The sequence below is a fragment of the Cupressus sempervirens genome, chromosome 3, assembly GCF_028749045.1.
Source record: "Cupressus sempervirens isolate cs-2001-9-10 chromosome 3, ASM2874904v1, whole genome shotgun sequence".
Classification (NCBI taxonomy): domain Eukaryota; kingdom Viridiplantae; phylum Streptophyta; class Pinopsida; order Cupressales; family Cupressaceae; genus Cupressus; species Cupressus sempervirens.
The window spans coordinates 878,547,022-878,619,110 of NC_143120.1; positions in this window are offsets into that span (position 1 = coordinate 878,547,022).

A 72,089-nucleotide genomic window follows, 5' to 3' on the forward strand; every position below is an offset into this window, starting at 1 on the left:
TATATTAAAAAAAAATCTAAATTTTAACCATTTTTGTCAAAAAAACCCTAGATTCAACTAAAACAAACAAAATCTTGTTAAAATCTATTAAATTTAGGTTAAAAATGAGTTGGGGGGGGGGGGGGGGGGGGGGGGGGTGTGGAAACATACCTGAAATCGATATCCGATTTGCTATCTGATATCCGATTTATTATCTGATATCCGACCTGACTGGCCCAAATTCGCGTGAAAATAAGGGCCGCGGGTCTGTGATTTTGTGTTTAATCCATGCACAGGTATCGGATATCCGATATTATATCAGATATCCGATATTATAATATATATAATATAACATATATATTACATTTTATATATTTTTATATTATATTTTATATTTATTATATTAATTTACTATATATTATAATATAAAATATTATTATTATACTATATTATTATAATTTATAATATATTATACTTTTTTATTATATATTATATTATAAGATATTACTTTTTATTATTATATTATATTATATATATATATTATATTACATTACTATATATTATAATATATGAAATATTATATTATATTATTATAATATAATACGTTATTATAATATTATTATTATAGTATAATATTATACAATTATAATATAATAATATTATTATTATTATATTATAGCATAATAATTATTATAATAATAATAATATTATATTATAGTATAATAATAATTATAATAATATTATTATATTATAGTATAATAATTATTATAATAATATTATTATTATTATAATATAATAGTATGATATATTATTTAATATTATTATTATTATTTTATATCAATAATAATAATATTAAATAATATATCATACTATTATATGATTTTAATTATTAGTCGGATATTGGATTTAAAATCGGATATCCAATATCAAATCGGATATCCGATATGATATCGGATATCTGATAAGGCTCGGCTTAACCTTTCAGGTTTGGTTCCTGGATAGGTAAAAAAAAGTCAGAGCGGATTTTGAAGCGCTTTTAGGCGTCTTCAAATTTGGCACACCATGATCCTGCACATACCCTATATATATATATATATATATATATATATATATATATATATATAACACATGCACATGTGATAAAGTGTGTGCATGTGTTATATATATATGTGTGTGTGTGTGTGTGTGTGTGTGTGTAGTAATATAGAAATATGTATATATGAATATACATATATAGGAATCTATATTTATGTGCCTATGTATATAGCATAAAAAGAAAATATAGAGGAGAGAAATCAATGCTACAAAAAACTAAAAAAACCCAAGACAAAGAAGAAGCACAAAAACAACAAGAAAACGAAAAAAAAGAAAAGAAAGAGAAAATAGAGGGAAAGAGGGAAACCCCACCAGTGGAGAGGGAGCAATCAAGTAGGATGGGGAAGGGGGGTGGGGAGAGCGAGATTACCCCTCGTGACAATGGTCTTTGTACCTTGAGGTTAGCATTGGTTGCCATGAAGGGTCGAGGATCCAACCATCATCATGACTAAGGTTGATGGGGTGGTTATTGATCTCAACAACTTCTTTAAGATTTTGTTTGAAATAGTTATTCTCATTGGCTAGGATCTTTGTGTTTTCCAAACAGATGTGATGTTTGGTAGAGAAAGAATGCTCAATGGATACTCTCCTAGACAATTTCCAAAGCTCTCAACCAAGTGAAGTCCCTCCACCATTCCCTTTGTGATCCTGAACCTTCCCCAACCCCTCTTGGATTATATGCCTCTCTCCCCTTTCTCAAAGGTATTTCATTAAAAAATTCGAAGACCTTGACCAAAAAAGGTCTGCAAGTAGCTTTCAAACCCCTATCCAAGCTTTAAAACCATGTCCCACCTTTAAAAGACTTAAGAGATGCACATTCTAATTCAAGGGTCTATAAAGTTGTTTGCTCTTGTGGGACACCTTGTATTGGCAAAATCGGTCACTCTTTCCATACTCAGATCAAATAACATATTGCAAAAATTTGACATGATAGGGTTTGCAAATCAGCCCTAGTTGAGCATTCTTTCTCTACCAAATGTTAGATCTATTTGAAAAACATGCAGATCCTAGCCAATGAGGACAACTATTTCAAACAAAAGCTTAAAGAAGCTGTTGAGATCAATAACCACCCCATCAACCTCAATCGTGATGATGGTTGGATCCTCAACCCTTTGTGGCAACCAATGTTAACCTCAAGGTATAGAGACCATCGTTACAAGGGGTAATCCGAATCTCTCCCCCCTTCCCTGTCCTGATTGGTCACTCCCTCTCCATTGGTGAGGTTTCCCTCTTTCTCTCTATTTTCTCCTTCTTTACTTTTTCATGGTTTTCTTTTTGTTTTCATGCTTCTTCTTTGTATTGGGTTTTTTAGTTTTATGTAGCATTGATTTCTCTCCTCTTTGTTTTCTTTTTATGCTATATACATAGGCACATATTTATGCATTCCTATATATGTCTATTCATATGTACATATTTGTACATTTTCTACATACATACATACATACATACATACATACATACATACATACATATATATATATATAGATATATATATATATATATATATATATATATATATATATATATATATATATATATATATATATATATATATATATATATATATATATATATATATATATATATATATATATATATATATATATATATATATATATATATATATATATATATATATATATAATACTTAGCTATATATACATACATACATATATGTTTGTGTGTAGTTTTTTGTATGTTTAGTTTGTTTTCATTTATTGTCATCTATTAATAATCATACATATATGTAGACATAACATGTAAAGTAAAATACATGCACACATATACACAAGTTATATTATATGTGCATGTGTCTTAATTTATATATTGTTCTATGTATTAATCAACACACTTTTTTATTTTATTTTATTTTGTTATTTTTATCTCTTTTTAATTTTTTGTTTTTTTTTTTTAGTGGTGGGTGTATGTTTCTACTACTCACTTACACACACTTGTTTTTTAGAGATACACACATTCTTATTCATTGTTCTTGGGCATTATATATATTAACCCTTATATATATTATTATATATTATGATAATATAACACACATGCTTCATATATGCATGTGCATAAACATATATTACTTGTTATACATTGTAGTTTTACTTGCAACATTTTTATTATACAATTGTCTGTCCATGCATATTTTTTTATGTTTTAAGGATTGGTTAGTTGTGTCATTGGATTGGTTATTTACTTTTCCTCAATTTCCTACATTTTATTGATTTATTTATTTTGTTCTCATTTTGACTTCTCATGTTCTTTCTTTCTTTTTTGTTTATGGAGTCTGCCCCTGATGTTTCCTTGTCCAACCATCTTTCTTCCTTTACTTCCAACTTTGGTTAGCATGCAATCTCTCTTCCCTTGGTCCCTATATCTTTTGGTTAGTCAACATCTACAACTCAATTTGTTTTAAATCTTTAGCTCTCTTTTCATCCTAATGATGGATCACATACTATGATTTGAAACATTGATGGTAAAAATCTCTACACAATCAAATCCAAAAACAAATAAATGTTAAGGATAGTTGTCAATTTCTCTATGCCTAAAGCTTGTTACATCTCATAGTATACAAGTGAGATCCCAAGGCTAGAGAAAGGGTCTGATTTATTATTTAAATTTAGTTTTGTTAGTCTATTTCAGTCTAGTCTTTCTTGATATCAACTCTTTGATTTATTTTCTATGCAAATTTTGAGAATACATTAATTGTCCATGATCATGGTGTCTTATTTTGAGTTATTTTGAGTATTATTCAATCTTATCTAATTTTCAAAGAATATTAAAGTAAAGATTAACTATTCCCATTATCTTTTCTCTCTAAATCTTTTCTCCATTTTTGGTGGCTGGTTATTTTGAGGCTGTATTAGCAAAGCTTGTTCAATTTAATGCAACTAGGATAAGTTTTATGTCAATTCGTTATTGCTTTTGATTCAATGAATTGATTAAATACTTCAATTGATGTGATAGGATCTCCAGGCATTAAGAAGGATTTATGTAAGAATGAGTTGTAGAGAGAATTGTTGATTATATTGATTGTAATGCAATCAATTAGCTCAATAAATTGGATAGACTCTAAATCCCAATAAATGAGGCACTAATCAACTATTTTAGTTAGCACATGAAAGCTCTTACATATATGTCAAGTAAACATCTAAAAATAAATGTCAATTTTTCTTTAAATGTATGAATAATTTCATAGCTAGTCAATACTTGTTTACATTTAATCTTTGTGTCTTAGTTAGCTACTATTGCCCATAATTATTTGTAGATCTAATAAGAATTATGACCAATCTACTGCAAGGGATGAATATTATTATAAAATGTAATCAATTGAATGAGATGTGAATGTAATATCAAGTTGTGAATCTTTTTATCCCTTAGGTGCATCCATCTTGGTTTTGCAGAGCCAAAAGAGTAGAAAATTTCTTATGTTTTGTTGAAGTTGGGTCCAGATCTAAAGAACATATAGTTTTTTATAGGAAGTAGCTAACCCTTAGGTTATTTTGATCTACATCATCTTTATATTAAGTATTTTTTCCTTAGTAGTCTAAAAACACAAACAAGATCTATGGCTAGAATTTGAAAATGCAGTGACCATTGGAATATGAACTACATGGGTTTTCCATGAAACAATAATAGATGGAGAGTAAATGATTTTTACAGGATTTTCTAAGATCACAAGAAGCTGAAAGATCATGGAATTTTTTTAGGAATATCATTGATTTAGAGTCATCAATGAAAGAGATACCATGTTCTCATATCATGATGCAGATTACATAATTTTATTTTTTCTTTTTTCTTTTCTTTTCTATTATATGATTGTTGCTCTACCAAAATTAAGAAATGATAAGAACAAACTATAAATGTAGCCTCATTTGACAATAAAAAGGTCAAAAAACTTGATGGTGAATTAGTCTAAAATTCCATTTACCCTATTTTCTTGGCATGTTTTATTTCCCATGCATAGATTAGTTCTACATTAAGAGTTGAAGGAAAATTATATGTGATCCTATGATAATTAGGTGGATACTATTCCATTTTGATATTTGTAGTAGAGGTGATTTCATTTCCTTTCCTCATGTATGATTCTACTTCATCTCTTGTTCATTTCATTTCATATCACATTAGATAGTTTCATTGGAAATTGAAGAATACATGCGTATGGATCTATTTGTAACTTGTTGAATTCTATTTCATTCAAGTTTAGTAGTCAAAACAATTCCATTTTTACTCATGTGCATCTCTTTTTCATCCCTCTTTGCATATAGAGGATTAACACCACATTTAGAATAGAAGTAAGAGTAAGGAATCTTAAGATATTCTATTACAGTCATTCCATTGGGTATGATAGGTTGTTTGAATCTATTTTGCTTGAATTGTTTGTGCCTACAAACAATTTGGTTATCATTTACTACTCTCATGTTAAGAGCTTATAAGGTTAATATTTTTGATCTCATAAAAACATATCACTACAAATAATAGGGAGTTGTAACTAGTCAATTTAGAAGGAAGTGATAGAATACATACACTAGCTCATTCATTAGTAAACATCCTTTTGTCTCTCTAAACATTAGGTATCAAAGAGTCAAGATTATAAAATATAATAGGAGAACAAATTGTTAACCAACAGACCTCTTGCTATCTTTCATTCTTAACACCACCTTTCCTTTTTTATTCTCTTTCTATACCCTAACCACACTTAGACTGTACATCCAAAGTATTGGTGTTGTTTCTTAAATTCTTTCTTTAGTTTAATAACCTTTGCATTCCTCTTTTAGGAACCTTTGAAAACTCTCATGCCAAATAGTGACCTTAGCAATTCTTCGAAAAGACCTTTTATCTTAACTAGAAAGTCCTAAACTATTTCTTCTTGTCATCAACCTTGATCTAAAAACACCAAGATAGTCAATCTTTAAATTTGCAATGTGTTGAGAGCTATTGATTTGTAATTCTAATTTGAAAACTAAAGGTTCTTTATGAATAAAAGTAATAGTTGTTCCTTAGTTGGTACAAGAAACAAAATCATTTGAATTCTTTGACAAATAAATACCTCTTACTAAAAGTTGAAATTACAAGGAGTAGTCAATGAAATATACCAAGACTAAGTCTTCATTAAACCAAACCCTCAAACTAACATAACTTTGAAAGAAAACACACAACTAAAATCAAATACACTTGCATAAAGGGAATTTTATTGATTTATTTTTTTTGAAAAAAAAATTAAAAAATTGAAATGCTTCCTGATTTTAGGCCTCAAAGTAATGTTTTAGGAATTGTCCATTGATAGGAAATGGGAAAAATTCCCCTTGTAAGGAGCTAAACCTAAAAGTATTTTCTCCCAAAATATCTGTAATTTGATAAGTTCTAATCTAAAATCAATGAAACTTAGTGTGATTTCCTAACTTTTCTTTCACATTCTCCCATATGAGAACAAGGTTGGATATTTTGAAAGATTTCATTGTGGCCCACTAGTCGAACCACCATTTGATGACAACCTGACGTTTCACCATATGCTCCAAAGTTGTTATTTTTTTCTCATCTAGTTCCAAGAGATTAATTAATATGATCTGAACCCTATCCATGTCCTCAACATAATCCTTCATAAATTTTAATACTCAAATCTTGAGATTGAGTGGGAACACTGGTTCTTGTCCACAGATGAGTAAATAGGGAGATGTCCCCAAAGCATTTTTAATCCTAACTCTATCTATCCATAATTCATACTTCATCTAAGTGTACCAATCTTTTGGATTTTCTTGTAGCAATTTCTTTATCACTCTGATCAAGTTCTTATTGGTGGACTCGGCCATACCATTCCCTTGGGGATAGTAATTGGAAGAGAACTTGATTATGACCTAATTTCCTAGTGCCCATTGAGTAAGGAAAATTGATGCAAAAGATGATCTATTTTCACATACTAGGAAGAACAACATACCAAACCTTGTGAGAATTTGTTCTTCCAAAAAAACTATAACCACTTTTGCTATATAATTTTGAAGAGTTTTATCTTTTTTCTAGCACGTGCAATAGTCTATAGTTGTGAGGATGAACATATTTTCTATAGATGATGTTGGGTTTATTGGACCAATAAATTCTAGTCTCCTCTAAGAAAAAGGGCATACCTGAAACACCGATTGTCATAGCATAGCTAGATGCCTCTCTTTATTGACACTTGTCTAACAAATATGGCAAGAACATACATGTTCAAATGTATCCTTAAAGATGGTAGGCCAAAAATAACCTGATCTCAAAATCATATTCATTATAGCTTCTTCTGATCCATGTCACATGCCATATCTATCATGGAATTATTCCAAAACTTCTTTCACTTCTTTGCATCCCAAGCATTTTCAATAAACTCCCTCAGACTTCCTTTTGTAAAGTTCTCTATCTTGTAGCATATAAGATTCACATTTCATCTTGAACCATCTTTGCTAGGAGCTACTCATCCCATCGGGGTATTAATTTTGTAAAAGATAGTAAACAATATCTTGATACCAAAAATTGGTGATTATTCATTGATTAATATCCACTTGAGACACCATGATCTTTTGTTGATTATCAGTGATGATTTTTTCATCAAATCTAATTTCATTATCATTACCAATCTCATTATCAATAATCATCTTGGTTAATCATTTTTCTCTTACCAGCTTTATTGGTTGACTCTCCAAAATAAACTCTTTCAATATAGCCATCCATTTTCCTCATCGTCTACCTAGTTTATTCTACATCAACAACATCTTAACCACAAGATTAGGCATAATTGCATATATATTGGTCCTAAGTATATAATGATAGAGTTTCTTAACTACTTTTATCAATGTGAAAGATTTTTTATCAAGATTAGAATAATTCAACTCAGTATTTATTAGTGGGAAACTCATGAACATGATCAATTTCTCATCCTTTGTCTTTCTTTTGATTAAGAATCTCAGTGCATGAATGTTTTAAAGAAAATGAATGAATTTTCAATGGTAACTCATAATTTGGACTTACAAGAACTAGGGCTGTGAAGATTACTAATTTGATGTCATCAAAAGGTTTCTTTATTTTAGGAACCCACACAGTATTTTCTCCTTTCTTAAGTAGGTCATTAAGAGGACACACTATCTCAGAAAATCCACAAATGAACTTACATACAAAATTGATTTTGCCAAAGAAAGATTTTTAGCTCTTTATGACTACGAGGATGTGACCAATTAAGAATGGCCTCTATTCTTGTAGGATCAATAGATATCCTAACTTTAGAAGTAATATGACCAAGAAGTTTTCCTTTGGTTACCCTAAATGAACACTTTTTGAGGTTCAATGATATACTACCTTTGACATCAGTTGAACACTTATTTCAAGTTTGCAATATGAGTACTCCTATCTTTTTAAAAGATAGTAAAGTCATCCATGTAGATAACTATGAGCTTGTTAATCAGCCCTTTGAATTCTTTGTCCATCACTCTTTGGAATGTGGCTCCCACATTGATCATTCCAAAAGGCATCCTTCATTATGCAAAGGTTCCCCATTTTTTTGTAAATGCAGTCTCCAACCTATCTTCTTCAACTACCATCACTTGGTTGTATCTGAAATATTCATCTATAAAGGACATCATTTTAGACTCATTCATAATTTGTACTGCTTCATCGAGCAAGGGCAATGGATAATTATCCTTCTAGAAATCCAAGTTCAAATTTTGAAAATCCACACAAAGGAAAATTTCTCCAATCTTTTTCCTTACCGGAACTAAATTAGCAACCCATGTAGAATATCAGATCAGGAAGATATTTTTAGCATCAAGTAATTTTTGTACTTCTTTCATTATCAAAGGCTTAATTATTGGATTCATTGGTTTTAATCTCTGACAAAAGCATTTGGCATCAGGTTTCAATATAATGTCATGAGTGGTGATCTTAGGATTGTAGGTCTTGAGTTCTTCATAATTCTATGCTATGACATATTTGTACTATGTAAGAAATTAAAGCATACTTTCTTGTTCTTGAGGGTTACAAGATTTTTTGATTCTCACCATCTTTGGATTGTCTTACATGCCAAGATTATATGAATCGCATTCTTCAACCTATTTTCCTTCAATATTTCTTTTACTATTCATTGATTCATCTCTATCAAAGATACATTCTAACTCTACCATCCCCTTAGGAATAGTATTGGTCTTCAAATTTATAACTTCATCTTCATCCTCTAGCTCATCTTTTTTAGGCCTATCATTGGGAGCATCATCAATATCTTGTCCCTTTAAAAGGCTATTGCACATGATAAACTCGAGAATATTATGGTCATCTTGGAAGACTTGGAAGTTCATAAAAATATCTCGAATAGATAATGAAGCAACCAATTCAACTAAAAATATCTTTAGCTTTGTCCTTTCAATAGGTTCCGACACACTTGTTGAAATGGTAAGGACATCACATACCATGTTCTTCTTCCTTGGGATGGACCTTATCTTCAAAGCCTCAAAATCTTCCAACAAGTCCCAAAATCTTTTCTGATATGTAAATAGCCTCCTATCATTGGAAGAGTGGATTGTTTACACCTGTCTAATGACTAACTAAGAGTCTCCTTCAATTACGATAGCTTTTAGATCTTTCTCCAATGCGAAGAGGAGTCCTCAAATCAAGGCTTCATACTCTACAACATTTTTAATACATCTAAATTGTAAATGATATGCTACATAAAAAAAGGTACCTTTGGGATTAATTAGCTCAATACTTGTGGTGGTTCCTAATTTGCATCCAGAGCCATCAAACCTGAGTGTCTAGATTAGTTGTTCTTTGGGCTTTCTCATCTTGTGCTTGCTTGTATGTAAATTTTCCTTCACTTGACTCTTAACAAAATATTTCTTTGGGACCCATTGCAATCTTTCACAAGGTGGACTTGGTGGGTTGCCACAATTTATCTTTGATATGGGGGTCATTTATCTCACTTGTGACTTTGAATATCCCCAATTAATTCATTGATCTTATCAATCTATGGTTTCAGATGAACAACCATTAAGGTCCAACCTTGGCCTTTTACAAAATGTCTTCTCCTCTAGACTATGATCATTCCAAGTGGAGGATTGGATAAAGCCCCACCATCTAAAGAAGGGTCATTATATGACGCATTGGAATCTTCCTTTTCTTATTCATAAATCTTAACCAATTTAGAAGTGCTTGTACAAGTTTAACTTTCCTTTTGTACCTCATTTGGTATTTGGTCATTTTTTAATTGCATTATTTGAGTGATTACCCTACCAAGTACTTCCTAACAATGTAAACATTCAAACTTTCAATGAATCACTTTGTGTAATCTATAGAATCCTGGAAGAAGAAAAATATGTGGGTTTTCTTGAACTCCTAAGAATTATACATTTGCATCCATAGTGTCTAAAATTGAGCTATGAGTTCTTCTTTTTGAGTAGGGATGATAGATTCTTTATTCAAATGGTCATGTTTCTCAGTTGCATTTATCTCAAGAGACATCACTTTGTAAGAGCCTAGCTCAGCTCTGAAAAATGCTACTTTGTTTGGTGCATTGTATTCTATGATCATTGTCTTTAGCTTTGGCTCAACATCAATCTTGATCTAATTATTCAGTCCCTTCAAAGGTAGTCATAATTGAGTAAAATTAGTTGAAAACCATCCTCTCAAGCACTTTGTCCATTCTCTACTTAGCAACAATCTATAAGTTTCAAGGATTTCTACCACATGTATGTCTATAATGTCTTGAATTTTTGGGTCTATAGTCAACTATATTATAACATCTTTCAATACCATGATAACTTTTACTTTTTTCTTGTTGAGTTCTATCACTATCTAATTTGAGGGTTGAGTGGTGAATCCCAACCTTTGAGCTACTGAAAGTGGCATGATGTAGCAACAAGTTATTGAATCTATAAGAAAATTATGAAGATTCTTTCTGAAAATTCTGAGACTAAGAAAGAAACGAGGCACTTTAACCTTGTCTTTATATATAGTAGGAATTTCCTCAAAATTATTGGCATGTTGTGATGTCATATTTTGAGGGAGTGTGTTCGTATTTGGCATTGCCTTCATATGATCAAGAGTCTTTAGCACTGCTTCCCTTTGATTAGGAAAATTTTGTAGCATATCAAAAATGGACATATTAGCCTTGTTTCTCTTTAGATCTTCTGCTAAATTGTACTTTTCAATTGCCATATAGGATTCTTTAGGATTGTAAGCATGTTCCCTTGATTTTGATTTTTTTGACTAACATAGGCTGCTCTAGTAGGTATAGATTTTTATTAGCTCTTGGATCAATAGGTGTTGGATGTAAGGTAGGAGGAACCCCATCGATCATAGGTTCCCTTTGGTTTCACAAATTGTAAATATTTCTATTGTCATTTTGACAAGATATCATCTCTTCTAATTGAGCATCTGATTCTTGACTAAATAGAAAAGTGAATTCTTCACTAGCTAGTTTCTCCATTCAAGAATTTTGTAGAGAATCATAGGATTCTAACATCATAGCATTATATTGCATAGAAGATTCACCATTATTGGCTTGTAAATTCTTTTTCATCTCTTGATTTCCATTCAAATATGAACCACCATCATTAGGTACACTTTGGTTACTATCATACTGGTTGATGTCCACAAATTGAGCATTGTTGTTATTATAAGCAAGTATGTTTCCATTATTCCAACAAGTATTGCATTGTCGATTCCGCCTTTGGAAGACACTATTACAATCTAGAGGATTGTGATTAGTCCCTATGTTCTTATTTCCTACATTTTTATTCCCATTGAAATTCATGTTGTAATTCTAACCATAGTTGTTATTGTAAGGGGCTACATTTATTCTCTAAAATTTTTTGTTCTTCCCTTGTGACAACCTTAAATGGGTTAGTCCATTAGCAATTTTAGACATGGTTTTCTTCATCTGAGAAATCTTAGATGTGATATTCTTTTTTATTTCAATGGAATTTGTTTCCTTTTGCTCAAAGAAAGTAGCTTTTGGAGGTTCATATACTTGATAGGTTATGGCTGGAATTTATACAACTGGTGGCTATTGTAGTGGGACTAGATTCATTGGAATGAATTGACTGGGCATTGATGGTGTTCTAGTAGGATATGTTGGTATCATTATGGTTTCTTGAGTTGTAATAATTAATTCTCCTCCATTATGATTGGCTTTCTTAGTAAAGTTAATTGCTTCATTGAAGACCTTTTCTAATGTGTCAATTTTTGCAACAAGGAGTCTTCATAGAAAGGTAGTTGTAAGATGGTCCATAGTGTTAAGATAAATCTGAATTACAACTTCAACTGGTATAGTATAAGATATTTCCAACTTGTGGAAAGCCATATGAAAGTGATGATTGAAACATGAAATTGTCTCTATTGGATCTCTTTTTTATTGATATAAATTGACGATGTATCACAGTCAGGTTGACAAATGTTTTGAATTGTTCAAGGAACAATTTTTTAAAGGTGGCCCAATCCTAGATACATCCTAGTGGAAAATTCACATACCTATTAAATGCAACTTCCCCCAGTGAATATGGGAATAAATAGAGGAACACATTCTCTTTTTCAACTTTCTTTTGATTTCATACTTCTTTAAAGACTTTGATATGGTCCTCAATTATTCATGTTTCTCCATAGATGAATCTTGGGCATAATTTCTCAAGATTCTTGGGAAGGTCATTTAGTACGCATTGCAAGTTAATTAGTGAATCTACGACATTTGCAAAGAAGGCTATTGATGGAGGATTTGGTGGAACAATGGGTGGAGGTTGATTTGGAGGTTGAACTAAAGATCATGAAATTTGGAATGGAAGTGGTACAATTTTGGGGAATCCTTTGTTATTGTGAGGCTTACAAAAATGACTAAGTTTTAACAACTCTAGCTCACTATTTGAAGATCTTAAAGCTGACTGAAATGAAGACGATGGATCAAGATCTTTCATCTTGCATCAATTCTATTAAAAGTGCACCTCTACAAAAGCACACTTTCTCAAAATAACACACCTTGTGCACCTTTTGACAATTTCAGATGGAAATTTTTTTCAACTTCCAAAAACTTCATAATTTTAAGACAATGAGTTATTTTACTCTTCTGAATGGTATGAGGCCCTCCTTCTAGCACCACTTTTGTTGATTTTTCATTTTGTACAATGATTAATGACAAGAATCCTTTAGAACTCCTCTCTTGAAAAGCTAATCTAGGATCAACTCTAGGGTTATTACTAATCTTGTGACCTGCTAGAATCCACTCAATTAATGATAAATGTGTATGTTCATGAGGAGTCCTTTGATGGTTCAAACCAATTTTAGATAAGATGTTTGATTTATTACTATTATGAAAAGGTAACCACAAAAGAGATATATTTTTGGTATTTTTTGTTTTATGATGAATGTAATTTATTGATGAAACAATATGAATTCATATTTTGTACAAGTGCAGGCAAATAAAATAACAAAGATAATGTAATGACAAATTTAAAGAAAATAACTTGAAAAGGAAATTCCTAACATATATAAACCATGGTAACAACATGTCTATGAGGTAAATCATCGAAAAGATTGGGTAGGAAACCAATAAAAATAGGAGAAGTGCTTCCTCAATTCCACTAATACAATCATTGATGGGAACTCAATAATAACCAAAAGATGTATCACTTCTCATCAAATTGCGAGGCCACAAAAAGTGCACTCATGAGAGACAAGAAGCTATGGAGGAATAGTAGGTGATCTTTTCTCCAACTTAGTATGTCAGTAGAAATTGTTAACATGAGACAAACACCAGAACTAGAACATTGCACATTCATAAGAAACACAATAAAACCATTGGCTCCATTATTATTCATGAACATGCATTCACAAAAATAACACACTCTGGCAAAAATAACTACACTCAAAATGAGAGAACCAATAGAATATATTGTTGCATCAAAATACTGGCTTGGAGTACAAAATATGTCCATGTATTTATAAGACAACATCTCCTCTTGTGTATTGAGAGTGGGAGCTATTAAAATGAAAAACCATTCTAAACTCTAATAAATCAAATCTAATTATATACAAACTAACTCTCTAAATAGTGCTAAGTAGGACTCCACCCTTTTTTATATCAATTATTGGTGCATGAGCATTTACATGACTTAAAGAAAAGAAAGAAGAAGCAGATAAGAAGAAGGAAGTTGCAAGAGGATTTCAGAGTCATTGGAAGCTCTAAAAATGGAAGCTCGACCTTCTCTAGGTGTTTCTAGGAGTTGAACTATTGTCAAAATGTGTTTCTAGTGCATGGAATGCTACAATTAAGAATTGCCAGTTAACTATCAACACACTATTACTTCTTCAAAAAAATTGGTGCACCTCTATAAATAGCACACATGTGCAGCTCGCATCCCTACACACCTTTCCCACCCTGATGACAAGTTCCAAAAACCCAAAATTTTCCCCCAAGTGTCAAAATTAAATTTCTATCATCTAGGTTCTCTATTTCCTTATCTCAAAGTAATGTCTAGATATTTTCTCTTGAATTTCCCAATGATCTCTGGTACTTTGGTAGCTTTTGACAAATCCAAAGCTACATATTTATCTTTAACTATTTTCAAGTAATTGTTAACCTCCATATGAGTTTTTGCAAAATCATCAAGTTTAGTGTCTAACTCCAATAATATTTCTTCAATCTTAAATGCATGCATGATATCTTCATTAGACAAAGAATCCTCAAAGGTTCTTTGGAATTGTTGGACTATTGATTGTGCTGAGTTGAACTTCTCTTTAGACTCATCTTCAAAAATTTCAAGGTAGGCACCATTGCAATACTTCTCTACTTCCAAAATCTTCTCTTAACTCTGGTCTCTCAACCTCCAAATATCCTCATGTAGTTCCTCCATGACTTTATTACTAGCAGGTATCTTCTCTATCTAATCCTCAAGCTTATCAAGTTCTTCCATTGTATACACCTCCATGAGTGTACCATAACTTTGAACTTTTATTGATGTCAAAATGTATAGGTCTTTTTCTTAGGTATGCACGTCATCCATGAACCCAAAATACTATTTCACTATAGACACCATTTTATCTATTCTTAGCTAAATGTAGTGTAAAAAGTTCAAATTGCCCTGTATTATCTATACACCCTTTTCCTAAAAATTATAATGCCATTGGTGATATACCCCAAAAAATGAATCCATATGTATCATGCCTTTCTCCTTTCTCTCTAATGTCGCAACAAGAGTGATCTTTGGATGATCCAAATCCATTGGGCCCACTATTTCATGCAAATAGCCTTGTATAAGCTCATTTTGTCTCTCTATAGCATTAGTAGTTCAAATTCATTTATGTCCATGTATGCTTAAACACCTCTTTATTCCCATGGTAATTATTATTTTTTTAGTATCTATAGTGGACCTTCCTAATAGGACCTCCTTGATTTGATAATTATGAGCATTCAAATCCTCAATGTCAACATGTGGAGGAGAGATGGCTATATGTACAAGAAAGTCCTAATCTTGGTTCTTCATAATGAAGGCCAGTGGTGGTGCATCACCCATTGGTGGCTTAGGCTTCATGATGGCTTTTAGTAGCTCATGCATTCCCTCCTCAATGCTTGCATTAAGCTACCTCTTGTGTCAATCCATGGCCTCCTGCTTCATCCAAGCAGGTGTAATGTCCATCAAAGATATATATTTAACTGAAGAGGGAGTTTTCATACAAGTCCCTTTCCCTTATTAGTCCTCTCTTGACTCTTTTCTTGTTGAGATAGATTACCAATTTGAATCCCTATTTTTACTTGGCCTAAGGTCCCAAAACCAGTATCATGAGGAGTTTGTTGAGGCTTCTCATGTATTTTCCCCTCCTCTCATACTTCATTGACTTACATTTGTTGGGGCTCTTCTTTCTCTACTACCTATTCTTTAGAGCATGTCACAAGATGAAGTGGCCTTACCAAGCTTTTGTCTAGGAACTTCAAATCCTCAGATGGTGGTGGTAGTAGGCCTAGAGGTCATTGAGGTAGAGGTGGTATTTGGTTTCATTTCTCACCTAAGGATTGACTCATAGGAGTATCCTTTATCTTCAAACCCCACCATTGTAGTGCCCACTGGCATGAAATCAAAATCTGAGAGATCAAAGTCATCTATCTCTTAACCCTCCATATATGTGATCCACTATTGTTTCTCATCCTCTGAAGTAGTAAATTGAATAGTGTAAGAAATGATAATGTTGAGCAAGGAACGAGAAACAATCCAAGTAAGTTAAGTGTGAAACAATGTTACCATAAGATAAGCAACTCCAAGAGCATACACCAAGATGGTTCAACAATGGAGACAAGGATTTATAAGGGGAAAGCAAAGAAAACCCCTTGTGAGTATTATGAATGAAGGAAAATGCCTAGAGAAGAGAGAGAGAGTGTGTTTTGGAGAAAAAGTAGCTCAATACAATAACATCAAGTGCTAAGAGTGTTGTTGTTGTTGAAGAAAGAAGGAGGAGCATCTCTTATATAGAGATGAGAGAGGAGTTGCATTTGTAACTCCTATTTCTATGAATGCCACATTCATAATAGGTGTGTGCAAAGTGTCACAATCCTCTTAAGGAGGATAAACTAAATAAAGAAATAAACAAGAATTGTCCTTACATGTGGAATAAAGGACAAAAAATGACATGTCCTCCACATGTGTACAAGTGGAAAAAATACATGTAGGGACCCTTGGAATATCCCAATTAAATATATATCCAAGGAAAGATTAACCTTTCTAACACCCCCCCTTAATCTTTACTTGGGGAGTTTACTTCAACGGGTTGTAAAACCAAATTTTTACAATGGAACTGAAATCTCTCTTTAGAAAGTGGTTTGGTTAAAATGTTAGCCACTTGATCTTCTCCTTTACAATAAAGAAGAATAATTTGATTGTCTTCAACTTGTTCTCGAATGAAGTGATGTTGAAGTGAAATATGTTTGGTGCGTGCATGATAAACTGGATTCTTTGCCAAGGCAAGAGCACTTTGATTGTCACAATGTATAGGTGTAGGTGATTGTTGAGGTAGACCCAAATCGTCAAGAAGTCTTCGAATCCACAAAGCTTCCTTAGCAGCATTGGTACAACCTTTGTATTCAGCTTCAGTTGAGCATAGGGAAATAGAGTGTTCTTTTTTGCTTTTCCAAGAAATTGGACCTGAACCAAGAAAGAAAAAATAACCACAAGTGGATTTCCCATCATTGGGATCTCCACCTAGATCGGAATCAGTATAGCCATGTAAAATAAATTCAGAGTTTGCATCATAAAATAATCCCATATTAATAGTTCCTTTAATGTACCTTACGATGCGTTTAGCAACTTTAAAATGAGTTTGTTGAGGTTTAGACATAAATTGAGAAACTAAACCAACACTATAAGCAATATCAGGTCTAGTAAGAGTTAAATAATTTAAACTTCCTACCAACTGTCTATACAAAGTTTCATGAACAAAAGGAGTATTCATATCATTCATTAATTTAGTTCCTAATTCACATGGAATTGAAACATGGTTAGATTAATTCATCTTAAATTTTTCTAAAATATCATAAGCATACTTGCTTTGAGAAACAAAGATACCTTTAGGAGTTTGAAAAATTTGCATACCTAAGAAATAATGTAAGATACCTAAATCTGTCATTTGAAATTTCTGTTTAAGTTGGAATTTGATATCAGAAATCAATGCATCTGAACTAGAAGTGAGTATTAGATCATCTACATAGACAATAACAATGATAATATCATCATTAGTATGTTTAATATACAAATTAGGATCATTTTTACTTCTAGTAAAACCTTGAGAAATAAAGAAAGAATTAATTTTAGAATACCATTCTCTAGGTGATTGTTTAAGACTATAAATAGATTTGTTCAATTTGCAAACCAGATTTTCACTGCCTTTCTGAACAAATCCAGGAGGTTGAGCCATATAGATTTCTTCATGTAAATCACCATTTAAGAAGGCACTTTTAACATCCATTTGATGAATGGGCCAATTCATTTTAGATGCTAAAGCAAGAACTAATTTGATAGTAGGCATTTTAGCAACAGGAGCAAAAGTTTCATTATAGTCTAAGCCTTCAATTTGGGAAAAACCTCTAGCAACTAGTCTAGCCTTAAATTTACTAATTTCATTATTAGTATTAAATTTTGTTTTGTATAACCATTTACATGAAACTAGATTCTTGCCAGGAGGTAATTTAACTAAGTCCCAAGTTTGATTAGCAAGTAAAGAATCATATTCTTCTTGCATGGCTTTCTGCCAATGAGGTTGAGAGTTAGCTTGATCAAAAGACTTAGGATCGTTAGAATTCATAATAGTAGTCATCAAAGCATAATTACAATAATTAATCCTTCTATGTTTAATTCCACCAGATTTAGAAATATAATCATCAGCTTCATTGATTAGGTTTTGAGCCATTTAGGTTTACGTTTAGTTGTAATGGAATTATCACTAGAGGAAGAATCATGAGTAATAAAAGTATCATTAGTATCTACTTGAGTATCATGAGATGTAGGAGGAGAAATAATCGGTGGTACTTGATTTGAAGGATTAAGAGAAAGAGTAGGGTTAAGAGAAGGAGGTTGGTCCTCCACCAGCACAATTTTAGTGCCACTAAATTCTTCATCCTGTGTAGTAGAGCAATCATGAACTCCATTTTCTGCAATACAAACATCTCTAGCAATTTGAACTTTGTTAGTAGTGGAATCATAAACACGATAACCCTTAGTGTTTTCATCATAGCCAACAAACATATAAGGAGATGACTTAGCATCTTATTTATGCCTTTTCTGTTTAGGCATATGAACATAAGCAATAGAACCAAATATCTGTAAATGATGTAAATTCGGTTTCCTACCAGACCAAGCCTCTTCTGGAGTGATAGCCTTGAGAGCTTTGGTAGGAGTCCGATTAAGAATATAAGTTGCACAAAACATGGCTTCAGCCCAAAATTTATAATGCAGATTCTTAGCATGCAACATGCTTCTAGCCATTTCAACAATGGTTTGATGCTTTCTTTTCGCCACACCATTTTGTTGTGGTGTATAAGGAATAGTAAGCTCGTGCTTAATTCCACATGATTTCAAATAAGAATGAAAAGCATTATTCACATATTCCTTCCCATTATCAGTTCTAAGAATTTTAAGTTTATACCTAGATTGCCTTTCAACATATAACTGAAATTCAATAAATATATCAAGAACTTGATCCTTGCTATGCAAAAAATAGATCCAAGTTCGTCTAGAAAAATCATCAACAAAGGTAAGTGCATACCGAGAACCTTGGATGGAGGTATTCTCCATGGGGCCCAAAAGATCACTATGGACAAGATGCAACTTATGAGTTGCTCGCCATGATTTTCCACTTGGAAAGGGCTCCCTATGCATCTTACCACTCATACAACCTGTACAGGCAATCTTGGAAGGAATAATGTGAGGCAAGCCATCAACCATATTATGCTTTTGCATGAAAGTAATATAATCGGAATTTAAATGACCAAGTCTTTCATGCCATATATTGAAATCAATAGAAGTATGTAAAGAATATCGTGAACTAGCAAATTCATGGAATTTAAACAAATTGTCATTATCCATTTTAGCATGAGCAATCACTTTGAGAGTTTGAGGATCTATGATATAACATGTATCTTTGTAGAATTCAACTTTATAGTTCTAACATAACTGTGAAACAGAAAGAAGATTAGTTTTCAAGTTAGGTACATATAAAACATCATGCAATTTACCATTAGGAATAGTAACATCACCTAGTCCTTCAACTTTACAAGTCTGATTATTAGCTAACTGAATAGGAATGTTAGCAATATCAGGTTGTAAAGAATCAAAAATTTCTTTATGAGAAGTGACATGTTGTGATGCACCACTGTCAACAATCCATTCTAAAGGTCTACAAAGATTAAAGCTACAAGTAAAAGCATGACGAGGATTAGAACTAGTCAAATTACCTTTTTTATGGTTTGAGGTTTGATGATTGTTACTATGATTCATAGGTTTTTTATCATTTTGCTTTTTAAAACAGTTATTGACAAGATGACCATCTTTGCCACAATAAGAACAATGAGGTTTGGAACTAGAATGGTTCCTTTGATTATTAGTATTACGAGTATTATTAGGATGATTGGTATTATTATTATATTTGGCATGAAATTTATTGTTGGAGTTATTTGAATTAGAATTAGATTGTTTGTAATTATTATTATTGGAACGAAAATTATTAGTTGAATTTCTAGACACAAATGCATGTTCAGTTGATTTGAGGGTACCAAACTAAATTAGCTTAGCTTCTTCCTGTCTTAATAAAGTTTGAAAAATAACATAAGTTAACTGAGAAGTTAAAGTAGGAATAGCAAGCTGTGCATGAATATTAGTTATAAACTGTTGAAACTGTCTAGGAAGACATTTTTTAAGAATAAGATGAATTAAACGAATGTCCTCTAATTGAACACCTAAAGCCATAATTTGACTTTTAAGAGAATCAAATTTTAAGAGGAATTCATCCATACTTTTAAAATCTGCATACCTAAGATCTTCGAGTTGATCTTGCAATTGTATTTTGCGGTATTCATTGCCACTGTCATACTTGGTTTTCAAGATAGACCATGCATCATGAGCTTTAGAACAGTGAGCAATTAAGACATATAAATATGGACTAATGGAAATACCAATTAACCCTAAAGCTTCTTCATTTTTAGCTTTCCAAGTATCTTTCTCGTCTTGAGTAGCCGCTGAACCGGGTTCAAGAGAAGGGTCAGTGGCTATTTCGAAGAGATGTTTAAAACAAAAAATAAATAAGATATGAGTTTTCTAAGAATGATAATTAGAATAATTAAGTTTGATTTCTGGAATTAATGTTGACATGATGAAGAAAAAAAATTGTTCTTTTTTTTTTTGAAAAAATTCCTTAATTTGAAAATTAGATTAATTAAAAAAATTGTTAAATGAGAAAAAAAAATTTAATTTTATTAATTGAAAAAAAATTTGGTGTTTTTCTTTTTTTTTTGTTTTATATAAGATTAAGAATATATTTTGTTTTTTTTGTTTGAATTAATATTTTTATTTGTTTAAAAAAAAATAAAGAAGAAAAAAAAATGTGATTAAAAAAACGTTATAAAAGTTTTGTTTTAATAAATAAAACAAGATTTTTCTTATTTTAAAAAGGTTGGGCGGAGATATGAATGAAGAGCGGAGCATTGGCGGCGACTGCCACGTGGAAAAATTGGCAAAATTGGATGGTCGGTGGAGGTCAGTGGAAAAAAAGGCGAGGTTTCAAGAATTTAAAAAACGCGAAGATAAGGATGCGGGCTCTGCCCGCGCAGGCAGTGGTTATCGCGTGGCCGGGACGCAGGCTGCGCCAAGAAGCGGTGGAAGGGGGGTTTAGGGATAAACAAACACCGACATTGAATTTGCAGGGTTTAGGCGGTGATGAGAACGAGTGGCACTGGCGGAGCAGCAGATCTCGCGGCGAAAGTAGGCGGCGACACAGTATAGAGGGCGTCGGTCGTGGTGCAGACAGGTAGCAGTGCGAGTGGCTCTGTGATGGCGAGAGGGTTTTGCGTGGTGGCGCGGCAGCTCTGCAGACTTGCGACGGTTGCACGCGGAGGCGCAGGTGGTGGCGCGCGGGTGGCGCGGCCGCCCAACAAAATTCAAGATTTTATTTTATTTTTATTTTTATAAAAAGATGCAATGATAATAGAGAAATGATAACTTCTATGTTGTATGTTAAAAATTTTCAAGAGCATACAACAAAAAACACAATATATTGGAATATTTATTTTTATTTTTAAAGAGTAAAAAAAATTTATTTTTTTTATAAATGAAGTAAGAAATAATTAGAGAGTTATATAAAACTTTACTAATGGAATACTTTTTGTTTTGGCAGCATGTCGTCCAGAACAAAAAAAATTGAAATTTACCAAGAAAACCCTTTGGCGGCAAGCCTTCCAAAGAGGGTTAGTAAAAAAATATGAAGCTTTACAAGAAAACCCTTTGGCGGCAAGCCTTCCAAAGAGGGTTAGTAAAAAATATGAAACTTTACAAGAAAACCCTTTGGCGGCAAGCCTTCCAAAGAGGGTTAGTAAAAGAAATATGAAACCTGCATACACAAGATTTGTTAAAAAGAGCTAAAATCACAACACAAACTTCTTCTCTCAATAACGTCTCCAAATAAGGTGTGCTCCAATGAATGGCAACCTTCACCACAAAACTTAAAACAAGGATTAGATAACCAAGCTCTGATACCATGTAAGAAATGATAATGTTGAGCAAGGAATGAGAAACAATCCAAGTAAGTTAAGTGTGAAACAATGTTACCATAAGATAAGCAACTCCAAGAGCATACACCAAGATGGTTCAACAATGGAGACAAGGATTTATAAGGGGAAAGCAAAGAAAACCCCTTGTGAGTATTATGAATGAAGGCAAATGCCTAGAGGAGAGAGAGAGAATGTTGGAGCAAAAGTAGCTCAATACAATAACATCAAGTGCTAAGAGTATTGTTGTTGTTGAAGAAAGAAGGAGGAGCATATCTTATATAGAGATGAGAGAGGATTTGCATTTGTAACTCCCATTTCTATGAATGCCACATTCATAATAGGTGTGTGCAAAGTGTCACAATCCTCTTAAGGAGGATAAACTAAATAAAGAAATAAACAAGAGTTGTCCTTACATGTGGAATAAAGGACAAACAATGACATGTCCTCCACATGTGTACAAGTGGACAAACTACATGTAGGGACCCTTGGAATATCCCAATTAAATATATATCCAAGGAAAGATTAACCTTTCTAACAAATAGACTCTTTTGGAATAGATTGCAACATTACAAAGGAGCTTCTTCTTCCTTCCTCTTCCATGAATTTCACCAAGAAAGTCCTTTGACTTAAGGGGGCATATTCAATTTTCTCCCCTTTATCTTCTTCCACATCAGCTTCATGAAAGGTTTCTAGTACCTATGGGGGAGGATTATGTTTTTTCTTTAATTTTCTACTACATAACCCTCCTATAGTGGGATCAGTTCTATCCTTCTTAAGAACTAAGGGGTAGGATTCTTCCTCTTGACTTACCAGTAGCATCCCCTATTCTTCATCTTCTTCTTCTAGTTACTATTCTTGTCCTATTGGAGGCACTTTCTTAGTCTTGTGGAGTTGAGTTACTTGCTCATCTTGTGGCTTTGCTTGTTCAAGGCATTATTGTGGTTGTTGAGGTGGCTAGGTTTGAGCTATTTTTTTCCTACCCTTTTCCCCTCTCTTCCTTTAAACTCCTCTATCCACCTCAAAATACTGAATTTCCCACTCATGTCAATGAATTGTTTCTAGCCTCACTAGGGATTGAGCTAGGAAAGTTGGTACTATGACCTTTACAAATTTTCCTTTAATAGGTCATGTTTTGGCTTGTAGGGGAACAAAATATGGAACTCGATCAAGTTTGAAGGGCTTCTTGATCCATTACCTCATTAGTTGCACTATATGGTGGGCTTTTTTGTTCATGTTCATGTTCTCATCCCTACTAATCTTTCATTCATGATTGACATCATATATTTTTTCCTGATTATACAAAGGATCCAAGACATATTATGTGTCTTTCTAGATAGCCCTAAGTGGCATTTTCATTTTTACAACTTTTTTGCTTGATATAGTCAATCTATAATAATCCCTTATTCAGATATCATAGTCATCTATTACATTCATCCAATGATTCTGTAGTACATCTTCATGTATGAACTGCTTCCCTACTAGATGCTACAACATCTCAATATTATCAAATTATGGACAAGGGGAGTTGTACTCTTTTAAGGGATATTGATCTCATTCTAAATCAAAGGTAATGATGTTGAAATGGCCTTGTCAGGCAGGTTGTATTCAAATTTAGATGCTATTAAGTGAACCCTTTCAAAAAGAGTCACCGAAGCAACAATATTGAAGAGTAGCTATTAAATACATGGAACAAGACCAAATCTATATGCAATGGCAAATTGGCAAGAGATCTAGCCTCATTTTATTAATAGTCAAATGAGAAAAATATCAATGTCTGAATGAATTTACAATTGAGCACAGAGGGGACCTGACTATTGGACAACGCTGAATTTATTCCGAGCAATCACCATTTGGAGGATATGTTGTGCCGTAACTCCGCCAAATTATTTCATGGAAGGGCAGAGTGCAAGTCCTGTCTTGTTGGATCACCAGATCCTCTCTGTCGTAGCTACCTTTAACACTATTGATGTGCTTGTTCGCTCTGCATGAAACCCGTGAGACCAGTGTCTGACTGCTTGATTCTTCTTACAAGCCCATCCAAAACACTTGAAGCCCGCAGATCGCAGTCATTTGAGCGGCGGCCAGCTCATCATTCTGCGTCCTTGATATTCCCAGTGATTTGGCAGCAGTCTTCTTGGTGAGGAGTCCTGGACCGGTTTCGGCTTGAGTTTATTTCCTGACAATCGCTCAATGATATCGTCAACTGATCAGGTCCAAGAAAAAACACCTCCGTCTAATGCGATCTCACTCTTTGAATCGAACGACCCAAGTGGATTCACAATAAATCTGCTCTTGATGCGATTTACTGTTTGTGTAGACCCATTGATTTATTTCTTGGAACAAGGCATTCAGGCTGTAAAACAAATCACTGCTCACAAATACTTTGACTGCTGTTATTAGCTAAATGAGGGTTTCCTGATTCAGACATCCTCCTTCCAATAATCTGAATATGCAAATAATCTCAACATTAAATGGCTAAAAACCATCTCCAATGTGCAACCCTTCGGAAGATATCCCACCTCCTCAGTTATGCAGATCTAAGAGAGTTTTCGTTCTCAGAGACCTCTGGGAATTTGCAGGCCGGAGACTACAAATCGCTCCAACTGATAATTAAAAACCAATCTACAAAGTCGCTTGCTTCCAAAAGGAACCCTATGCCCTCTATTTATCTCTTTGCCGGGAAGTTTCTGGAAATTATCCGGAATCATCTTGCACTACAAATATTAACTTTATAAAATTAAATAATAAACTTTATAAAGTTAGAATACGACCTTTATTTAATATTGGAATGAGTAGGCCCCGCTTACTTAATTGGAAGACAAAATCGACCCTCTTCCCATAATTATTTGCCTACGAGAGTCAATGATAGGCAAATCCCCTGTTATAATTATGTTGCTAAGAGAGGGACATGATAGTCCCCCCTTCCAGATATTGCTTGCCCTCAAGCAATCTCAGAGCTGGATGCTGCAAAATGGTCTCATTCTCCCAAGTAGCATCTTCGACTGGTAGGTCCTTCCATTTAACCAAATATTCTCTGATTACTCTTCGGCGGAGCTGTTTTTCTCTGCTTCCTAAAATGAATTTCGGTACCATGATCAATTTTGCTTCATCATCCAGAGGCGGCAAGACTGTAGAAGGTATCACATTCTGTCCCAATGCCTTTTTGAGACGTGATACATGAAACACATTATATACTTTGCTATCTGCTGGAAGCTCAAGTTCATAAGCCAATTCCCCTATTTGTCTACTGATCCTGAAAGGTCCATAATACCTAGGTTTAAGTTTCTCTGACCCACTCTTTTTGAGAGTAGATTGTTGAAATGGTTGAAGCATTAAGTAAACCATGTCGCCCACCTCAAAGCTTCTCTCCGTCCTCTTTTGATCAGCGTAGTGCTTATACTGATTCTATGCTCGAGCGATGTTATCACGTAGAGAGCTAATGATATCTTTACTTTCTTGCAGTAAATCCCCAGCACGTGGAACTCGAACATCACTCATCAATAAGTCAATGAAACTGGGTGTATCATAGCTGTATAATGCTCGAAAAGGTGTCATTTGGATAGACATGTGGAAAGTGGTGTTATAGAAATACTCACACAAATAAATCCATCTTACCCAAGCCTTCTGCTGATCAGCTACATAATTCCTCAAGTAGCCTTCCACCCATTTGTTTACTATTTCTGTCTGTCCATCAGTTTGCGGGTGATAACTAGTACTGGGTGTGAGCTCAGTGCCGCATAATCGAAACACCTCTTGCCAGAAATGACTCAAAAATCTACTATCCCTGTCACTGACAATACTGCGGGGTATCCCGTGTAACCTGAAAACCTCCCTGAAGAATACTTTAGCTACCTGTACTACAATATAAGTAGTGGTGATGGGAAAGAAATGAGCATATTTTGTTAGCCTATCCACCACCACATAAATACAATCACGTCCTTGAGCCTTGGGCAAACCGGTAATGAAGTCCATGGATATGCATTCCCACTTCTGACACGGAATGGGAAGTGGCTGTAGAAGCCCCGCTGGGAAGGTGTGTTCCTGTTTATTCTGTTGGCAAATAGAACACTCACGAACATACTGCAAAACATCCTTCTTAAGTCCTTTCCATGTAAACCGTTCTCGCACCTGTCTATATGTTTTAAAGTATCCAGGGTGACCAGATATAGGTGAATCATGAAGAGCTCGCATAATGAACTGCCTCACCTTCGATCCTGGGACTAAAAATACCCTGCTCTTGTAAATAATCAATTCATCCACAAGTGTGTACCTGGTATCAACAAGTGTCCCATCAACTATCTTGGATGCCCATGAATCTTTGGCATATTCTGCAATAATCAAATGCTTCCAATCCTCAGAGATCTCAATCATTGAACTAAGATGTGGTCTGCGTGACAAGGCATCTGCTACCACATTCTGTGTGCCCTTAACATAAGATATATCGAAGTCATATGCCTGTAACTTACTGACCCATTTCTGCTGCCTATCATTGAGATCCCTTTGCCCGAGGAAATGTCTTAAACTGTTGTGGTTAGTTTTTATGCAGAATTTGCCACCTACTAAGTACTGCCTGAACTTAGCTAGTGCATGCATGATAGCTAACATCTCCTTGTCGTAAATGCTGAATGATCTCTCGGGCCCACGGAGTTTCCTGCTTTCATATGCAATTGGGTGTTTATCCTGCATTAAAAGAGCCCCAATACCATCTCCTGAGGCATCACACTGGAGTTCAAATGGTTTCGAGAAATCAGGCAATGCTAGTACCGGACATGAAGTCATGATCTCCTTGAATCTGTCAAAACAAGCCTGTGCCTTTGCTGTCCAAATGAAAGCTCCCCTTTTAAGCAAATCTGTTATAGGGGCTGCGTGTCGTGAATACCCGCAAACAAATCTGCGGTAGAAGCCACATAACCCAAGGAATCCTCTTAACTGAGTTAGGTTCTCAGGAGTAGGCCATTCCACAATAGCACGAATCTTATCAAGATCCATCCGTACTCCTTCTCAGCTGATAATATGGCCTAAGTACAACAACTCAATCATTCCCAAATCGCATTTGGACTCCTTGGCATACAAGGACTCTTCTTGCAAGGTCTTCAATACGGTTTCTAGATGCGTCATGTGCTCCTGCCATGTTCGACTGTATACCAAGATATCATCAAAGAATACCAACACGAATTTTCTCAGCTGATGATGGAAGACCTTATTCATGGTGGACTGGAAAGTGGCTGGTGCATTGGTCAATCCAAATGGCATTACTACAAACTCAAAATGTCCACAATGGCACCTGAATGCAGTCTTCTCAATGTCCTGTTCTCTGACTCTAATCTGGTGGTAACCTGATCTCAAATCAATCTTAATAAAGTAGCATGCCCCATGCAGTTCATCTATTAGCTCATCAATCTGTGGGATAGGATATTTATTCTTAATGGTTTTCTTATTCAGCATCCTGTAATCTATACACATCCGTAACGAACCATCTTTCTTCTTAACCAAAACTACTGAGGAAGCAAAAGGAGACTTACTAGGTCTGATGTGTCCCATCGCGAGGAGTTCCTTGATGGTTTTCTCTATCTCATATTTAAGCCTCTTGGGATGCCTGTATGGAGTGATCATGACTGGTTTAGCGCCTTCTTCTAATTCGATGATGTGCTCGATCCCTCTATCAGGTGGTGTACCAGGTGGAATATCGCTGAATACTTTACTATACTTTTCCCTCAATATCTGTATGTCGGGATGATATTCTGTCTTTGGTTGTTCCTCCTATGTAGGCATGAGAGTACACATGGCTGCCCATTCAAGATCCTCATGTCTCACCAATCTTTCCAATCGTCTAAGAGAGATCGTTCAGATATCACTATTCCGAATAGCTCTCAATACATGCTACCTCCCATCTACTTCGAACTTAATCTCCATGTCCCTGAGTTGGAAAGTAACCTCACCCAATAAACGTAACCATGTCATTCCCAAAATGATATCCAAATCACCCATATTGACCACGTGGTAATCCGCTTTGAACTCATAATTATTCAGGCGTAAAGGCATGTCTCTGACTATCTTGTTACACTTAAGAGTGTATCCGTCAGCAACCTGTACATGAAGACCTTCAAATTCTTCCGTCTTAATACCACGATGCTCAACCAATCTTGCATCTATGAAGTTATGTGTGGCTCTGGTATCAACCAATGTAATCACCTTTTGCCCTGCCAGGACACCACGTAACCTGAAAGATCCTTCTTGTTGAATACTAGACAAATGCCCTTGCTATAGATGCAATTCAGGTTCTTCTTCCTGTTCTAACTTTCCCGTCTCTTCCTCAGATTCTAAACCAGTGTGTTCATCCTCTTTTGCCGTACTGTCGGAGTCTGATCCTTCGTAATATGCCCACATAACTCTATTGGCTTTTCCTTTTGGTCGCAAGGGACAATCATGATCCCTGTCATATGGACCTTTGCAATAGAAGCATAATTTCTTCCTTCGCAAGTCATTTAATGCTTCTGTATCTAGGGATTTGGTAGATTTCCCTTGGGTTTCAATGCTTTTCCCTTTATTTTTATCAAACTTCCTATTGTCTTTGAAAGAGGTAGTACTCCTAGGAGGGAACCGGCTAGAAGGGGCTGTAAGTTCCATACTTTGTGCTTTCCTCATGGCTTCCTGCAGTGTTGGTGGGTCAAATGCCTTAATCCATCCCTTGAGGGGTTTAGACAATCCTTCTGTAAATAAGATAACTAACCTCCTCTCTGATACATCTGGTACCATGACTGACAACCTTTGAAATTCACTAATATAAACCTCTAAATTGCCAAATTGCTTTAACTGAGCAAGGTCGCGAAAATAAATTTTTGGATCCTTCTTATCAAAACGTTCAACCAATCTATCCACAAAGTCCTGGTATGATGTTACCTGATTGTGCTATAGAGTAACCATTCCATGTGACCACCAATCATGAGCTGCGCCTTCCAGATGTAAGGTGGCATACCTGATGGCATCTATTTCTGACATAGGCCTTAACGCTAGAAAGGTGTCCAACTTATGAATCCAAGCTTGTGCTGTCATCTGACCACTCCCATCGAAGAAAGGCAAAGTAAGTTTACTGACAGCTCGTTGTAACTCACTTTCATGACCTCCTCTAGGTCTCCTATTTGAGTGGCTATTCCTCATATGTTCTCTTCTTTGGTTTAGATATCGATCAAAGTTCAATAATTCACGCACATGCGGGGGTAATGCTTGCCATTCTGCCGTAGCAGCCCTAAGATCATCTTGGAAATCTTCTAGTGCATCGTCTTCTCCCATCTCCTGAGCCTCTTCCCTTAGGAAAGTGGGACGAGTAGGCCTATTTGCTGTCCATGATCTGTGCCTAGGAGCACCTTGTGATCCTGCCACACTCCTATCATCATGATCAGATGTGCCTCTTCCTTGGTCCTGAATCCTGGGCTGAATAACTCTTTCCATTATGGTAGTCAAAGCTTGTAGTGTCTGAGTTATTTCTTGTTGTCCGGTAGTCATGGTTCTATAAAATTCTCGAGTTTCATCCTCGTTGACTCTGGGAAATCTTGGCGGACTCTGTCTTTCACCCATATCCTTGTTCTTGAATATGGTTCTCGAGTACAACTCCGAAAATTAAAGTACTTTTCCCCAATCAGGATGGCAGGACTACTGCTCTGATACCACTGAAATGGCCTTGTCAGGCAGGTTGTATTCAAATTTAGATGCTATTAAGTGAACCCTTTCAAAAAGAGTCACCGAAGCAACAATATTGAAGAGTAGCTATTAAATACATGGAACGAGACCAAATCTATATGCAATGGAAAATTGGCAAGAGATCTAGCCTCATTTTATTAACAGTCAAATGAGAAAAAATATCAATGTCTGAATGAATTTACAATTGAGCACAGAGGGGACCTGACTATTGGACAACGCTGAATTTATTCCGAGCAATCACCATTTGGAGGATATGCTGTGCCGTAACTCCGCCAAATTATTTCATGGAAGGGTAGAGTGCAAGTCTTGTCTTGTTGGATCACCGGATCCTCTCTGCCGCAGCTACCTTTAACACTGTTGATGTGCTTGTTCACTCCGCATGAAACCCGTGAGACCAGTGTCTGACCGCTTGATTCTTCTTACAGGCTCGTCCAAAACACTTGAAGCCCGCAGATCGCAGTCATTTGAGTGGCGGCCAGCTCATCATTCTGCGTCCTTGATATTCCCAGTGATTTGGCGGCAGTCTGCTTGGTGAGGAGTCCTGGACCGGTTTCGGCCTGAGTTTATTTCCTGACAATCGCTCAATGATATCATCAACTGATTAGGTCTAAGAAAAAACACCTCCGTCTAATGCGATCTCACTCTTTGAATTGAACGACCCAAGTGGATTCACAATAAATCTGCTCTTGATGCGATTTACTGTTTGTGTAGACCCATTGATTTATTTCTTGGAACAAGGCATTCGGGCTGTAAAACAAATCACTTCTCACAAATACTTTGACTGCTGTTATTGGCTAAATGAGGGTTTCCTGATTCAGACGTCCTCCTTCCAATAATCTGAATATGCAAATAATCTCAACATGAAATGGCTGAAAACCATCTCCAATGTGCAACCCTTCGGAAGATATCCCACCTCCTCAATTATGCAGATCTAAGAGAGTTTTCGTTCTCAGAGACCTCTGGGAATTTGCAGGCCAAGGACTACAAATCGCTCCAACTGATAATTAAAAACCAATCCACAAAGTCGCTTGCTTCCAAAAGGAACCCTATGCCCTCTATTTATCTCTTTGCCGGGAAGTTTCTGGAAATTATCCGAAATCATCTTGCACTACAAATATTAACTTTATAAAATTAAATAATAAACTTTATAAAGTTAGAATACGACCTTTATTTAATATTGGAATGAGTAGGCCCCACTTACTTAATTGGAAGACAAAATCGACCCTCTTCCCATAATTATTTGCCTATGAGAGTCAATGATAGGAAAATCCCCTGTTATAATTATGTTGCTAAGAGAGGGACATGACAGATGTCTTGTTTTCACTTGACCTCAAAATCATCTATGGTGACTGGCCACAACCATCTCTTCTTGTGCTATTTCCTCACTCTATCATATGAAGATGTGATTTTCCTAGAGATCTCCAATAAAATGAACCTATTTGAAGGATATCTTTGGAGCTTCATTGGATTCACTTGTGTGCCTCTAAAATTGAGGTATTGGAATATTTTGAATTTAATGTAGTAGTTGTTGATCTTTGTAATTCTAGTTGATGACTCTACTGATATCCATTTGGCATAATTACCCTCTATGAATTAGATGATTACAAATATAAAGCTATCATTCACTATCATATACTCCTTTCTTTGATCTAAAAGCTTCTTATTCACTAGCTAAGTATATACCACATAATGCCATGCATTTAAATCTTGTATGCTACATCTTTTGTAAAGTCTTGGGTAGTCAATCATTTTGGCCAGCAACAACTACACCAAATATGATGTCATGTAGAGTTTCAGGTCAGTCTTAATAGCTACTAGCTGCTTATCTAGGTTATCGATCAACATTGTGGCCCAATCAATATGTCCAAGATCAATGTCTTGGATTCATAGTGTCCATCTTGAAAGATATATTTCTTTAGGGTACCTTGATATTTGAACACTACAATTTTGGGAGCAATTTTTTCTACAAGTGAGGATGATGAAGATGCCATTTTATCTACACAAAAGAGAAATACATTAGTTAAAAGAGCTAAAAATCTAATCCAAAATAAACCCTAAATGACAAAAATTTAGCCCAAATGTTCCAAAATAGTGAAAAACCAATTCAATCCCCCCATAAGCCCTAGAATGCAAAATAGTGCGCCTTGATAGGTGTGCTAAGTGTAGTGAATGGTCAGTTGAGACCATTTTAGCACAATTTCACACATACACATGTAGTGCCCTAGAGAGTATGCTCATGCACATGTGTGCAACTATAAGGGAACTTAAATCCTTTTACTTGTGTTTTATACACAAAGGGTGCATACATGCATACTTTTATGGGATGCACATGTGTGATCCCTTATGTTGTGCCTTGAGTTCTTTAAAAAGGTGTGCAAGTGCACACCTTGGGGAGGTGTGCACATGTAGTTCTTTCCTTAAGTTTTAATGCCTTAGCTTCTTTTTAGTTATTTTTTTGTTTTAGAGAGGTGGGTAAAGATGTGCACATGCACATCTTGAGGAGGTGCACATGTGTGCACCTCCAAGTGTCTAACCTTGTGTGTTTATGTGCAGGGCAGAAGTTGGAGCATACTGTACAATGTGCAGAGGTGTGGTTTCTTGGGAGTGCTAGGAGAAGTGAGGTAAGGGGAAGGATTCCTAGGTTTATATATGACCCAAACTCACTATGTGCACCCTTTGGAGGTGTGCACAAGTGCAAGTGTGCATGTGCACATCTCTAAAGGTAAATGAGTGTGCACTTATGCATTCAGTATAGTTCTACATCCTAGAGAGGCGTCCATGTGTGATAAGTGCACTAGTGCACATTCATGCACCAAAAACACTTAGAATATTTCAATTTCTCCTTCTCTGACACCATTGGGTTTTCTCAATTAGAGAAAAAAGCTAGATCCTAACTCTAGGGGAGTCCCAAAGTGAGCTAGCCATCAAACTAAGGGTCTAGGAGACAAAAATTTACTAGGAGGTCTCCACTTGTAGGAGAAATGATGCATGCATTGTGAAACCACAACAAGGCTTTCCATGAATTTGAGAGCACAAAACAAAATCACCATAAGGTATAGGTTTCCAATGTCTAGGATAAATTATTAACTTGGTTTGGGTAAAGTAAGATACTTTTCAAAAATTGATTCAAAAAGTCAATACCATCAAATAAGAATTAGGTTAAGAGATTAATGGAAACTAATGTTCAAAATAAATGAGGGACCATACTAGTGGAACATAATGCCATTTTGATTGTCTAACACTCCTAGTACATTTATGAGACTCGTGAATGAATTTCTCAAAGATTTTGCAAGAAAATTTGTGATAGTATATTTAGATGATATTTTAGATTTTAGAAAAATGATGGAAGAGCATTTGAAACATTTAAACTTGGTGTTAAGCCAGCTACATGAAAAAAATTTAATGATTAATTTGGAGAAATGAACTTTCATGCAAGAAGAGCTGACATGCCTTCAATTTTTAATCTCAAATGGAATACTCAAGATGGATAAAGATAAGGTAAGTGTAATTCTTTCTTGGATAGTTCATAAGACTATTGCAATAGTTATAATCTTTCATGGTTTAGTCACTTTATAAAGAAAGTTTATTAGGAATTTCATCTTGATTTCTGGACCAATTCTAAATATCATAAAAGGATGATAGAGATGTAAATTGTTTTGGAAAATAGAAGCTAATGAAGCCTTCGAACTTCTTAAGAAGAAAGTATGTCAACAACCAATCATCATATTTCTTGATTTTAGTAATGTCTTTCAAATAGAATGTGATGTAAGAAACATAGTAATAGGAGGTGTAATTAGTCAAGAGGGAAGACCTATATCCTTCTTTAGTGAGGAACTTAATGAAGCTAAATATAAATATTCGTCATATTATTTGGAAATGTATGCCCTTGTCCAATCCCCTAAGAAAGATGGTGCTAGAGCATTTAGGCAAACATCTAGGCACACCTTGGATGCAAACAAAAGAAAAGGATTTATGGTATCCTTGAAAGTGAATTGGAATGTATTGAAGCCTATAATGGCTAAATGTAATGACCAATTTAATGTTAACTTGAAAAGTCCTAAAGATCTTGATAAAGGATTTAGGCACAAAAATGATGTAAGGGTGGCCAATAGTGCCAAGAAGGGATATAGATTAGTTAGAGGTATCAAAATGGTCCTACGGGGGTATTATAATAAGTCCTAAGTGCTAGAAACTAATAAATTATGAGTTAAAACATTTTGATTAGTTTTTAAATTCAAATTTAAAGTCCTAAACAACTATATTTTGAATTAGGAGAGAAAACTAATATTTGAAAGTTTTAAACCTTATTAATAATTCCAACCAATGGAATATGGTTTGGGAAGTTGGATTTCATCTTGTATAGCTTTTCAAAGGCATAGGATGAGTAGATTGAAGGCATTGTATAGATTCCATTACTATTGTACGGATTTGGTAGTTAGAATGCAATAAAAACTTCATTTTTGAGCATTTTGCATTAGATATTTTGTTTGGATTAGTTTCTCATTTCTATTTTGGTTTTTTTAATCCACTAGAATGATATCTAACCCATTTCTAATTTATTAAGGAAAATAGAAGATTATTTGGCCAAAAGTGTTGATTGCAAGCAACTTTTGCAACAAATTATGCAATTTTGAGGCATTTAGAGAGAATTTTTTCATTCCATGGATGTGGGAATCTGATCCCCAAGAAATGAACCTATATTTTGATATAAATAAAAATTCTAACAATTTTTGGGTAGTAATTTTCATGAATGGAGGCTTCTAATGGGTTTTTGGTGGCTATAGGTACATGAAATGCATGCCTGGAGTGTAGTAGCCAGAGATCTATCCATTGGAGAGGGGTATTCTATGGTACATATAATTTACATATACCTTGGATATGGTGAATAAATCTTCAGTTGGTTAATATTAGCTTGGGAGGTCACACATTGAGAAAGCCCTAGGTTTGAGGGTTTGTAAGAGGTCAAATTGGGGGTTTCTTAATCGTAGAGGTTGGGGAGTCAAATTGATTTGATTTTCTATTGATTGGATCATTTTGAAGGACTTTTGAAAGGATTAATATTTCTAAGTATGGGAAACATATACTTGCTTTGTAAAATCACACTATTTTATGCCTAAAAAGTGTGCCTAGTTTGGGGATTTGGTTGTTGGTCCAAAACAACTTATACTAAGTTTTACATATGTTGAAGAAGGCCGAAATGGGTATCTAAAAACTTTTTTTTTTTGAAGATTTCTTTGGAAAATTTTGGAGAAAACTCGAAATCTTTCTGACTAAAAACCTAGTTGGGGGCAATTAGGCCTACTAGGCAATTTTGAAGGATTTGAGTGCTAGGGTTGGGTAGTGGGTTTGAAACCACTTAAAAAATCTTGAATCCATCTTAGATAGGTGAAATACATCCACCATATCCATTAGGAGGGTGTTGGAGTTGTAGAGTGGATAGTTGTTGTTATGTGGGTTTGGGGAACATTACCTTTCACTTGCACATTTTCACCATTGAGAACTTTGTTGGGACGCATCAAAATTTTCCATTACATCAAAATGGAAATGCTACTTGCTACCAAAATAATTTAAGATTACTTCTTTGTATACTATGATGGACAAAATGAAGGCAAATTTTTCACCTAGTAACTACAAGGTGCAGATGTACAAGAAGATGCAAAGTCTTAGGCAAAGAGACTTGTATGTATAAGGGTACACTAAAGAATCCCGTAAGTTGGATATCAGAGTGGGTCATGATGAGGATGTACAAGAGAAAATGGCAAGATACTTTGGGGGGCTTAGATTCAACCTCCAAGATGAATAAAGTCTTACAACCCCTAGATCTAATGAGGAATGTTACAAGTTGGCCATAAGGGCTGAAGAGAAGTTGAAGAGAAGAGAAAAGAATAGTAGTGGTAGAGGAAATGCAAACAAAGTAGAGGAGGAAAATCTACAGATGAGAAGGAACAAGCTAATGAGGATTTGAGAAAGAATGTTGGTTGATTCAAAACAAAGAGGAAATGGTAGATCTAGTTATGGTAGAGGCAATCGTGCATTCACTAGTAAATGCTTTAATTGTGGAGGCATTGGGTATCAGTCCTATAGGTGTCCTAAGAAGGAAGCTAATCACAAGAAGGTAGAGAAGGAAATTGACTTGGCACAAGGAGGGGAAGAAGAATTGAAGACAAAGGCAAAGCCATAGAAATTGGACCATATGAGGAAGAAGAATCCTTGATAGTGAGAAGAATGTAGAAGAAAAAGAAGACTCTAGTATCCATCTTTAAGAAAAATTGTGTAAGTCATGGTAAGGTTTGTAAAATTATCATTGGTTATGGACCATTTGACAATCTAGTTTCTTATGAGATGGTAAACAAACTGAAATTGCAAAATTTTCCATTAAGAGACCATAAAAGGATTCATGGGTAAGTGATGAGAAAATATTGTTGTTAGAGAGAAATCATTTTTTGACTTTTGAATAGGATCATATAAATTGGACCATATGAGGAAGAAGAATCCTTGATAGTGAGAAGAATGTAGAAGAAAAAGAAGACTCTAGTATCCATCTTTAAGAAAAATTGTGTAAGTCATGGTAAGGTTTGTAAAATTATCATTGGTTATGGACCATTTGACAATCTAGTTTCTTATGAGATGGTAAACAAACTGAAATTGCAAAATTTTCCATTAAGAGACCATAAAAGGATTCATGGGTAAGTGATGAGAAAATATTGTTGTTAGAGAGAAATCATTTTTTGACTTTTGAATAGGATCATATACTAATAGAGTTCTTTGTGATGTGATTCCTATGACATGTTGTCATATTATTCTTGGAAGGCCTTGTCAAGCCTTTAGGGATACTATACATCATGGATTGGAAAATGTGTACATTGTGTATAGAGATGGTCTAAAATTTCCACTTAACCCTTTACCAAGTGATGATGGTGATGGAGGAAGGATTGTATGTGTTTGTGAGAAGAAATATATCACCTTACAAGATCAAACAAGAAGTGATGTTGATCTAAAACACAAGGCTTCCTTGGTAATGATAAGCGTCATGTTTTTTATCACAAAAGTTATGATTTATAGCAGATGTTGTGTGAAAATAGTATATTAATTGGTTCTCTTTGGTGTTCTATGGTGACAATCAGCAAGTGTAATGAGTGAGTGTCCTATGGTGCTTCTAATGGGTTTTTGGTGGTTCTAGGTGCATGAAATGCATGCCTAGAGTGTAGCAGCCAAAGATCTATCAATTGAAGAGGGGTAATTTATGGTATATATCATCTACATATACTTTTGAAATGGTGAATCAACCTCCAATTGGTTGATATTAGCTTGGAAGCTCACACATTGAGAAATCCCTAAGTTTGAGGGTTTGTCAGATGCCAAATTGGGGGTTTCTTATTTGTAAAGGTTGGGGAGTCAAATTGATTTGATTTTACTTTGATTGGAATAATTTTGGAGGATTCTTGAAAGGATGAAGTTTTGGAAGTACAGGAAGAATATACCTGCTTTGTAAAATCACCCTATTTTATACCTAAAAAGGGTGCCTAGTTTGGGGATCTAGTTGTTGGTCCAAACCAACCTATACCAAGTTTTACATATGTTGAAGAAGGATGAAATGGGTATTTGAAAACCTTTTTTTTTTAAGTTTCCTTTGGTAAAGTTTGAGGAAAACTTGAAATCTTTCTCACCAGAAACCTAGTTGGGGGCAATTAAGCCTACTAGGCAATTTTGAAGTATTGAGTGCTAGGATTGGGTTGGGGGTTTGAAACCACTTGAATCCATCTTAGATAGGTTAAATACATCCACCATGACCATTCAAAGGGTGTTGGAGCTCTAGAGAAAATAGTTGTTGTTATGTGGGTTTGGTGAATATTGCCTTTCCCTTGCACATTTTCACCATTGTGAAATTGGTTGGGCCACACCACATTTTTCCATTGCATCAAAATGGAGACACTACTTACTCCTAAAATAATCCATTTCATCACTACTACATTTGGGCCTAAATTATGATGGCAGGTCATCGTATTTGCAATGACCACCCATCATACCATGAATTGGCTCCTGTCAAATGGGTATTAGAGTTTTACTATCACAAATTATGATGGAAAGGGAATCCATCACAACTATGATGGATAAAAGTGTTGTGATTTGAAACAATCAAGGGTCATCGTAATTATGATGGTCTATTTCTAGTTTTTCATTAGACCAATGGCTAGCCATCAGAGATGTCTGTCAAAATTGTGATAGTTCTGTGATAGGCATGTTGTAGAAGAAAAAGTTATCTATTAGAAAAGTATGTCACAATTGTGATGGGATCTAATAGAAATGGTGTTATTTTGAGTGCTATTTGTTGGAACAAGTCGTTGTAATTGATTTGGCTTGCTAAATTATTATTTTTTAAATAGTGGAAAATGAATCCCATTTCTATTTTTCCAGTTTGATTCACTTTGTAGTTTCATCCACATGCCAGGCAGTAGCTAGCTGCATGATTTTATTTTTTTCCTATAGTACCAAGATCTCTTTGTTTATATGCATATATACATGTACATACATACATAGACACACACACATGTGTATATGTATGTATATGTATATATGTGTGTATATATATATATGTATATATATATATATGTATATATATATATGTATATATATATATATGTATGTATGTATGTATATATATACATATGTACATATACATACATAGACAAAGATTACAAGGGCATGGCAACAAGATGTACTGATCACAAGGGCACATGCATACATACATAAATATATATACATACATACATATATACTTACATACATACATACATACATACATACATATATACATATATACATACATAAATACATATATACATACATATATATACATACGTACATACATGTATTTATGTATCTATATATACATAGAGATCTTTTTTAAGGTGATAAGTAACTTACCTCAAGATCCTACATACAAATAATGTAGACTAGGAAAAATGGGCAGAGTTTGCAAGAAACAAGCCATAACCCAGTTAAATGGGTCTAGCTGCTGATTAATTGGGATGATTACAAATTCTTATAGAACTATCATTAGACTAGGTACAATAAAATGAATGAGATGCAGAGATACAAGAGCATGACAATCATATCCTAGATCTCCACTTATCTCTAAAATCCACAAGATCTCTTTGTATATATACATACATGCATGCATAGACACACATATATGTGTTTGTATGTATGTATATATACACATATATATACTTATACATATGTATATGGGTAAAAGTACAAAGTTGTATCACTTTTTAGGTTGACTTATCAAAAAATCTAAATTTTATTACTCATATTTAAAAATCAATTTTGCTCAAATATATATGATCTAGATAAATTCATTATATCTAAGTTATATAAGTTTTCACACTTTTCCAATTGGAAATTTCTATAAAATGCATGTTTTAGACTAACTTGTGTCAAATTACAAAAGAAATAATTTATTTCAGAAAAAGTGAGATTTCAATAACTCTCACTCTCTTTTATTTATGTTATTTTCAGAACATATAAACACCATTTTGTAGAGCTCAAAGTTCATAATGTTCTCATATAGAGTTTATTATGTTTTGATGAGATATAGTATATTGTAATTAAAAATTACTACATGCACATATCACTAGTAAATTTGGACTCAATTTTCGATGAATTTTGGTCAAAAATTTGACCTAGGTTGGTTGGTTGAAAATTTTGACCAATTAGTTCATGATATTTTTCCTTGTCAAAATTTTGACCAATACATTTGTGAAAAAAAAAAAAATTTGCTAGCTCTGATTTGGTATTGTTGGTCGAATTTTCCACCAATGTTTGGTTGAAATTATTTTAGAATTGGTCAAAATTTTGACCAATTCTTGGTAGAAAGCTATCAAGAATTGGTTGAAATTTCCACCAATGTTTGGTAAAAAAAAATTACAATTGGTGGAAATTTCAACCAATTCTTGGTAGAAAACTATCAAGAATTGGTCAAAATTTCCACCAATGTTTGGTCAAAAAAAATTTATGCTGTATCAAGCAATTGTTTTTTATACAAGCCATTTAATTTGCAAACTTTTAAATCTCTACAAAGATAAAGTTGGAGTAGGAAAAAAATTCTTCCCAAAGGTGTCCTCTGATTGTAAAGTGTCCATTCCATTATCTATTCAACAAATAATGGAATGGACACTTTACAATCAGAGGACACCTTTGAGAAGAAAAAATCTCCTACTCCAACTTTATCTTTGTAGAGATTTAAAAAGGTTGCAAATTAAATGGCTTGGATAAGAAACAATTGCTTGATAGATCATGGAACAAATAGACATTAATGCATAGCGCACCATCAATTATGTGAGTGATGTAGATGCAACCAAATTAATTCAAGGGCTAGCTTGCTATAGTAAGATATGACATCTTATAAGAGACCAAGTTCAAATTACCCTCACTAAAATTTAGAGACCTGTAACCACACATACATGCAAAAAGTCTATGCTAAATGGGCATGGAACCCATGAATAGACCTTGAATTTGAATCCAAATATCACCTATCAATAGGCCCACATGAAATAGAACTTACCTATACAACAATCAAGCTTTACCCACATAAATAAATAGAAAAAAGAAAAACTAAATAATTGAACAATTCTCAAATGATAGTAACTAATAACCTATCTTCTATGAGATTTATGCAATGGGTAGAATGGATTGCTCTTGCAAGAGTAAACTAGATCCAAATCAATAGAAATGTTGAAGGGGGGTTTTACTAGCTATATACAAATGTGTTTGTCATCTCTACAAGTCAAAAAGTAGACTAGTATGTGTTAAAAGCATGTTTATAATGACAAGAGATAATGCTTGAATGAGATGCACATTCAAATTGCTCTTGGCACTATTAGATAGCCCATATATACAATAAGGTTGAGCAGCATGAACATGGGTGCCTCTGAATAGAACTCAGGTTTAAATAATAAAAATATGTGTCAGTCTTATATGGCTTGGCTCATATGGCATATAAGTCAAATTAATAGAAAAAACTAATCTTTATTCAGAAAAAAAGTTTAAATGAGTAAATTGTGAATATGTTTGTGAGTGGATAGAATTTAAGCAATCCAAAGAAGTTGAAATTACAAATGTACTCTCTAAATGTTCTCATGAAGATTTTTATCACCTCTTCGAGTGAAGCATTCCAGCTCTTTGTCTGATGCCATTAATAGTCACCTCTAACTAACATGCTTCTACAAGTGCACCCTATAATTCACATCATGAGAACTCATAAACTTAACACTCAATACCAAAAATTTATAGATAATGAAAGTGGTGAGAAGGATAGAAAAGGAATATTATAGCCAAGGTATTGGCAGTTGTAAGACCAAGGTCATTGTGGCAATGAATTGAAATAATGGCATTCTTAGTGCCTAGAGTATTGGCTTTGATGTTGGCAATCAATTTATAGCATTTAGAAGGAAATAAATACCCCACAATATCCCCAATGCCAAAAATGGTGGCTCCTGCCTTAATCACCTCTCCCAATATCTTGTACAAAAAAATTGGATCAGTCCTGCGAGTAGTTAAGTTCATCAATTTCTATGACTTGATACCTCCACACTTTAAGTAGTTCAATAGGCTACATACAAAAAAATTGAGTGAGCCTCAACCAAAAAGTAATATTTATTTAAGAGACTGCACTAAAAGTAATTGACATGTGGCACTAAATGAAGAGAAATGGGAAAAGAGATCAGATTAATAGGTGAACACCAATAATTTCAATTTGGCTACACCCACATGGTGGTTTGAATTTCTTAAGACACCCCAATATAATCTAGGTATGAATATTTTGTACTATATTTGTGAAAAATCATATCTGCATCCTAGGCAATGCATTGTTTAAGGATGAAGGAGATTTGTATTTCATGTTGTTCTTACTAAATACACACTAAACAACATGAATGAAAGCTTGTATATCTCTTCTAATGGTCCTATAGAAAGCCTCCACCCTGATGAGTAGTTTAATTCTTATGACTTCAATCCTTTAGAGTCCTAATGATTACAATAAAATAAATTGCATGAAAAGTGTTATGTACCCTCTTCAAAAATCCTCAAAGATTAGAAGTCTCTTGGTGAAAAATTCTTCCCTAATGATGCAACTAATATACATAGGTCTGGGTTATGAATTTGGTATTACTTATGCTTTAGGTTGCCTATTAATATGAACAATAATATTTTACACTTGAAAGAGTGTAATCTTAGAAGATCATCTTGAAAGAAAAAATCTCCCAACAAGTGAGTTGAAATAAATAACAATGGCTAGAACCATCCAAGTGATTTTATTATCATAAATGAACAAAACCACTCACCGTGGGAACCCTACTATTTGTTAGTCTATAATCCTCCAGCATTGAGCCTTCAAAAATCCAACTCTCCCAAGCATCAAAATTATGACTCACAAAGGTAAGCTCCATTTTCCTATTTACCTGTAATAAAAGCACAACCAAAGTTAAGAAAATTTTACATATTTGCATTAGACATTAAATCTAGAGATATTTTTATGAGCAAACATAATCCAATTATTAAGACTAATAGCATCTTTAGAAAACAGCTTGTTACAATGCAACATAGATAAACGATAGTATGCAAAATATATAGTGATATACTTATTGACTCTGATCTCCAATGCTATAGGGTCTTCAAAAAAAAAAGGGGGTATAACAATTCTAGGCTAAAGTGTGGTACCAAAATTAAATTAAGGACATCATAGAGTTCCTGAAAAGCTTGTCTGATAATATGATATATTGATCAGTTTCTCAATATTGAGTCCTTAATGCATAGTAACAGCTGCAACATAATATAATAACCAAAGCTAACAAAAGGTTGTATGAAAAAAAGAACCAAGAGAGAAAATAACAAAAATAATGGAGAGGTCACACTAGATATCCAAGAAAAAAGAAACTAGACGCCCAATAATACCGGTGACTGCAAGTCCCATCTTGGGTGATTGTACTACAAAAGGAAAGCACCTGAATTATATCAATTCTAAGGCCTTTTACCTGATCACCTACCAATTTCATTGCATAGATATCTTGCATAGTTGCACTAATCAAAAGTAGTTTTTTTATAGGAAAATTAAAAACCATGTAAAGATTAAAAATGCCTATCATAGGATGGGTGGTCCATAAATGCTTTCCATAGTAGAGTTCTTGTATAAAAAAGAATCAAAAAATGCCTACTAGAAGATCAAATATATTGTATGTACTACACATCAAACAATCCACAATGTACATAGCCTATTAATCATCAACTATATTTAATAGATCAGTTTCCCAAATATGGAATTAGATTGTCATTTTGATGTCAGTACTATGTTGATAATAATGGCAAGATGTTGCAAGCTATAATGTTTAGTTGTGATCATACTATTCAAGGAACATGAGATTGCTTAAATTGTAGTACTAATAAGTGATTAATATAGCACTCGATATGTAGCAAGCCATAAATTGGAATGTATAGTTTCATGTGACATATAAGAGTCATCCAAATATATAAAGAAAGGCTCCACATTGTAAACTAGATAAGCTAGAATAGAAAATCAGATAGTTCACAATACCACATTACATAAAACATGGCCAAAGTTTGAGTATCACTTCAAAAAAAATTATACCTACAATAATTTTCCTCCACCTACTAAGGAATGTAGACCAACATGGTCCTACATGAGATCAACCAAGGGATGATATTTATTAGAGAAAATCAACACATTATAGATATGTACATGTTGTAACTGGTTACTAATTTGAAGGATTAAACTTTGGAAAATTTGAAGTTCCATTGGAAAATTTACTATATCCACTTGTCTTTCTTTGGAAAACAACAAGAAATTGGGTAGCAAGATCTCTCTTACTCACATTGGACATGGTGTCTAGATACCAACCACCACCTAGACCTCTTTGTCTGGATACATGATATCCTTGTCGACCTTTTACACGTAATGATATAACAAGTCCATATTTTAGGAGGTCACCTGTTGGAGAGTAAGGGACCCTACTAATCATAGTCTGCTTCTTAGATGTTGTGTCCATTGTTGGCCCACCATCACCACCACATCTACACTTTGTATCCTCAAGTGAAGCAAACGGTGAATTAGAACTAAGCACTTGATCTCTTCGACTAATGCTAGCACCCTTGGAACTTCATTTAAGTTATTTGATTACAAAAATTTTGTGTGATGACATTTGACAAGTCTAAGGATTAACAACATCTCTTATTTTCACAATCAAAAACATTGATGCATTGCTAATCAAAACCAACTTAGAAGAATGTAGTAAGTGGCACTTTATTACAATGCATATTTATAAAGAATAAGCACTATAACAATCATTTATGATGCAAGGGGATTTTGTAGTTTTTGAGAGAAAAAAAAAGCCCAAAAGAATGGAAAACAAAGAACATTGGATTCCTTGTGATTTTTTCTAACCAAATTCAAAATAAAATTGAAGAAGTTCTACTCATTTGAAAGAGGCATAAAAAGGTAGTTGGGTATTTTAGTGGAGAAATAGAAAGATTTGGGCAGTGCTTCCAACAACATGCATAAAAAGGGTAATAAAGCTTGGGTAATGCTTCAAGTAGCATGCACAAATAGTAAGAGAGTGAAGTAGATGAGAAGCACTTGGACAAAGGGGGTTGATGGAATGAGGCTACATGCATAGAGACCAACTTATATCCAAAAATTGTGAAAGGGGTTAAAAATAGTGTATCTTGAAACCACAAATGTTCCAATTGTTGACCAACACACACACACTTGTTGTATAGTCATGGATATTGTGATCATTCATGAACTTGAACAACTAACACCATGTTAGAAATAGTGTTGTGCAAAAGGACTGCAAAATAGAGGAAAATGGCCATGAAATACACATGATTTAAATAGCTACATTAAATAGGCTTTTACTTCATAAATCACTTCAACTCAATCATTACATTGTACAAACAACCTCATCATATGTCACTTGAACAAACCTATCATGTACAACATGAGGGACAAATCCACAAAATTAAATCTTGAAATGTTACAATAGTACATGGAACTAATGTGGGATGAATATACATAATCAAGTATTAACCCTTTCAAACATTCCAACTTTATGATAATAATTTACTAGTCAAAGTCCAACAAATTGGAATACAATGGCTACAAGTATTCTTGGGTATCTATTATAGGCAACCATGGTTTGGAAGCAAATTAAGAGTATTAGTCTTGTAGCTAGTAAGATGAGCTCAATAAACACGTTTGGGATGGTCATCTCCTGATAATCATGGATAAATCATTTTTAGGTTCTCTTACTTTTTTTAGAATATATTAACTATATTTCATATTGATCAACTCTAGAAAGAAACTAATTTGAAAAGAATTATTTTCTATGACACTACATCAGTACTTTAAGAAAGGACACATGAGAGTGTCTTGTTTTCAAATTTGAACCCAAAACATATAAGGAAATAAAAATTGTACGAAGGAACATAACCAAATAAATGTAATCTCACGAGGGCAGAACTCTCTATACTAGACTCTATTAGGCTACAATATGACCAATCACCTTATAGGGTGATTATAGAAAGTTCTTTATTGTTCAAAGCATAAGTTAAACCTACCCAATATATACCTACATCACTTTCAATGTATTCAAAACTTTTCCAAGTGACCACATCAATGCTCCATATACTTTCATTAGCTACAATGACAATCAACAGATGGAATAAAATAGATAACAACACAAACAAAAAACCAAAAGCATATAGTTACAAACAAAATATCAGTAAGTATATAGATTAGGAAAGTGAAGCAAACTATGGATCCCTAGTCAAGCATTATCTTAAAACTTTACAGGACATGGCATAAAGGACCCAAAACTTTCATATTCAATTTTAAAAAGTAAATTGAGCAATGGCATTGCTATGCTATAGCTAAGAGACAAGTTGGTTCAAGAATATAAAAAATATAGATTATTACCTCTTTGTTTTCTCCTAATGTTTCTCTTACCTTCCCACGTCTTTTCCAAGCCTCACTAGTTGATGGATTTGACTATATTGTCTTACCAATGCAAAACCAAAAAATTAAATCATTCAATGCAGTGACAATAAGAATTGATTGAGTATTGATTGCTTTCCCACATCTTTTACAAGTTGAGTTGGAAGAAAATCAATCCTTGAGGTACATCTACAAGCCATATTGACATGAAATGCTCTTAACTTGAATTTGAACCTCAATCTTTGCTTTTGTAAATAATTTTTTTGTTATTCCCACTAGAATGGAACCTAATGAATCATTAAAATAATGAAGTATTTTTAAGACTTACTTTAGTCATGGTGTTTACTATTTGTGTTTTTAGCAAAGCCAATTCAATAAATGTGGGACACAGTATCACCCATAGAATATTAGTGAAGACACAATGTTGGAGTTAAAAAAAAAAATTAAGAAAATTTTGAAGTTATGATTTTTTTTGTTTATAAATTATTGTTGATATAAACAAAACAAGTTGAATTAGAGGTCAAGATTATGACAAGAGTTTCTTAGAGCTCTGGTGTTTTAGTATGTTTGTTCTATTGAATAGAAAATTCCAACATTAAGGTTGAGAATTCTGAGTTTTATTTATTTTTTTGTGTTGAATAATGGATGGTAGTAAATTTTGCAAGCCTATACCAAAGTTAATTATGTACTTAATTTCAGTGCCTTACTATTAGCTTGATGGAAAAATTGATAACATACTATTAGCATTATGTTATTTTAGTTTTTTGATCTCAAATGAATGAATTTTAGTAGGGTTCAAAATTTTTTGAGCACTCAAACCTTGTTTCAACAAAATCCCCACCCATTTTGATAACTAGAACACAACCCAATGGATCATCAAAGAATACTTGTTAGACATTGCTACGATTTTCAACATTTTTTATTTTTATTGTTTCTTAAGCCTATTCAGGCATATGAGTGAAGGTATGAAGTTTGATTCAATTTTTTTCATGTTGGTTAAATTAACCTTAATTTGGCTTCACCATAATGAAAATACTAAAGATTATTGTTGAACCTTAGAGCTCTCGTGTATGTGGTATGATTGTTCTATTAAAAAAATAGGGAATGTTGTGGCTGATTCTTATAAATTTGGTATTATACATGTTTGTAGTGTTGAGTAATAGATGCAAGCTATTTTTCCAAGCCCATTTGAAAGAGTCCAATGAGGAGTTCTTATTTATAAAAAGAAGTCAATACTTGACCAACTTCTAAATATTGTCTTAGGAATAAAATGTCTTTCCTAAAAATTATAGAATTTGTAGTACTAAAAAATGGATGCATCACATGACCATAGGTTTGTCTATGATCATAGTGTTTGATGCAAAAACATACAATGACCATGAATTAAAGAGCACAATCAATCATGTAACATAAAGAACATTGTGATATTGATATCATGATTTAACTATGTAGTTTTTGAGTAAAACTCACACACATGATTCTTGACTAGTGGTTCACAAGAACCCATCTCTAATGAGAATGAATAAAATTTTGAACACTAATTGTATCTAGGTGATGCTCATAGAGTTGAAGCATCAAAACTTCCAACAGGATCACCTTTCCCAGTTCTACTCAAGCTCAAGCACACATAACCATGAATTTTCCTCCAAGGTCAAGCCCACATTGCTTAAACCTCCATGTTCAAGCGCACTTGAGCTTGAGTGGTATTGGAATGGGTGACCTCCCAGGAAGTCCCAAACCTTTGTGAGCATCACCTAGATGCAATGAGTGCTAATTGTTCCATTCATTCTCATGAGATATGGGTTCCCGATGAAACATGGATTAGTTTGACTCAAAAACTAAACATTTGATTCTTGATAGAAATATCATAATTTGACTTGTTGTGGAAAAATCTCCTACTTATCAGTTAAGACACATTATCTAAATCAATTGCACAGAGACAATAGTTTCTCAATAAAAAATAGCCCATTAAGAAACATATGTTGTATGAGCTCATTCTCCTATCTACTATACTAATACAATTTGAGCTTCATAACATTGATCTAAAAGTTGCACTTAAAATAAAAATATTCTTTGCAAATAGAACTTCCAACCTTAAATCATGATATTTGTAAGTTTGAAATATGAGTTCTCAAACAGTTTGCCTAAGTTCTTTTTCAAAACACCTATTATCTTCACTTTCCAAAATCATCCTACATCAAACTCTTTGAGTTTAACAATACCAATTATTTGTTTTAATCTTAATTACATGGCATATTCTTTTTAGAAAATTCTTCCAACAATTCCAAGTTTCTCAATCACCTTTTTTTCACTACCTCATTTTCATAGTGATCTACTTTTTCACCTCTATAGTTATTTTTCATTAGCTTGCAGATCACTGGTTTGCTCTTCATATTGCCTATTATTAGCCCTTAGTTTCCACTAGACATTTCCATACTTTGTGATCATCATCCATGTGTTGGTAATAAGTTATTTCTCTACTTCCTCCATGTCACCAACCATATACTTTACCTTCTATTATTTTCATGTTTTGATTTTGAGAATGATCTCTTCTATCCTCAAGACTATATGTTGGCTTTGTTGTTCATTTTGTCTTATCCACTATTACCATCTTAATTTTTTTGTGTTTCTACATCTCCATTTAATGACATTAGGGTTTAATCTTCCAAATTTGATAGTATTATAACTTTCTTTCCTTTTTAGGTAAGGAAATTTCAATTCATTTTGGATTCTGTTATATGTTAAGTATAATAGCCATAATTAGACACTATTTGAGAATTTTATTATAGTGCTTAATCTTCACACATTTAAAAATAATTCATTACCAACTCATCATTTCATCATCAACATTTGTTCTTCACAACCCTAATTAGTTCTACACATTCCCCTCTCCATACATATTTTTGTGCAACTTTTCCACCACACATATATTTTCTTAAAGGTCTCAATTTGTTTAATCCTAATCAGCCATTAAATTGGAAAATTTTGTTATTCAACATAAGTATTTGATGAACTTTATATTTATTTTAATTTGTTGTCGCACCAGTCACTGTAACCAGTAATTTTGTGTTTACATTTGTTGTTGCAATAAGGGTTTAGGAATGATTAGAGCCATTCCATGGATAAGCCTAATTCATGGAGTGACAATTGTTGACTTGTAATATATAAAGCTAACAATGCATATGCAGAACAATGTAGATCTAAGTGATCATAGTGAAGAACAGTGAGGGAATACACTAAAATTGGGTACCCAAATACAACAGTGGCTAATCTAGCCAAGCAAACGAGGTCTTTCATGTTTGGGAACACTATGTTATGTTCATTAGATGGTGAATCCATCTCCAATTTTTTTTAGGAAGGTCTAGAACTAGGAAACTGTGGAAGCCCTAGATAACAAGGGTTTTAAGGCATGAATTGGGGGTTTTGATGTTGTAGCCCCTTTGGAGTTAATTCCTTTTTCATATGGCCATTTTAAGGCATAACTAGTCACTATCTAGAAGTTGGGTTTGATAAGAGGTCACCAGTGGGTACTTCCTTTGTTAATTTGAGCAATTTTGTGCATTAAAATAGGGTACTTGTTGGGTTTAGCAATGTTTTTCCAAAGCAGTCACATAAATATTTTTGATAGGTTATGGAACTCTATAAAGGGTATTTGTAAATGACAATGTCTGATCAAGTTTTTTGAGAGAAAAGCCAAGGTCATTTTCACTCCAAGTCTACTACGGGGCTTTTAGACAACCTTGTAGGCCTTTTGGGTTAATTTGTGAGAATTTCTTCAATTGGGAAGTGGAAATTGAAGTAAAATCCCTAGAATCCCTTGAGTCCATGTAATTGGGAGTTTGTAAGATCATAATTATCAATTAGGAGTATTGTAGAAGGCTTTAGCAAGTTAAATTCCTAAAGCATTTAAGGATTTTGGATAGGCCAAGTGCCTAAACCTTTGAAACTTGTAAACTCTTATTGGTGTTTTGAATAGCTTCCACTCTTTCACTGCATCAACAATAGAATGGACTGATCAAACACATAAATATGAAAATTGTTGAAATGGCTAAGTGTATAATGCATATTCAAAATGTAGCATAGAATTACTGGGAAGAAGCAGTACAAACTACTATACACATTCTCAATTGATGTCCTAGTGAGTGTTTGCAAAATACTACTCTTAAAGAGTTTGGATAGGTCTTAAGCCTACCATTGATTATTTTTTTATTTTTGGGTTTGTTTCTTTTGTACTAGTTAAAAATAACACTGAAGAAAAACTAGATGTAAAAAGTTATAGTTTCAACTTTGTTGTCTATAGTGAAAAATCAAAAGCATATTACTTAATTGATGTAACTATTGATAAATTAATTGTTAGTAGAGATGTAATTGTTCATTAAAGAAAACACATCTTACTTTGCAGATGATGGTTCATGAAAGAGTTTGTAAGTATAAAAGATGATTCATCAAGTAACCAAAATTTAGAGTCTAGTGATGACAATGACGAGGATAAACCACAACTCCCCTTGGATACAATAAGTTCTCCTCCAAGTCAATCTTTTGACTATCCACAAGAAATTCCCTAAACTCATCTGAAATGGTTTGATAAATCATCAAGGATGTGAAAGAAGATGGAAAAAAATGCTCAAATAAGACAAGTTGTAGAAGGAAATAGCCAAAGTTATCGAGCATGCAAATTTTTCCTAAATCCTAAAATTCAAACCAACCCAATTTAAACAAGCCTTTGGGTAAACCAAAATGGGAAGTTGCTATGAAAGTAGAACTTGATGCCTTGATAGTGAACAACACATGGAAGCTTTGTGAATTACCTCATGCAAATAAGCCTATTAGTGGTAAATGAGCACACAACATGAAATATAAATTAGATAGGCCCATTAACAAGTTCAAAGCTCCACTTATTGCATCGGTATAATAATGGAAAAGGATTTGTGAATTAGGGAGAGAGATCAAATTCACCTTATTGATTCTGATGGTTGAATTGACTAGCTATCCCTAGCTCTATGGTAGTGGATTGAAACATCTATCCCACTATACTAGCATGGGAACTACTAAAATACTATGAAGAAAGGAATGAAAAAAAATATATCTATCTGGTGTGTGAATGAATCTTGCCCACACTCATACTTGGCAAAGAGGTAACACTCTTTTCAATCTGCAACTCTGGTGTGCAAATTTTTGTTTTTTCCTATTTTAGGTGAAAATTAATATCAATTCTTTTGTCCCTTAAACTATTTCAATTTCTTGCATGAGGTTATTTGTTGCCATGATCATGGTGTGGCAAAAATTGGCTATGTTTGTAAGAATTAAATCCTGTGTTTACTCTACTTCACTAGATATTTTTATTTCACAACCTCATAATTCACTATAGGAAAAAGGGGGCAAAACCTACATCTATTTCTTTACATTTTATTAGTTTACTTTATTTCCAAATTCTAAATAGTAGCACCACATTTATGTCATTGAAGTAAAACATATAGTTTTGTTAGCCTTTTCCTTTATAAAAGGGTGACATAGGTTAGTGCTTTTACCCATATACATCCATACATATACACACATATATACATACATATATATACATGTATGTATATGTATATATAGAGAGATATTTTTTAAGGTGCTTATTATCTTAGCACAATAGAAAAATTGATCCAGCTACATACATATTTCAAAATCCAAATAATAAAACAATAAAACTCACTCAACCCATGCTATGTGACTCCTCAAAATATTGCACACAAATAATGTAGAGTTAATGGACAATATTTGTGTGTAGGGGAAATATAATTCCCATTAATAATGACATTAACTCTACCCATTTTTATTGGTATGTATATATATGTATATACATGCATACATAAATACATGCATCTACATTCTTTGCATGGTTTAGAGGTACTATTATTATGGGAAAGGCTTCTACAAGGGAATGACCCTTGTGATTATGGAATTTACACAAAATAAATGGAGAATGATTTATGTCATGTTTTCTTTTTCTTTTTTTTTTATTTTACATAGTCCTCCATATGGCCTATTACAAATATACAATCTCCACCAATATTCAAAGCTCTCCACAAAATCCTAAATCTCTACTGATCTCCACCAATGTTTAGAGCTCTCCACCCTCATTTAGTGCTATTGATGATCCAAAAGTATAGAAAGTAATTGACATGAGAGGTTCACAAGTGAGGGTGTTGACCAATCTTGAAAACTTGGGTGCTGAAATGAAAGCTATCAATGATCAAACACCTATGCCAGAGTTACAACACAATGTGAAGTTAAATTTAGATATGGAAGATGTAGTTATTCAAAAGTTTGATAATCAAAATTTAAGGCATGGGAGAAGAGGAGAATGAGCCTTTATATTAAACCATTTATTATAAATTGGGAAATGTGCTTCATGCCTTGCATTCAAGTGATGCATCTACATATAAAATTTTATCACCTTGAAAAATTGTATTTAATCCTACTAGTTGGGAATAGTTGATTGTTTGTTTTATTGTACCTAATTTGATGGCAATTCTATAAGAATTTGTTATCAACCCAATTGATCAACAACTACACCAATTTAACTAGGTTATGGCTAAGGCATGTGCTATTCCTATTTATTATATGGTTGTCATGTTGGAGGATACATTTTTACCAAAGTGGCAACATATATATATATATATATATATATATATAGACACACACACACACACACATACACATATGTATAAAGATGTATATACATATATATACATTGGTAAAAATAGAAAGTTGTGTCACCTTTCAAGCTAACTTATTAGAATGACTAAATTTGAGCATTGCTACCTAAAAATAAAATTTTCTCAAACATATGATCTAGATAAAATCATTCTAGCTAAGTTATATATATGGTCTCACACCTTTTCAATTGAAAATGTCTATTAAATGCATGTTTTATACTAGTTTGTATCCAATTATTAAAGAAACAAAATTATTTCAGAAAATATGCATTTCAATAACTCTTACTATTTTTTATGATATTTTTTAATAACATATAAACATGATTTTATAGAGCTCAGATTCAAGAATATTATCATATAGAGTTTATAGTGTTTTAATTAGATATAGTAGATTGTGGTTAAAAAATTATACAAGCACATATTTTAACACTCAAAAAGATGTTGGTTTTGAGAAAGACAAAAATATTAAGTCATATCAAAAAAATTTAAAATTTATTTGACATTATAGAGTAGAGAGTACTCTTCTAGAATGTATAATTTTTCTCATAGTTAGAATAGATTTGTTTTGAAAAACATGGTGGGAAATGAAAACTATCAATTTCAAGTGAGTTAAAATTTGAATCATTATAAAAGAGAAAATACAATTCTAAAGATGATTTTTATTTTTGATTGTTCTAACTATATATATTATCTATAATATAGTCTGAGATCAAAGGGAAATAAGTTAGATTCCATATAATTTTGTGATGGGAACTAGACCCATAATTTTTAGTAGATTTTAGTAGCTAAAAAATTATCTATAAAAATTACAAAAATTTATCAATTCTTATTCCAAATAGTTATTAAAAATTACAATCCTAAACTTCATCCATTTCTACACATTTTATCAGTTTGCTTAATTTTCAAATTTAAAATATTAAAAGTAATTTTATGTCATTGAATGTGAATAATTATACATTTATTAGCCTTTTCCTTTACAAAAGGGTGACACAAGTTTGTGCTTTTACACACATAAATAGTAGTAATATGTGTATTGCATCTGTATTTACTTTGCAATTTCTTATAAGAGTGTTTCAAAGTTGGGAACCACTTCAACATCCTTTGTGTGGTTTAGAGTAAATGTCAATACAGGAAAGGATTCTACAAGGAAATGAGCCTCATGATTATGGTATTTACATAGAAGAATATCTTGCTTCTTCAACTCCTTGCACTTAACTCTTTTCTGAAGTTATTCTTCCAATGATGAGAATAGTTGCTACAAATTCCTATGAGTTAAGGGACCCTAAACCTTTGCTACATTTTTTCTAGAGACATGGGAGGAGTTTTAAAAATATTCTAGATCATATAGTGATGCCCAAGTTAACAAAAGTAGTAGATAATTGGGATCCTCATAGGAATAGCATACCAATACATTCATGGTTACATCCTTGGATTTCATTGTTGGGCCAACATGTGGAGCCTTTATATCAAACCATTCATTATAAATTGGAGAATGCAATTCATTCTTGACATTCAATTGATGCATCTACATATACAATTTTATCACCTTGGAAAAATGTTTTTGATCCTACTAGTTGGGAACGGCTAATTGTTTGTTTTATTGTACCTAATCTAATGACATTTCTATAGGAATTTGTAATCAACCCAACTAATTAGCAACTAGACCAATTTAAATGGGTTATGGCTCAAGCATGTGGTATGAACCCATTTATCATATGCTTGCAACATTGGAGGCAACATTTTTTCCAAAGTGGCATAAGGTTTTGGATCATTGGCTTTGTTTAAGTCCTAATTTTAATAAAGTAACAAAGTGCTTTTTAGGGTGGAAAGGACTATTTTTCCCTAAGCTTCTTGTGCCAAGATCTCTCTATATGTACATACATAGGAACACACATATGTGTGTATGTATGTGTATATACATATACATACATACATACATACATACATACATACATATACATACATATACATAAATAGTAGTAATATATGTATTGCATCTGTATTTTCTTTATTATTGCTTCTAAGAGTGTTTCAAGGTTCAGAACCACTTCAACATCCTTTGCATGGTTTAGAGGTAAAGTCATTGTGGACAAGGATTTTGTAAGGGAATGAGCCTCATGATTATAGCATTTACACATAAGTAGAACTTTCTTCTTCAACTCCTTACACTCAACTCTTCATTAAAGTTATTCTTCTGATAGTGAGAATAGTTGCTACAAATTCCTAGGAGCCAAGGGACCCTAAATATATTCTATGTTTTCTAGAGACATGGGAGGAGTTTTTATAATGCTCTAGACCATATAGTGATGCCCAAATTAACAACAATAATAGATACTTGGGGTCTTCACAAGGACAGTGTGCCAATGCATGCATGGTTATATCCTTGGCTTCTATTTTTTGGCTAGTGTATGTAGCCTTTATATTGAACCATTTTTTATAAATTAGGAAATGCACTTCATGCTTGGCATTCAAGTGATGCATTTGCATATGCAATTTTATCACCTTACAAAACTATATTTGATCCTTCTATCTGGGAACAACTTATTATTTGTTTTATTGTACCTAATTTGATGATAGTTCTATATGAATTTGTAATCAACCTAACTAACCATTAACTAGACCAATATAACTAGATTATGGATTGGGAATGTGTTATTCCCATTTATCATATGGTTGCAATGCTAGAGGAACCATTTTTTCAAAAGTGGCAGCAAGTTTTGTATCATTGGCTTTTTTCAAGGCCTAATTTTAATGAAGTAACAAATGTTAGGAATAAGGTGTCTCAACCTTGTATAATTCCTATTCTTATTATTATTATTTTTTTTTAAAGTACTTTTGCAAATAATATGTAAATGTGAGTGTACATGTCTAGTTGGCATGTTGATCACTTACATGTGTCGGCATCTTGAAGTGTGTGAAGGAGATCATGGCTGAAATGGTTATGATGGATTCCTATGAAATGTAAGAGCTATTTAAGGAATAAGCTATGATAGGTGTAAGATCATCTTATGACATGAGGCCTATTTGGGCACCCAAGTATGAGTGGTTGGTGTGTGTAAGAGAATATGCCAAAAATAGGTTGGTATGATGGATTCCCTTACACTTCTCTTGTGACTGCTATTTTTGGTGGATTCTATGACAAGCTGTCATTGCCTATTCAAGGGATGGATGCCCTTTTCTTGGTATTGATTGTACATGTGGCATTGTGCATGTTTCTTGGCGGTTGAGCCATGAAAAATGCCCAACTCCTTTGTGGGCATTTTGTTGGGTCTTAAGATGTTCATAAAATGAGTATTGCATGTTGTAATGCAATAGTGTTATAGATGAAAGTTTGCAGGTACTGAGGTGCTGCTGGAGTCTTCTATTTTTGATGTTGAACTTGCATTGCAAGTGTATTGTAATATTGTGTTGAAGATAATACATTGTGCAGGTTCTTGAGGGGTGGAGTTTTTTTACCGAAAGGTTTTTCCCCACTGGAAAATCTTTGTGTTATGTGTTTCTTTCTTCGTCTATTTTCTGTATGCATGGTTGGTTGCTATATTGTTGTTTACATGATATTGAATCTATAAGTGTAGAAGATTTTAAAAGTATTTGCACCATACTTTCCTTATGAGATTAGTGTAGGAAGTTGTTTCTGCACCTGAGTTTCCTTACAAGTGTTATCAAAGCTTGATCAACTTTTGATCCTAGTTGTTGGGTAGGGTTTTTTGAGCTAATCTCAAGTTGAGTGGGAGTCTTGTGCAGAATATGCTAAATCTTATTTGTAGATTGAGATGGCAAGTTCATCATATGGAAGAGTGGAGGTGGAGAAATTTAATGCCACTAATTTCGAGTTGTGGAAACTCAAGATGGAAGACATGTTGGAAGATCGTGACCTATGGGAAGCAACTACAAGTGCTACAAGACCAGCAACTATAACTCAAGTAGATTAGGATATCAAAGACCGTAAAGCTAAGGGTCTCATAAGACTCTATTTAACTGATGCAGTCCTTCTGAATTTTCTAGATGAGAAAATTGCATATAGTTTGTGGGAAAGACTTGGGGCCGTGTATCAGGCCAAATCTCTAGTGAACAAGTTGTTCCTGAGGAAGAAGTTGTATTCTCTGCGAATGGAGGAAGGTGGATCCTTAACGGATCATTTAAATGCATTTAATCTGTTGGCTACATAGTTGACATTAGTTGGTGTCAAGTTAGAGGAGGAGGATTTTTGCTACACACTTTTGTGTTCTTTACCAGATTCATGGGACCATCTTATGATGGCTCTCAGAAGCACATTAGTCACCTTCAAAATGGATGATGTGGTGTCTTCGTTGCTATCAGAGGAGATGCAGAGAAAGGCTTTCATTTCAAAAAAAGAAGCCCTTGATGTTCATGGGAGATCCACGAAAAGAGGAAAGAAAAATGACAATAAGTCTGACAATAATGGTAGATCCAAATCCCGTGGGAAGTCAAAGACTCCGAATAAGTCCAAGGCAAAATTTTGGAACTGTGAAAAGACTAGGCACTTTTGTAAAGACTATAAAGAGCCTAAGAAGAAGAAGAAAGCCTCAAATTTTGGTTCTAAAAAATCTCAAGAAGATGGTGATGCATTCATCGTAGCTTTGGCAACTCATGCATCTGATAATGTGTGGTTGGTTGACTCAGGTGCATCTTTTCACATGACCTCTCATCGAAACTGGTTCTCAAGATATGAAGAGTTCGATGGTGGAAAGGTGTACTTGGGTGATGATTCTCACTTGAAGATAGTTGGACGTGGAAGGGTCACTATCAAATTTCCTAATGGACAAGTAAAGGGAATCAATGGAGTTATGCACATTCCAGGTCTAGCACGAAACCTATTATCTGTAAGTATGTTGAATGATGTAGGTGTGCAAGTTGTTTTTTCAAAAGAAGGATGTAAGATGATTAGAGGATCGATGGTGCTTGCTAAGGGTACTAGGAGAGGTACTTTGTTTCAGCTAGATGCATGTATTCCTCTATGTAACAGTTCTTCATCCTCACCATCTAAACGAGCAGTGAAGAATTTTGTGGTTATTGGTTCTGATGGCAATGCAAACACTTTGGAAGGAAAGCTTCCTGCAGAAAAGACAATGTTGTGGCATATGATATTTGGCCACATTGGTGAGAAGGGTCTCAGAACCCTAAAAAACAAAAATCTTTTTGAGGGGTTAAATGATTGCAATCTCGAGTTCGACTTCTATGAACACTGTGTATATGGTAAAAAAAATTGTGTTCAGTTTTACTCTAGTTCTCACAAATCTTCTAATGTTTTGGATCTTATTCATTCTAATGTATTTGGTCTTGTAAAAGTTCCTTCGATCTCCAAGTCTATATTTTTTGTATATTTCATAGATGATTAAAGTAGAAGGACATGAATTTATTTCCTTAAAAGTAAGACACAAGTCTTTAGTTGATTCAAGGAATTTAAAGCCCTTGTAGAGAATCAAACTAGTAAGAAGATTAAGTGTGTGAGAACTAACAATCGTGGTGAGTTTTGCTCAGAAGAGTTTGAACAGTTCTGTAAAGAACAAGGTATCGAGAGGCATAAGAAAACTCCTTATACCCCAAAGCAAAATGGAGTTGCAGAGAGAATGAACGGGACACTGATGGAGAAGGCTAGGAGTATGCTTAGTGGAGCTAGTTTAGAACAAAGGTTTTGGGCCGAAGCTGTGGCCACTGCTTGCTATCTGGTTAACAGATCTCCTACATCAGCCCTTGTTGGTAAGACACCCATGGAGGTGTGGTCTAGTAAGAATCCTTCAATTAGACATCTTCATGTCTTTAGTTGTGAAGCTTATGCATATGTTCCAAAGGAGAAAAGATCTAAGTTGAAAAACAAAGCTGTTAAATGTATTTTCATCGAGTATAGTGCTGGTGTGAAAGGATACAAGCTTTGGGATCCTATGACTAGTAAGGTGTTGTATAGCAGAAATGTTATTTTTAGAGAGCTAACATCTTCTCCTATTGTGCTACAACCAGATGAAAAGGAAAAGGAAAAAGATGTTGTTCAGTTGCCTCCTACCCCTGAGAAGACTGAACAGAGAGACCATGTTGGGTATAATGATGAGGAAAGCTCTAGCAGCTCTAACAGTTTAGAAGAAGAGGAAGAACAACCTCAACCTCAGCCCTTGAGGAGATCCACGAGAGAAATAAAGTAACCAGAAAGGTTTGGTTATTCTATGTTAGATTCCAGTTGTGCTTTTGCTTTGATTACTAACACTGATGAGCCTAGATTTGTGAAAGAGGCTTTGGGCATGGAAGATGCAGGTTCCTGGATTGCGGCTATGGATGATGAGATGGCTTCATTAGAGAAAAAAAAAACTTGGGACCTTGTACCTTTACCTAAAGGGAGAAAATCTGTTGGTTGTAACTGGGTGTTCAAGAAGAAATTACGTGCAGATGGTAGTGTTGAAAGGTACAAAGCTAGATTGGTTGCAAAGGGGTATTCACAGGTAGAGGGAATAGATAATGGTGAAATATTCTCTCCTATTGCAAAGTTGACATCCATTAGATTTTTGTTATCTCTTGCTGCATCATATGATTTAGAGATAGAACAGATGGATGTGAAGACAGCTTTCCTTCATGGTGATTTGGAGGAAGAGATTTATATGTCACAGCCTAAGCACTACATTGTTAAAGGTAAAGAATCCTTTGTTTACAGATTGAAGAAATCTCTATGTGGTTTGAAGAAATCTCCTAGGATGTGGTACCTTAAGTTTGATGCCTTTGTGTTGTCAATTAGATTTGTAAGATCAAAATTAGATCATTGTGTTTATTTCAGAGTTGAAAATGATCGCCTTCTTATTGTTGCATTATATGTTGATGATATGTTGCTTTTTGGGAAGGGTAAGGGTATGATTTCTGATTTTAAATTTCAGTTTTCAGCACAGTTTGAGATGAAAGACCTTGGGGCAGCTAGGTACATCTTGGGTATGGAAATCAATAGAGATAGGTCTAACAAAAAACTTTGGTTGAGTCAGAGTAAGTATGTGAAGTCTGCATTGGACAGGTTTAGCATGGCAGATTGTAGACCACTATGTGTTCCTATTTCTGTGGGAACAAAGCTATCTATAGATGATTGTTCAAAATCTCCTAGTGATGTGGAGGAAATGAGTAGAGTACCTTATGCTAGTGTAGTTGGTAGTCTTATGTATGCTATGTTCTATACTAGACCAGACATTGCCCAAGCAGTGGGAGTCCTGAGTTGATTTATGGCTAATACTGGACAGATACATTGGGATGCAGTTAAGTGAGTATTTAGATATTTGAGGGGTACATCAGATTACTCCATATGTTATCATGGTAACTCTTTTGGATCTTCACATTTAGTTTGTATTCATGAGTTTGTGGATTCAGATTGGGTAGGTGATATTGATCGTAGGAGATCCACCAGTGGTTATGTGTTCACTATGTTTGGTGGTGCCATCAGTTGGATGAGTAAGCAACAACCTGTGGTTGCTTTGTCCACTACAGAAGCTGAGTACATGGCTGCTACTCATGTTTGTAAGGAAGCCATTTGGCTTAAGAGATTGTGTTTTGATGTTGGTGTTGATGCAGAATAGATTACTATTTGGTGTGACAGTCAGTGTGTTATTTTCCTTGCGAAGAATCCAACTTTCCATGCCAAAATGAAGCACATTGATGTGTAGTTTCACTTTGTGAGAGATATGGTGGAAGATGGAAAGGTAAATTTGGAGAAGGTAGTTACTGTGAAGAATGTTGTAGATGCATTAATGAAACCAATGCGCACTGAGAAATTTAAATGGTGTTCGGAGTCTATGGGCCTTTAGGCCTATAGTGGTTAGTTCCTGTTATGTTCCTGTTGCTCTTACAAGGTGTTCAACAAGTGGGAGAATGTTAAGAATAAGGTGCCTCAACCTTGTATAATTCTTATTCTTATTATTATTTGTTTTGTAAAATGTATTTTTGCAAATAATATGTAAATGTGAGTGTACATGTCTAGTTGGCATGTTGATCACTTACATGTGTCGGCATCTTGAAGTGTGTGAAGGAGATCATGGTTGAAATGGTTATGACAGATTCCTATGACACATAAGAGCTATTTAAGGAATAAGCTATGACAAGTGTAAGAGCATCTTATGACATGAGGCCTATTTGGGCACCCAAGTATGAGTGGTTGGTGTGTGTAAGAGAATATGCCAAAAATAGGTTGGTATGACAGATTCCCTTACACTTCTCTTGTGACCGCTATTTTTGGCAGATTCTATGACAAGTTGTCATTGCCTATTCAAGGGATGGATGCCATTTTCTTGGTATTGGATGTACATGTGGCATTGTGCATGTTTCTTGGTGGTTGAGCCATGAAAAATGCCCAACTCCTTTGTGGGCATTTTGTTGGGTCTTAAGATGTTCATAAAATGAGTATTGCATGTTGTAATGCAATAGTCTTATAGATGAAAGTTTGCAAGTACTGAGGTGTTGCTAGAGTCTTCTATTTTTGATGTTGAACTTGCATTGCAAGTGTATTGTAATCTTGTGTTGAAGATAACACATTGTGCAGGTTCTGGAGGGTTGGGGTTATTTTACCGAAAGGTTTTTCCCCACCGGCAAATCTTTGTGTTATGTGTTTCTTTCTCCGTCTATTTTCTGTATGCATGGTTGGCTACTATATTGTTGTTTACATGATATTGAATCTATAAGTGTAGAATATTTTAAAAGTATTTGCACCATACTTTCCTTACCACAAAGTGGTTTTTAGGGTCGAAAGTACTATTTTTCCATGAACTTCTTGTGTCAAGATCTCTTTATATATACATGCACAGGCACACACACATATGTGTACACACACACACACACACATATATATGCATTCATACATACATATACATAGATAATAGCAATATATGTATTGTATATGCATTTTCTTTAGCATTTCTTACAAGAGTGTTTTAAGGTTGGGAACCAATTCAACATCCTTTGCAAGATTTAGAGGTAATATCATTGTCACAAAGGCTTCTTCAAGGGATTGAGCCTCTTGAGTTAAAATATAATGTCTTAAAATAGTTAAGTGATACCTAACTATCTCCAAGGTGTCTGCACACTAGAGGCATGCTCTACCTACCAAGCTTCCTACATACCCATATCCATAGGATCAAAACCCTCAAACTACTCACTCTTATGAATATGTAGTTCTAGTTTCTAATTTTTTTAATGTAATTATATTCCTGTAACCACTAGTGAGCTTTCCTCACCTAATACAACTCTTTGCCATCATACACCCCCTTAGGAAAATCAGGCAGTTTTCTATAATTACTGTTGGTGTAAATATGTACTTTACTATTTACACTTACTTAAGTTTACTTAGGTTAATGAATTATTTAATTATATTGCATTATTTTTATTATTTTTATTTATGAGACACTTAGGAGTTTGTGCAACCTTGTGAGTTGTCATGTTGACAACACAGGAGTATGCACCTCTATTTGAGCACATGGTGTCTACAACACTGTTTTGCGTGTCCCACCCTTGTAGGCTTATCCTCTCATCACCGCACTTACTTCCATGCTTGATGGAGGATAATCCATATCTGGTGGACATGTACTTGGTCATATGACACATCATGATGCTAACTTCTATGCATTCTAGAAGCTCTCCTGAGGCCTTTATATTCAGGCACTTCGAGTGTACTATCGAGAACCAAGTTATTGAATACATTGTTATTCTGATCATACTCTCTTCATTTTAGTCTACAATCATGCTTGTGTTTGAGTTCTTAGTTCTTGGGTAAATTTTTTCCTTAGGAAAATTCTTACATGGTATCAGAGCAACTTGGAGACTTTCTCATCACAAGCCGTTCGAGACCTCTTGCTTGCTTCATCACCTTAGCCTAAATCCAGAGTGCTACAGAAATTGAGAGCATCTAGAGCCAGATCTGACCTCTCCATTACGTTCGAAGTGCTAAATCGATGAAGATTGACTATAAACTTGCCTATATTGGGTGAAAGTTGATCGAGAGGCAAAAATTTTTTGCAAATCAGCACCCGAAGGCACCGATTTGCAAATTTGGGTATGATTTTTTTCGAATCTATTTAATTAATTTTTTAGATCTAAAGATTATTTTCACTCTGATTATTGGTATTTTTCAAATTTTATTTTCAAATTATTTGGCCTATTAGAGAAAAAAATTTACTGAACCGGGCAGTGACACCCTAGCTCGGCACTTTGTTATTGGTTGGAGGATTATTTTTCACAGGGTTTAAATATTCGGGCTGCACTCTACATCATACAATGGCATTCATACCAAAATCCAGCTAATATTTACTTGACCATGCCCAGCAATCAACACTTTCTAATGGAATACATACTCATCGATAGTCAAGCAGACATACTAGTGGCCCGCAAGCCTTAACACCGATTGGTGGGTGATTCATCTTTAGTAAGCTTTTGCAGTCGCTGTATTTTAAATAGCAAAGATCTCACCCATCTACCCAATGTGGGATTAAAATCCCATACTCCAACAATATTTTAAAAATAGTGGCAATTGCAAATTCATTGCCGGCAACACTGCGGCAACGATGGCGACATTTTTTGACCCTATAGTAGATGATAGCATATAATTCACCCAGATGACCTCTGCTAGCAGACACTTGGCATAATTTAATTCGCCACGTCAGACCAGTCAGCAAAGACGTAGAGTATAGTTAGCAACCAAGTGGCAATCCATGTCATCGGCCCACTCAGCCAGTCTGTACGCCTACGTCATCATCCATGCCATTATTTTTTGTATGCATTGTACAGATTTGTACATTTTCGTATGGTACAGCCTCTACCACATCATCGGAGGATAGAATTTTCTGCTGATGTCAGCATTTTACGAGCCTAAATTTGACACCTGTCTGGACATCATTTTAGGCCATTTTATAACTGTTGCGACGGTCGTATGACCGTCAAATTTAACCCTTTCTTTTGTTGGCACAACCCCTCACCAAATTAATTTTAGTTTTGGCAACCTAACTTTGCAAGCTCGTAACTTGGACATCCAGACTTCGATTCAGATGCAATTTTTTTTAAATTAGGTAAAATTTCCTGAATTTTCTAGTGGTGGTGTTGTTTTCTAGTTTTGGTGCACAAATTTTGTAGAAATTGTATTTTTTGGTGACTGTACCTATATAATCCTACCTTTTGCAACTTCAGAAGCTCCGTACTAGCACATCTTGTCACTTTTTCAGGTTCCATTTTTTTTGAAAGTGCCTATTTTTTTGTCTATTTTCCAAATCTAAAGTTAGATTCTAGGGTTGTGTGGAAAAATTTCTCACTTTCAGAATTAGGCCTTCTTTGGCATTATAAAGCTTTGATTCTTTTTCAAATATGTTGTAAAACTAAGCTATAGTGCTTAAGTGATAGATTTTAGCCTTATAAGGCAATTGTAAAAGAAAAATCAGAAAGTCCACTTAGTTCATTTTGACAAGTGGCCCATTGTAAATGCACTACTTATATAGTGCCAACAGCATGTTTTTTGGGGGGGTCCTTTGATTGAGTAAAAGGGCGGGGGGGGGTGTACTATGTTTTTGTGTCTCTCTATTTTGTGCTCTTTCATTTCTGCATCATGGGTTTTAAATGTCCTCCTCTAACTTCACACAACTATTCTACATGGAAAGATATTGCATGGAGTAGATTAATGGAAAAAGGATATACTTTATATGTTGATGGTACAATTACCAAACCTATTGATGCTAAAGAACTCATTGATTGGAAAAATCAAGACCAACAGGCTTTAGGTGTAATTAGGAGTTATGTACATGGGGATTTTCTCTTTCACATTAAAAATTGTTCAGAATCTAAGGAAGCTTGGGACAAACTTGAACAGTTGTATGGTAAAGTGGATGAAGAAAAGGGATTTCAGATTGAGGATGATCTACTTCTCTTGGATCCTAAAAATTATGACACAATTCAGGATTATATCATCAAAATCAATGAGTATAGGGCACTTCTTAAAGATTGTGGAAATCCCATGAAGGATGATAGGTTGATACATCACATCCTAAAGAAGCTACCTTCTAAGTACGCTAACTTTGTTTCGAGTTTTAATACTCACAAGTTGACCATGGGATCTTCTTATCAAAAACCTTCCTTTGATGGATTTGTAGACATGTTGATTGTTGAACAATCTCACTTGGTGAATTTTGGCCTTCTCAAGTTATCAAAGACCAAAGCCTTGGTGGCTAGTGATGCTCAGAAATCTAGTCAAGGGGGGACAAGTAACAACAACAAGAAGTAGTGGAAGTAGAAAACACAATCTGAGATACAACATGAATCCTCTCAACAAGGTAGTTCTTCTTCAAACAAGAAAGGAACTAATGAAAATAAGGACAAACTCTTTTGTGCATACTGTAAAAAGCCAAATCATGACGAGCATCATTGCAAGACAAAAAGAATCGATGAGTTAGAAAATCTACTCAAGAAGAACAAGATTCAAATGCCAAGTACTTCCAAGGATTCTACTCCTAACTCTTCAAAGGGTAAAGGTCAAGCACTTATGGCCAACACAAATTCTTCTTCGGAATGGATACTTAACTCAGGTGCCTCCTACCACATGGGTTCTTCAAAGCAAGATTTTTCTTCATTGAAGCAGTCATAGGTACCACAAATCTTTGTGGGAGATAATGCTAAGATGGAAGTTGAAGGGAAAGGACATGTGGAAATGGAATATGGGGAATTCAAAGATGTTCTCTATGTTCCAAATCTAAGCTCTAATCTCCTATCAGTTTACCAAATCACTCACCTTGGAGATGGTCATAAGGTTGAGTTCCTTCCCGATTCAGTGATGGTGCAAAGTCTCAAAGATGATTCAGTGGTAGCAGTTGGGAAAGTCAATGATGACAGGAGGCTTTATTCCTTCTCCCACTTTGTGCCTAAGAGTTCTTCTCAAGCCTTGTTAACTCACTCTACTTCAAAAAATTTATGGCATGAGTGGTTTGGTCACCTTGACTTCCACTCTCTTCATTAACTTTGCTCAAAACACATGGTCAAAGGCCTACCTAATATCAACTTTTCTAAGGGAGAGTGTTCATCTTGTTTAGTGGATATGAATCTCAAGGAGAAGTATGATAAAGGGAAGTCTTCTCAAGCTCTAGTTGTTCTTCAGCTAGTTCACATGGTATTAACAGGACCATTTTCAGTGACTTCAGTCAGCCAAGGTCGCTACATACTCGCATTTGTTGATGACTTTTCAAGATTCACTTGGGTCTTCTTCCTTCATCACAAGAATGAAGTAGTTCATAAACTTCAAGACTTCAAGACTCATGTTGAACGCAAGTCAAGGAAAGCCATCAAAGTACTTAGAGTGGACAATGTGAGCTGATATGTTGACAAAAGACTTAAGAACTTTTGAAAAATTGAGGGGATTGATCTTCAAAACTCATCAGCATTCAGTCCACACAAGATAGATGTTGCAGCAACGAGGATTAGGACTCTCAAGACCATGGCAAGTTTCATGATAAAGGCCAAGTCTCTTGATCCTACACTTGAATTTGAAGCCATTAGTAGTGCTACTCACATACTTAATAGGTCTCCTCATCCAGCCTTAGATGGCAAGACTCCTTTTGAGGCATCGTGCGGCAGAAAACTAGTTGTGAGTCACCTTAGAGTCTTTGGTTGTCCAGCATGGGCTAACCTTTCTTCCAGGAGTTGCAAGGCACTGGCACTTAGGCCTTATACCTTAATTGGTTATGAAGACAATGCAAAGGCTTACAGACTTATGGATCTTGAGACACATGAGATTTTTGTGGAGAAGGATGTTCACTTTGAGGAAAGTTCTCCAAGCTTGTCCTCTACTCCTCTCCACACATCAAACACAGTGGAAATTGATAGTGACACCAGCGAAAGAGCTTCAACAAGTTCAGACACATGGAGTTCTATCGACAGTTGTAGTGAGAGGTCACATCAGTCCAATCCATGTGCTTATATTGCCATAGTGAAAGGTCCATCATAGCATGGTACATCTTGTCTTCCAGCTCCAGCTTCAATTGACTTGGGAGATAGACTTGAGGACTTACATCTTCTCATTGATGACGATTCTTCTACAGTTGTTGGGAGGGCTCACTCTGACCCTCATGTCCATTCTCTACATGATCTACATGATCAATCTTTTGAGGTTGATGTGATTGTGGATCCTTATGAACAAAAATTAGTGGACGTCTCTTTGCTAGTAGAGGAGATAGATGGTTCAATGGAACAGGTTCAAAAGACATCTTTAACAGATCTACACTCATTCTTTTTAGCACAATTGGAAGGGGTAAACTTTAGCATCAGTATAGGGATACTTGAGTAGGTTTCAGGGCCAGCACACATCTTCAGGATAGTACCTTGGGCTTTGTTTCTTCCTAAGGGAAGGAACACCATTCTGCATTCTTGGACCAGCTTCTTCATCGAAGGAGCTTTCACCTATTGGCATTCTTCTTTTGGGGGGGGAGCCTCTTCTATCTCTCTTCCTTCTTTCATTCTCTTTTGTATATACTAGATGTATGTCGTAATGGGGGGGTCTTGATTACTCCATCCATTGATGCATCCTCTTTTATCTCTCTTTTTGGTGGAGGGTTTTTCCCATGAGGTTTTCCCTCTTTCCTCGCTTTGTGGGAGATTGCATTTCATTGTGTACATGGGTACCTTACATGGCGTAGTAGCCGGGACCCATTCTGCATCTTCATCCTAGTTCGTAAGCTTAAGCGCATTCCCCTAACTTTCACTTAAGGGGGGGTGTTGGTGTAAATATGTACTTTACTATTTACACTTACTTAAGTTTACTTAGGTTAATGCATTATTTAATTATATTGCATTATTTTTATTATTTTTATTTATGAGACACTTAGGAGTTTGTGCAACTTTGTGAGTTGTCATGTTGGCAACACAGGAGTATGCACCTCTATTTGAGCACATGGTGTCTACAACACTATCTTGTGTGTCCCACTCTTGTAGGCTTATCCTCTCATCACCGCACTTAATTTTGTGCTTGATGGAGGATAATCCATATCTAGTGGACATGTGCTTGGTTGTATGACACATCATGATGCTAACTTCTATGCATTCTAGAAGCTCTCCTGAGGCCTTTATATTCAGGCACTCCTAGTGTACTATCGAGAACCAAGTTATTGAATACATTGTTATTCTAGTCATACTCTTCATTTTGGTCTACAGTTGTGCTTTTGTTTGAGTTCTTAGTTCTTGGGTAAACTTTTCCCTTAGGAAAATTCTTACAATTACAATATTGTAATACCCTACTGCAACCTTTTTGTTTTAGTTTATAGTTAATCTAAGGTTAATCTATATACATCCTTACTCACTCCTTATATAGTTATGTTTAAAATCTTTTGACAATAATCAATGGGTCTAAATAGACCAGTCAAGTTAATGTTGAAACTTAGAGTTTAGTCTTCTATTTTCAAAAGCCATGTAGACTAGGTTGCATCTACTAAAATGTCTTAAGATAAAAAGACAAGTACGGATTCTTCATTCTATAAGGGGACCCTTTATTCAAATATAAAAAATTTTGAGTGTATAACTTTAGTGAAGAGTTAAGTGTAAGGAGTTAGTAAACCTAAACATATGCTACGAATTCATGGGAGCCAAGGGGCCCTAAACCTACACTATGTTTTTTGGAGACATGGGAGAATTTACTACCATCTTTAGTACTTCATAAAATTATGGATCATATAGTGAAGAGGAAAATTGAAATCATTGATTAATCAAATATCTAATGAATAGAAAACTTAAAAACTTGAATGCTGAAATGCTGAAATGAAAGCTATTGAGGATCAAACACCTATGCCAGAGGTACACCATAATGTGAAGTTGATTTTAGATATTAAAAAAAAATTAGAGCTCTAAATGAGGGTGGAGAGCTATGAACATTCATGGAGAGGTCTAAGCTCAAAATTTTGGTGGAGATTTCATTATCATGCCCTTGTTTTGGCACCCTTGGTGGAGATCAGTGGAGATCTACAATTTTGCTATCATGCCCTTATAATCACTACATTTCATTGTCATGCCCTTGTGATCTCTACTCTCTTGCTTTCTGATTTCATTTCTGTGTCATTCCCTTTTAATCTATGTTCCCTTTTTACTACAACATTTTGGGTTAGATTGTGATGGAAATTTACAATGGCAGTATAATTTATGGTGATTTTCATGTTTTTTTGTAATCTGCCATGGTGGTGTAATTTGTGGTGCAATTTAGGCCCAAATGTAGTATTGCTTTCTCTACAATTTTCTTCAAGGGGAGAAGAGGTACCTATATAAATTTTCTTTTATTTTCCTTCTAATCATGTAGCTCTTTATATTTCCCCCAATAGGTGATTAGAGAAGATTCTCTTTATGTATATGTATGTGTGTGTGTGTATACATACACACACATATGTATTTATGTATGTATGTATATATAGACATATACATACATGCACATATATGTGTGTGTATATATATACATACATATATAGAGATCACAAGGGCATGATAATAAAATACAAAGATGTAGATATACATACATACATACATCTACATATGCAATTTTATCACGTTGGAAAATAGTATTTGATCTTTGCTCAATCACTAAGAGATAATATAATCTATAAGTATAGATTTTTGCATACTTAGTTTGGTATGAATAGTTTTGATTGAATTCATTGAAGAAAAGTGAGTCTACTCATGATGATAATGGATCCATGTATTGGGTCTTAAGAGAAGAAAGACTTACAAAAGATTAGATGTTGTTACTCTAAGCTCAAATGTTCCCAATTTTATGTTCACAACTCAAATGCTCTCTCATGACTTGGGCTAAAACTATTATTACTACATCCAAATTTAAGGAATATGATTATGTCCCCAGTGGAGAATTGAAATGTATATTCAATATAAATCATAGAGTCTTTGAATCTAAGTACTTTGATCCAAGCCAAGAGGATTTTGAACATTGAAACCACTAAACTGCCTAGGACACTGAACTTGTCAAACATATGAACCTTCTTGAACCAATGGAACCATTTTGAAATAGGCTCAGTATGGTTCAAAACTCAAGAGGGACTAAGATATAAACCTCAAAAAAGGGTTGTGTCCTATGGTGGGGTAGGAGGAAGATGGTTGTGTGAATGGTTGACTGGGCAAGTTTTAGAAAATTAGGGTGTCAATTCCAAGTAGTTTCATTTATTTGATAAGGGAATTTAACTTTGAAAGCAAGATGATCAAAATTGGCATGTCCATCCTTATAATATATGTCTCTATCTTAGAATAGAAAATTAACTCAAATGACAAGCAAAAAATTATTAAATGTATGAAAAATCAGAAGAACATTCACCTATAATATTTTTGAAGGATAAAAATATAATTTGGTGGAAAAAGTCATGAGCTATGTGGCTCTAGATTGTGGCTATTCCACTATCCAATACTGGAAACTATTAAAAAGGATAACTATTAGAGATCTATATTTGTGTTTTAGTCATAACAAATATATGGTCTAATTTTAATATAAATAATAGTCTTAAATGTATATATGATTAAATAAAATAAACAAAAGTACTAATTGTAGTTGTATAATTCTAGTATTACTGATTATGTTAAACAAAATGTTCAATAAAAAAAGTGTGAAGTAACATATATGGATCCTATGCTCAATCCTATTAAATGACTTAATGGGAATGCATCTAATCATTACCTGGATGTTATTATGCACAAGATCTTTACTCAATCACTAAGAGATAATATAATCTGTAAGTACATATTTTTGCATACTTAGTTTGGTATGTATAGTTTCAATTGAATGAAAGGACAATTACTATGCAAGTGTGTATGTATGGATGTAAATAAGTTCACATAGTGAGTTGATATACATACATACAAGCACATATGCATACAATCATCATAATCATTTGTCCTTGAATCTGACCAAATCTATTATATATGAACAAGAGATGCATGTTTAGAAGGGGGAAAAAAAACATTTATATAGGTACCTCTTCTCCCCTTGAAGAAAATCATAGAGCAAGGCCGTGAATATCACAAGGGTATGAAATGGCAATAAAATACAATGATCACAAGGGAATGATAACAAAATCCTAGATCTCCATTGATCTCGACCAATTTTTAGAGCTCTTCGCCCTCTTTCACATGCATCTCTCCACAATCAATAAAAACAAATGGGCAATAAATAATGTCATGTTTTCTTTTCTTTTTTTGTTTATAATCCATAATCTACAATCCACAAGATCTCTCTGCACACATATATACATACATAGACACATATATACCTATACATATGTATATATGTATATTCATACATACATACATACATACATACATACATACATACATATATATATGCATACATATATACATACATATACATACATTCATATATACATACATACATGAAAATAACAATGCACTTTCTAAGAGTTTACAATTGTTCAACAAAATTAAAGTTTTACAAGAAGATGCTCTTGAAAAAGTGTTATCTCAGAAGAAAGAACATGGTGTTCAAACAATATATAAAGTGCTTGACATAAGAGGTCCACAAGTGAGGGTGTTGACCAATCTTGAAAACTTGAATGCTGAAATGAAAGCTATTGATGATCAAACACCTATTCTAGAGTTACAACATAATGTGAAGTTTGTTTTAGATAAGGTAGAGGTAGATATTCAAAAGTTTGATAATCAAAATTTAAGGAACAAGAGTGAAGGAGAAGTAGAAAATTTAGAAAGAGAATTAGAGGGAGAAGCTTTAGAAAGAGACTACACAGTAGAAACATCAACTAGAAACAACTCCTTATGCTCAACTCTTCCCTGTAGTTATTCTTCAATTCCTTGCATATGCAATTTTTTCACCTTGGAAAAGTGTATTCGATCCTAGTAGCTAAGAACAACTAATTATTTATTTTATTTTACCTAATATGATGATAGTTCTACAAGAATTTTTAATCAACCTAGCTAATCAACAACTAGACTCATTTAACTAGGTTATGGCTAGTTTCTTTCTAAAAATATCTTCTATGCCATTTTTTTTGTAAAATTTCTTGCAAACTCTACCCATTTTTCTTAGTCTACATCATTTTTGTGGAAGATATTGAGGTAAGTCACTTAGCACAAGTTGAGTGAATTTTATTGTTTTATTATTTGAATTTTGGAATATGTATGTAGCTAGATCAATTTTTCTATTATGCTAAGATGTAATAAGCACCTTTAAAAACATCTCTAAATATACATGTTTAGAAGGAAATATAAAGAGATACCTATTTAGAAGGAAAAGAAACAAAAATTTGCATATCCCTTGAAGAAAATCATAGAGATAGGGTACAAAAACAAAATCATAGAGCAAGGGCATAACAAAAAAATCATTGAGAAAGGGCAT